General features: G+C 37.9%; 5 protein-coding genes across 7 annotated transcripts; 3 read left to right on the forward strand and 2 right to left on the reverse strand.

The window, feature by feature from the left end:
- Positions 1–9,696: 9,696 nt before the first annotated feature.
- Positions 9,697–14,027, forward strand: LOC122005354 (protein MHF2 homolog). 3 transcript variants are annotated; one of them, XM_042560373.1, is made up of 7 exons: positions 9,697–9,921; positions 12,316–12,375; positions 12,462–12,542; positions 12,859–12,898; positions 13,384–13,437; positions 13,508–13,612; positions 13,695–14,027. In XM_042560373.1, the coding sequence occupies exons 2-6, from the start codon at positions 12,355–12,357 to the stop codon at positions 13,609–13,611; spliced, it is 300 nt and encodes a 99-aa protein (XP_042416307.1). In that variant the 5' UTR covers positions 9,697–9,921; positions 12,316–12,354; the 3' UTR covers position 13,612; positions 13,695–14,027. The 3 variants fall into 3 exon arrangements, with proteins under 3 accessions (XP_042416307.1, XP_042416308.1, XP_042416309.1); XM_042560374.1 differs by having other exon boundaries at positions 13,702–14,027; XM_042560375.1 differs by lacking the exon at positions 9,697–9,921 and adding an exon at positions 9,928–12,234 and having other exon boundaries at positions 13,508–14,027.
- Positions 14,028–14,170: 143 nt separating this feature from the next.
- LOC122005353 (beta-1,4-mannosyl-glycoprotein 4-beta-N-acetylglucosaminyltransferase-like) lies at positions 14,171–16,723 on the reverse strand. Its single transcript, XM_042560372.1, has 2 exons — positions 15,988–16,723; positions 14,171–15,709 (listed from the first exon to the last, which is right to left on the reverse strand). The coding sequence occupies exons 1-2, from the start codon at positions 16,054–16,056 to the stop codon at positions 14,612–14,614; spliced, it is 1,167 nt and encodes a 388-aa protein (XP_042416306.1). The 5' UTR covers positions 16,057–16,723; the 3' UTR covers positions 14,171–14,611.
- Positions 16,724–47,089: 30,366 nt separating this feature from the next.
- Positions 47,090–47,982, forward strand: LOC122005356. The gene has a single exon (XM_042560377.1). The coding sequence runs from the start codon at positions 47,352–47,354 to the stop codon at positions 47,805–47,807; it is 456 nt and encodes a 151-aa protein (XP_042416311.1). The 5' UTR covers positions 47,090–47,351; the 3' UTR covers positions 47,808–47,982.
- Positions 47,983–49,749: 1,767 nt separating this feature from the next.
- On the reverse strand, positions 49,750–51,669 carry LOC122005355 (serine/threonine-protein kinase BLUS1-like). The gene is made up of 2 exons (XM_042560376.1): positions 50,597–51,669; positions 49,750–50,505 (listed from the first exon to the last, which is right to left on the reverse strand). Exons 1-2 carry the CDS (start codon positions 51,538–51,540, stop codon positions 49,902–49,904), a joined length of 1,548 nt encoding a protein of 515 aa, XP_042416310.1. The 5' UTR covers positions 51,541–51,669; the 3' UTR covers positions 49,750–49,901.
- Positions 51,670–52,768: 1,099 nt separating this feature from the next.
- LOC122005358 (receptor like protein kinase S.2-like) lies at positions 52,769–55,398 on the forward strand. Its single transcript, XM_042560378.1, has one exon. The coding sequence runs from the start codon at positions 52,779–52,781 to the stop codon at positions 55,224–55,226; it is 2,448 nt and encodes an 815-aa protein (XP_042416312.1). The 5' UTR covers positions 52,769–52,778; the 3' UTR covers positions 55,227–55,398.
- The last annotated feature ends 14,892 nt before the right edge of the window (positions 55,399–70,290 follow it).

Genomic DNA, 70,290 nt, shown 5'->3' on the forward strand with positions numbered 1-70,290 from the left:
GAGGTCTGCGCTCAACACAGTTTCCTTGAAACAGATTCGCCCCACCTCTGACTGTGCTTCGAGGTTCTCTCGGGTCGTCTGTTTCCTAAAATACAACGACAGAACCACTCACATAACCCAACACTGGTTATTCGTGGCGAACTGAGAATACACCTGAGTATTATCACGAATGCTTCAGCCGAGCAGATGCATGACTGAGAGAAAAGAATCAGGGAACGATGGTGGAGAAATTCTTTTGCTATTGCTCTCGCTTTCACTTCTCTTTCACTCCTCTCCACTTTGCTCAAGATCGAGTCTCCTTATATAGGAGTTCTCATCTTACTTACAATGAATGACCAAATTATGGTCATTTAAAGTTGGGTTTAATGTCTTCATTAATGTCAAGACGTTACAAAATTATTATTAATGGGTTTAATATCATCATTAATGTAGAGATATTATGAAATCACCATTAATGAGTTTAATGTCATCATTAATGTCGATTAATGCTTCCGTTACACTCTTGAGTAGGTTGAAAAAAGATATTCAGGTGGCAAAACGTTGGTTCATTCTTTTAAGTACATTGTGCCTCAACCGGTCTGGCATTCGACGCGCACAGGTTAAGGAAGATGTCGAAGCCTGCGCTCAACACAATTTCCAATTCGCCCTACCTTTGGCTGTGCTTCAAGGTTCTCTCGGGTCATCTATTTCCATAATACAACAGTAGAACCACGCACACAACCAAGTACTGGTTGTTCATAGTGAACTGAAAATGCATCTGAGTGCTATTACGAGTAGTTTAGCTTAACGGATGCACGACTGAGAGAAAAGAATCGAGAAACGATGCTAGAGGAATTTTTTTTGCTATCGCTTTCGCTTTTGTTCTCTTTCGCTCCTTTCCACTTTGCTCAAGATCTAGCCTCCTTATATATGAGCTCTCACTTTGCCTGTATGAATGACCAAATTATGGTCATTTAATGTTGGGTTTAATGTCTTCATTAATGTTGAGACGTTATGGAATAATTATTAATGGGTTTAATGTCACCATTAATGCCAAGACGTTACGAAATCACCATTAATGAGTTTAATATCGTCATTAATGGCGAGATGTTACGGAATTATCATTAATTTCATATTAATACTTCCGTTACACTCTTGAGCATGCAGGTAGAAAAAAAAAAGATTTAGGTGGCAAAATGTTGGTTCATTAATTCTTTTGGGCAAATTTTGTCTCGACCGATCTAACATTCGACGCGCGTAGGTCATGTTCACACACGAGTCAACTTGATTTAGTGAAAATCTTGACCCTGAATTTGCACCCCTCTGCGCACTCACGCATGAGAGAGAGTCTCTCCTCATATATATATCCACAACATCAATATATGTGTTATAATTTAAATCAACGATAAAACTAAGAAACTATTCTTCTCCAACTCTTTATTTCCTTCACATTTCCAACCTCATAATCATGTTTACATTAACTAAAATCAATAAAGCAACATTATATTGGAGGGCAAACACTAACTAACTGAACAATATTACTACACATTGAAGAAGGTTTGCTTTAGGAGGCGTAGTGGTCAACTGCACCCATCAACATCTGTGACGACTTCTGCGTAGGAAGCTAGTTACCCCGACATTATTTAGTTAGATTAACAAACCCATTTGCAATGACTCTCAAGAATCATTTGATCAAACAAACTGATGATTATTAAAACAGTAGGGAAAATAGCTACAGAAGTTAACTGCCTTTTTATGAAATCGTTCAAACAAGAGAACAAAAATAATCTCAAAGGTTATATTTGCAGATAAACTAATCAATCAAAGATATCAGAGATGTGTATAGCCTGGACAAAATCTTAGCAAATACCTTAAGTAAACATCTCAGTGAAGAACTCGGCAACCACACAACCTTAGTCCTTTGTGTTACATAAATTAAAAACAGATCAAACAACATAAGCTGAACAAAGAAATTAAAGAGAAATAATTTTATCAAAATTGTTCTCATAGAGAAATAATTTTTATAGATCCAATGCTAGCTATGTTCCGATAGTGTGTAGTAATTTCAAATCGTTTATTACTAATTTTAATAGAAGACTATTTTGAAGAAAAATAAAGTATATAGACAGTTATATAAAATGACTAATTGGACAAGTTTACTTGTCCTGAACAGATTGCCTAAAGGCAGCCATAAATTACGATTTCGTCTGCTCACTTCTCCGCTCTCTCCTCAATTAGGGAGCTCCTCATAGCAGACAGATCTCAAACAGGGCTGGGCTACAGCCCAAGGCTGTCCCGCATTTGGTCTGGTCAATTGAATTGTCTTAAGCTGAAATTTAATTTGGTTAAGTTTTTTTTTGGAAAAATTGATTTTCGTAAAAATTTTATCTGATTTTAAGTTTTAAATTTTTTTTCTGTGATAAACACTATTTTATCGGTTAGTGGGAAAAAAATTAATTTTTTAATTGCTAAATAATTTTTATCAAAAATCAAATTTTTAAAATTAAAAATCTTCCAATGATTATTTTTAAAAAATTTAATTTTTCTGTAGATAAATGTTAAAAAAATTGACAAGTTATTTTGACATGTCAATCTATTTTTAAGCATTTAATTTTAAAAATAACTATTTCTTTATTAAAAATACTTATTTTAGTTATAAGAAAAATAATTTTCATGTGAAAATTTTATTTATAATTAGATTGATTTTGTTTGATATCGACAAAAATTTTCACGATTTTTAAAAAATTAAAAGTAATTTTTAAATTATTTTTGACAATCCTGAGGTTTAATTTCTAAGAATTATTTTATTTACAAAATAATTTCGTTAAAAATACAAAACTCTGGATCATCTATACCCCTAAAAAAAATTTAAATATTTTCTCTATCATTTTTCATTATATATATATATATATATATAAATTAATGAGAGAACTATATTACAAATTTTTATGTTTTAAATTGTTTTAACATAAATTATTTATTGTTTATTTTTCCTAATTTTAACTCAAGTTGATGTAAATAAAAAAGGAAGATATTGTAAGTACCCCGGGTTGATTTTGATATTGATCAAATGAGTAAATTAGGTCCTATGTATTTGATATTTTGTATCTAAATGTGCGGGGACTTAGAAATATAAAAAATTGAGAGGAAGACACAGCGAGCAAGAAGGATGACACGTAATGGAAGTCGATGGGCTCGATACATCCGAAGGACAAGGAACTGTGGTAGAATATACCGGTGGAGCGAGAAGGATGCAAGCAACGCATTCGAGGGATGAGAATCTAGGAGAAAGTTTGCTCAAAGAGAATGTCGGAGTTGGATTTAAGTGAGCTCAACTTCGGACGACTGAACCATCACCCAAGTGAGCGAAAGAGGGAATGGTCAAATCTATACTTGACCATTCTCAGGCGGAGGCACCCTGCTGATGCGAAGACCTGAGGTGCCTCAGTTGATGAACAGGAGCCGATACGTCTCAGCTAAACTGAGGCGTCTCTAAAGGGCAGGAGTCATTTCAGCAGAGATAAGCGCAGAGTCCATCTCAGCACTGTAGGACCGTTGCAGCCGGCTAGAAGGGGGGATTGGATATCCTGCAATCACAAAAACAAAAACACTCTTCTCGAACTCTTAAACTAATACTTGCATAAAGAATAAGTAGAATGTAAATAGAACATTAAAAGAAGAGGCACAAGTATTTACTTGGTTACAACCGGGGAGGTTGTTAACCCAAGGCAAATGTAGTACTAAATACTCCTTCAGGAGGAGAAGCCTCGTACAGCAATGAAGCGCAAAAATAGAAGCTTAACTCTAAACTAAAGCACACAAGTGTTGGAATTACAATTCATGAGTTCGTTGAAAAGCTTCTGGACCAAGGCTATATTAGGGCGCCCTGGGGATAAACTTTATCCCCCAACATTCAAATCGAATCAAAACTCGATCAGGTCAAAAGTCAACTCTGGGCGCCCCGGTACGGTCCAGGCGCCCTGGTACGCTCCGGGCGCCCCGATACGCTCCGGGCGCCCTAGGCGGGAAAGTCAACCCTGTTGACTTTTTCAGTCGGGGTCTTCTGCTCCGGTTTCGTTCGCCTCAGACCGAGTCTTTCGCTTGCTTGGGTGATCTCTGCCATCCGGAATAAGGTTCACCCGAACCCAACTTCCAGTCTTCTTGAGCAAGCTTCCTCTTCGGCTTCTCGTCCCTCGGAATCGCCGTGTGGTTTCTTCTTGTCCGCCAGCGTACTCATCCGCAGTCTTCGTCCCTCAGTCGCATCATGTGACGACCTTCTCGCTAGCTGCGTCTCTTGCTCCTCGAGCAGTCTTCCGCTCCGGCTTCTCGTCCCTCAGAACCACCGCACGCTTCCTTCTCGTCCGCCGGTGTACTCTTCCGCAGCACCTCGTCCCTCGGATGCACCGCATGTCGTCCTTCTCGCTAGCCGCGTCTTTCGCTCGACTACCTGTGCTCCTAAGCTCCTGCACACTTAGACACAAGGTTAGAAACACACAGGACCTAACTTAACTTGTTGATCACACCAAAACAACCTTGGGGTTCCAACAATCTCTCCCTTTTTTATGTGATCAACCCAAGTTAAGCTAGGGTTCAAATAGACATAAAAATAAACAATTTATTTTGCAATAACGTGTAACAAGATAGAAAAATTAAATTTCAAAAAAAAATTAATTTCTACCTCCCCTAGACTTATACTTTTTTTTCTCCCCCTTTGATCACATAAAAAATTGGGGTTGCAAGAAAAATCTAAAGGTTGACACTTAGAAAATTATAAAAATCTATTTCAATGATTTTTTTGAAAAATATTTCTAAGTCAAGGAAAATTTCTAAGTCAAAAAATAACTTTTGAAAAAATTCTTAAGTTTTCGTCATCAAGAATTAAGAACTTTCTAATCCGAAAACTTTATGCAAGAAATTTTTTTAAAAAAAATTGAGAACATTTAGAAAAAAAAAAATCTACGCATTTATTTATTTATTTTTTAATTCTAATGCTATTATCAGAAAGTTTTAAATTTCCATTTTAATTTATTATAACTTCTCAAATCACACTTTTTCATATCTAAAGCAACCAACATTAAACATGCAAAAAATTGTATCTTGTTAATTTCTATTATTAGTTTATCGAGATTCTTTAATCAACAAGCTATTTCTTTTAACTTAATATTTTTTGTTATATTTTAAATTTCTAATTCACAAAAATATTTTGATAATATAAATTCTAACTTGATAAAAAATTTCGACAATATAAGTTGTAAAACATCTTTCGGCAATGTTTCTACTTTACAAAATTCGTTCGAAAAAATATTTTGTAATTCGTAGAAATATTTTGTAATTCGTAGAAATATTTTGTCATAAATTCTAATTTGCAAAAATCTGTTGATAGTAGATTTTCTAATTCGAAAAACTCTTTCGATGATATTTTGATTGAATCACTCAATTGATCAGAAGTTGAAGTCCATACCTGACTTACCTTCTTGGTCATTGATTCTCCCCTTGTTGAATTGCTTTCTTCCGAATATTCTCCCCCTTCATTGATGCTCATTGAAGAAGAGCTTTCTGTGTCCTTGGGATCAAATTCGGCTGTTGGGGTTGTCGCGGCACTTACCTCGGTTTCGGACTCTTCTGACGATGGATCGGTGTTGGATTCAACTTTGACTTGTTCTTTGTAGAGCTTTAAGAACTTTTCCCAAAGTTCTTTTGCGCTTTTATATTCGCCAATTCTATCGAGATCTTCATTTGGTATTACGCTTAGAATGTGAAATTCTACCCGGGCGTTTGCCATATACTCGTTACGTTACTTCTCGTTCCAGAGGCGTTTATCGAGTTCTTCTCCATTTGTTGTCTTTGGTGCTTCAAAACCAGATTTCATTATTAAACAAATACCAAAATCAGTGTTTAAATATACCTCCATTTGTTTCTTTCATAAAGAAAACTCCCCCTCGAATGTTGGTGGATAGATGCTATCTCCGGCCATCGTTTTGTTACTTCAGACGGCGGTTAGTCCTTCTGAGGCGTCTCGGCTCTAATACCACTTGTAGGACCATTGCGGCCAGCTAGAAGGGGGGATTAGATATCCTGCAATCACAAAAACAAAAACACCCTTCTCGAACTCTTAAATTAATACTTGCATAAAGAATAAGCAGAAAGTAAATAAAACATTAAAAAAAGAGGCACGAGTATTTACTTGGTTATAACCGGGGAGGTTGTTAATCCAAGGCAAATGTAGTACTAAATACTCCTTCAGGTGGAGAAGCCTCGTACAGCAATGAAGCGTAGAAACAGAAGCTTAACTTTAAACTAAAGCACACAAGTGTTGGAATTACAATTCGTGAGTTCGTTGAAAAGCTTCTGGACCAAGGCTATATTTATAGTCTTGGTCGGGGCGTCCTGAGGGTTCCGGGAGCCCTAGGGGGGATAAACTTTATCCCCCAACGTTCAGATCAAGTCAAAACTCGATCTGGTCAAAAGTCAACTCCGGGCACCCCGGTACGCTCTGGGCGCCTCGGACGGGAAAGTCAACCCCGTTGACTTTTCAGCCCAGGTCTTCTGGTCTGGTTCCGTTCTCCTCAGACCGAGTCTTTTGCTTGCTTGGGTGATCTCTGCCATCCAGAATAGGGCTCACCCAAACTCAACTTCCGATCTTCTCGAGCAGGCTTCCACTCCGGCTTCTCGTCCCTCGGAATTGCCGCGTGGTTCCTTATCGTCCGCCAGCGTACTCATCCACAGTCTTCGTCCCTCAGTCGCACCCCGTGCCGACCTTCTCGGTAGTTGCGTCTCTGGCTCCTCGAGCAGTCTTTCGCTCCGGCTTCTCATCCCTCGGAACCACCGCACGCTTCCTTCTCGTCCGCCAGTGTACTCTTCCGCAGCGCCTCGTCCCTCGAACGCACCACGTGTCGTCCTTCTCGCTAGCAGTATCTTTCGCTCGACTACCTGTGCTCCTAAACTCCTGCACACTTAGACACAAGATTAGAAACACACAGGACCTAACTTAACTTGTTGATCACACCAAAACAACCTTGGGGTTCCAACAAGCACAACCGAGATGCCTCCGATGAACAGAGGTGCCTCCAATGCCATTAGATCAGAAAAGCCCCATTGTGCATGGATCAGATTCAGCACAACTGAGGCACCTCAGTTGTCACGTCAACCAACGGTTTCAACTAGAGGTTATAAAAAAACCCTTGAGCTTGAAATAAAACAACACATGCACTTGCTTTTCAATTCTATATTCGTATAATTTCATTCTGAGCTTCCAACTGCTATAAAGGACTTTTTCGTCTCCAACTATTGTTGAAGAAGGAGTTTCTGCTAGTGCTTTGAATTGCCTCGGATTAACAATGATATAGGTTGTAACCAAGTAAAAAACTCTCTTCTTACTTTATGTTTTTGTTATTTATTTTTAATTAATTGAGTGTGTCATTACTAAATAGAAAGCAAGAGAAAGAGCTAATAAAATTGCAGGTTGTCTATTCCCCCCCCCCCCCCCCCCCCCCCCCCCAAGCTAGTCCACACAATCCAACACCCTTTGCATGGGGATGTTAGACATCCAATTAGACATTTTACACCCGCTAGAAATTGACTTTGAGAGCTATTAAGCATACATTCATACAAATACCAACTGCACCAACTCATGGGGTCTCACAACATTGTAGCAAAAGGTGATTATGCTCACTTCAGACCCGTCTCACAGTTTATTCTCAAGTTATTTGAATGGAGGTAACACAGGGCTAACATAGCCGACTGCAAGTTGGTTAAGGGTGATAGGAGTCTATTGTATTAAATCTGTCATCCTCTAACCAACTAGACATTCTGTGGGACCAAAATATATAGTAAAAGATGATTACACTCGCCCCATACATCCCTCACAGCCTGTCCTCAGGTTATGTGAACGGAAGTAAATCATGGGGTAAGCTTGTAACCAACCACTAAGTGATTAGAGAGTGAGGGGAATTTTTTTTTTCCCGAGAACATGTACCTATCTAAACTTAATCTTTTACCCCTAACAAAACTCAACTTCTAATTAACTGGGCATCCTAGGGGAGAACATTGTCTCATATGTGAATGCATCTAACATTTAAAATTATCTTAGGTGGCGTTTTGTTCTTTCCTAGGAATCGGAATGGGAATAGGAATCATAGTATTATAGAATGAGAATGGATATGGGAATGGATATCATTTTTAAAAATAATATTTGGTTATTTAAATATTTTCTATCGGAATAAACTAAAATTTCCTTTTTGACCCTTGGAAGAAAATAAGAGAAAAAAATTAGATGTGAGAGAAAGTTGAATGTAAGAGAAAAATACAATGAGAGAGAAAATATGATGAGAGAGAAAGTATGATGGAAAAGAATGAAGAGAGGAAAAGTTTGATGGAAAAGAGCATGATGAGAGAGAATGAGAGATAAATTATAATGAGAGAGAATTAAGAGAGAAAGTATTATGAGAGACAATGAGGAGAGAGAATGTGTGATGGGAGATATTAAAGAGAGAGAAAGTATGATGAGAGAGAAAATATTATGAGAGAGAAAGTATGATGGAAAAGATTAAAAAGATGGAAAGTTTGATGTAAGAGAGCATGAGAGAGAAAGTATGATGAGAGAGAATAAAGAGAGAGAAAGAATTATGAGACAATGAGGAGAGAGAGTGTGTGATGGGAGGGATTAAGAAGAGAGAAAGTATGATGAGAAAGAAAATATGATGAGAAAGAAAGTGTGATGAGAAATAAAGAGGAGAGTGATAGGAAAGAAAGCATGATAGAAAGTATGAGAAAAGAGAAAGTGTGATGAGAGAGAAAGTATGATGGGAGAATGAAAAGAAAGAAAGTGTGATAAAAAAAAATGAGGAAAGAAAGTGTGATGAGAGAAATTTAAGAGAGAGAAAGTATAATGAGAGAGGAAGTGTAATGAGATAGAATGATGAGAGAGAAAATGTAATGAGAAAAAAAAAAGAGTGTGATGGGAGAGAAAATATGGTGAGAGAGGATGAAGAGAGTGCAAGTGTGATGAGAGAAAAAATGTGATGGAAGAGAAAGCATGATGAGAAAGAAAGTATAATGAGAGAGAGAGAATGAAGTGAGAGAAAATGTGTTGAGAGAAAATGTGTTGAGAGAAAATGTGTGATGAGAGAGATTAAAAAGAGAGAAAATATAATGAGAGAAAGTGTGATGATAGAAGGAGAGAGAAAGTATGTTGAGAGAGAATAAAGAGAGAGAAAGTATGAAAGAAAAATTAAACAAATATATTAAGGTTATTTTTGTCCAAAACATAATTCTCATTCCCATTCTCATCGAAATCTAAGGGAGATGGTGGATTTCATTAATATCCAAATTTTGGGGTTTTATTTCTAAATTTCAATTTCATTCCCATCAATCAAATATAAGATTGGTCCCCTCGGGATGGTCTAGTGACTAGCACATGAGGTGTTGCCACCATGAGGTCTGAGGTTTGAATCTCGGCAAAGTCGAGATAAATGTCTCTCTTATGTGCTAGTCATTATTCCAAAAGCTTGTAGCCGTCCGTGATTTACCTATTCCGTATTAGCCCTGAAAGAGATTGACAAAGATACTAAGGACAAATATATTCATCTTTTACCACTATGAAAATAAATATATTTCCTCATTCCTAAATCCGTAAATCAGACATCATCTAAATCTTGGGCCGGCATTATTTAAGAATGGATTTTTTTTTTTTTAACTCATCAATTTTGATTAAAGTAAACGTTCAAGATCACTCCTCCGATCGGGCATTTGTGTCTCGGACCCTCTCTTCGTTCGAAGCGACGTCGGTACACCGAAGCGCTCCCCATCTTTCGATCTCACCGCGGCCCGCGTACGGTGCCATCGCCGCCGGAAGATTTCTTCCTCGGAAGCGGAAGACCTTTCCTTTTTCTTACTTGGAGTGACAGAATCTCCTGGGCAGTAGAATTTGTGTGCCTCCCGCGTGTAAGACCTTGGTTCTTGCAGTATTATGATTTTTCCCCCCATGTAGCATTGGGGTAACATGTTTCTCACTCTTCTTTGTTGCTATATAGGAACCATGCCCATCTATTGGTGTTTAGCAGATTGCAGTAAAATGTGCTTGCGCAGTTGATAGTTGTTTTTTTTTTCTGGAAATTGATAGCGTTTTGCTTGTTTTGTGATCGTCGTATAAGCATTTCAGTTTTCCTTGTCAATCCTTCACCCTCTTCTTTTGCCGCTTCACTGCCACAAGAGAAAGTTTTTTTAGATTTCTACGGGTCTGTGCTGATTACTACCAGGAGAAGGCTAACACTTAATGAACTTTATGAGAATTTCATGCTTTGTGTTTTATCATTTATTTTTCTATGTATTAGGGTTTTATACGCTGTGTGTGTTTATCTCTTTTATTATTTGTCGCTAATATAAAAACTTGTGGTTGATTATGAAAATTCGATTTTTATTTATGGTTTCCTTTACTGCTTGGTTTGTTTCTAATCGTGAAAGTTTTTTGAAAATATTCAGTTTGAAAACATTGGATGCGGTTTTGTTTCGTGTGGTTGATTTTTTTGGGCATCAAGCCATATGCGAAGATCTCATGCCATGGCTAGATATTTGCTACCCTACTTGTCCCTTCTCTCCCTTACCCTCCTTGATGAATTCCTATCATTGTCATCCTTCTATAACAGGTCATATGCCATAGCAATCGATAGGCTTCAATTGAGTTGATCTACATTGGGAATCAAGTTCATAAATCGAAGTAGACTCTTACCCCATTTTTTTTTTATATGAGCTAGTCTCCATATTGTTTGGGCATTGTAGTTTTATTGGTAATCCTAATCTTTATAGTGGAGCCTTTGGAGATGTAAAGGTAAAATTAAGAGGTTGCTTCAGCCTAGGGGTGCATGACTACTGTGTGCTGATTGCAGATGTTATCATGGGGTATGTACATGAGTTGGTGACAATCTGTAAGTTGGGAAGCAAGTTTTTAGATTGAGTGACACTCTTAGATGAGTTGGTTACAATATGCTTTATTGAGGATGAGGTTAATGTTGTGGTCATCTTAGTAACTAGCTCATCTAACGAGGTGAAATGATTGTTGTTTTGCAGAACATTAAAGTTCTTTGGAGTTAATATTACAATGACTTTCCATATCAAGATGACACTTGACTTGTTACAGCCAATGGTCATCTCCTCGCTCAGCTGCCGTATTGCCTCGATGATCGCTTCTCACTTGATCTCTTGTCAAATCAAACCCTTCAATATCAACTCTTGCCGCATCACAGAGGAGCTCTTGAAAGAGTTCACACAATTTATCTCATTATACCACTTCCTATATTACCTTTCCAATAGTATCTTAGTGATGAGGAGGATGAGGATGACCAACATTGTGGAGACAAAGATGGTGTCTATGACCATCGAGTTTGACATAGAATGGTGAGGCTGCATGGCAAGAGTAGCCCTTTGCAGAGCATGCTATTGGACATATATGACTATGACAACCCGCAGACTAGTTGTTGATCCAAATGACTCTCACGAGAGGTTGAGCATAATCAATTTACTTTATTTGGGGTTTATATCGGGTTTGATCTGTGATTAGTAAGTAAATAGGTTGAATGCTTTAAATAATTCTTTTGGATGTGGACTTTGCAACTTATCTGACCTGGCATGGTGCCAGGTAGATGTCACGTCATATGTTTAATCACAATAGGATAAATTTTTTATGGAAGCTATTTTTAAATGCTAAATAGTGTTTGCACTACATTTGATAACTTTTAGAACTTATGCTAAATTTAAGAAAACCCTAAACATTATGCTAGATTCATGTATTAACCCTAAAATTATTGATAAATAGAAGCTCATTATATAAAGTTTAGTTGATTGTAAGGCCATATAGGTTTAGAATTATTGAGTTTGTATTACATAAGTATCCTTTGTCACATCATGTGTTATAAATTCCTTTAGATTTTGGACAATAGTTTGGAAGGGTACACGCATAATGGTTTGGCTTGAGTTAAAGAAGAATTTAAAGTTTTGTGATCAGAGGTCACACTACCTCTTCTCCAATTAGTTGCTTCTATAATAGCCATTCCCCAACACCAAGTGTCACTTTACTTAAATGAAAGATATGAAGGGAGGATAAATGATGCAAAAAATGAATATAACAATAAGGATGTGTATGTCATTTATTAGTTTTATTCTTCTCCCTCAATTTTCATCTGAGTAAATGTAGCACATTGTTGCTCCCTTTCTACATGAAGACCTTTTTGTTGCCTTATCAATCGTCATGGCAACAACTTAGTAAGTCTAACCATAGTGCATGCTATTTTGTTAGTTTGAATTGGTCAGTACACGTCTAACCTGTATGCGCGACCCTTGCAGTCTTTAGCTCAAACTCGATTGCTCGAGACTAGATTCAAGATGGAAACCAGTTTTGATCCTGTGAGTCCAAAGTGTCTCCACATATTGCTTTGAGGTGGAATTGGTTTTCTCTTGTTTGACAAAATTTGATCTTTTTGTGTTTTCAGGATCTAATTCATGCAATTTTCAAGTTGGTTTGGAGCAGCTCAGCCGAGCGGGATGAAGAAACTGAAGCTGTTGATGTTGAGGTTTGTTGCTATTTTGTTCTTGTTTTCCATTTAGACTCTTTTCTCCCTCAATTAACTGTCACAATTGGCTGCTGTTAGTTCCTTTGCTAGCAATTTGCACTTATGTTTGTGTTATTGTTCTTGAAATTAATTCCTCAAAATGTAGGAGTACACTAGATACAGTTGCATTTTTAAAAGACTTGCCTTTAGCTGAAGTATAAACTCTCCCTTTCATTATAGCCAACGCTTGGACGCTAGTTTTTAGTCCTTGTGATGCTATCGCTTGTGAATAGCCAACAAATTTAAAGATCTTAATAGATATCATGTTGGTTGTCAGGTTGGTGCTGGGGCATCCAAGAAGAGTCGACCAACTACAGGTATTTCAAATCCATCTGTTAAGAAGAAAGGATTTACTTGTTTTTTAGTGGATCTTCATTTCAAGTATAAATGAACTTGTAGGTCTGATTCATTTATCACAAGCTCTTTAGTGACACCCAACATAATTGGATAGACACTCACAAAATAAGACCAAAAATGAAATGCTAATGCATGGAAATTTTGGTAAATATAACTTAAAAGTTTGGGCTACCGGCCATAGTATTAAAAGGCAGCTTAACTCACACTGTGAGGTAAATAAATTTCGATAACTTGTACAGCTTAAACCATTGCCTGCTACACAACTTGCTACTAGATTCACCAGCACAACTGGCACATAAACATCATCGAACATAATGCATTAGCAATGATCTACTCTTCTACTGGAACTCATTGTGCAATATGATCATTGCAAGACAAAAAGTCCCTGCTTACATATTTTTTCTACCTGTGTCATGTGAGCTAAGATGATTCTTTCCTTCTGCAGCTAATCATAGTGCTCTGAGCGTAAGCTGCGAACTTCTCCGGCTGTTCATCACAGGTATTTTGCATTTTGATTATTTTTTGTAGTGTCTTGATAAATGATTTAAGAGAAATTCTCTTCTTTGTAGAGGCAATTGAGCGCACTGCTATAATTGCTGAAGCAGAGGGTACAAATAAAATTGAACCTACTCATTTGGAGAGAATTCTCCCACAACTCCTGTTGGATTTTTAAGGTATTTTAAACTTGCACAGAATCCTAAATGAGCTAATGTTGTGCTGCATAAGGAACACAATACGTAAACTCTGTATGTTTAGGTTTCAGATATCAAATGAAGTTTGTGAGGGAGCTTGTCATGAGTTTGATTTGAAATTGAAGACTTGCAGTTGGCTGTTTTATCTTCCTTTTATTTAAGCTATTTATTGATATACTATGACTTTAAATATTTATATATTGTAATTTTAAATTTTAAAATTTCTTTATAAAATTATTATTTATATGACTATTTGCACCATGAAAGGAAGGAGAATAAGAAACTTGCCTATATGCTCATCTATGGTATATTATTTCTCTTTATTTTCCAAGAAAAATTCATATAAGTGAAGGAAAGAGACTGTATCATGATCACACTAGCCAAGTAAAAGAGCACTGTTGATGCACTAGGTCTGTATATTATGTCATAAAACTTGAAGGTCAGACCAAGAGAACGGTAATTAGGTTAGAGATTAAAGAGAATGCAAGTTTGTCAGTAGAGATTTGTATGCTACATGCATAATAACAATGAAGCCTCAATTAGTAACTGTAAAGGCATCGTCAGAAACTGAAACAAGTACAAATTCATGAGAAACAAAATTCCAACCACAGAGTATGCTACAATCGCAAAGTTTAAAGAGAGTTAGGTCAGTGGACAGAAGAATGCATGAATTAATGGATTCCTACTGAAAAGAATCTCAGAATGTATGGAAATGCCACTCCTTTAGATCCTACAAAAATGAGGCTTCATATCACATACTAAGGAAGAAATGGGCAATCTCTCATGCTAGTTACAGTCGACTGCGCTCGCTCAGCTGGGAGCGGACGCATGAAACATGATAATCAGAGTGCTCATCCATTTTCTGGCAAAAACCATCCACCACATGTTGGGATCTTGTCTCCAATATATGCCCTACGTTTAAGAAGTTTGTGGGTGGTATTTCTGTGACATCTCACCAAATGAAGATGCCCCAAAATTCACTCAGTCACGTTCTCTTTTGCAGTTTCCTGGAAGAAGGTATCTGAATCTTGCAGCATTTTGGATTAGATAACCTGGAAGATCGATGGCGGAGTATGAACTAGGAATTGGCCCCAACTTGGCAATGATTTTCTGGAAAGTGTACTCCTCAGGAAGCATGTCGAAAAGATCTGCTCCATGGCATATGACATCTTGAATTCTTGCAGGATTTAAGTAGTAGGCAAATCTAACACGGTCAACATGGCTGTATGCCTTCATTTTGAAGGAGAACTCGCTGATGCGCCGGAAGCAGAAGCTGCAGTGCCATCCGGAATCAGCTAACAGGTCATCCGACTGGCGGAAATGGGCATACCGGGTCGTCCCAGATTTGTAACGATGAATTGAAGCCCTCCAGCTATCATCATCGAGGTGGAACTCGAAAGAGTAAAGGTAGTTACGAAGCTGGAGATGAAGCTTCTCAGGGATCTCATCGCACCATCTTAATAAGTTAATCGTGTGACCGCTAGGGATCTCATCAACATCAGACATGATCAACAGATCATCATCACTGATGCCTGCAATCCTGATAAGCTGATCCAATGCAACCCTCTGGTAAGACTCTTCAACAAAAGGATTTTCTCCTTTCACAAATCTGCCTCCAACAGTCCCATAAGTCAGCCGCGACTCAGCGAACTTGAAACGGTGGCGATTCTTTGCGAAAACGAGTGGCTTCCTCAAGCCGGTGAATGTTGAATTGGACTCGAGGAGAATAAACTCTGATACATAGGGGCTGAGCTCGTTCCACCGGATTTCAAGGATGTCAAGTTCATTGCTGAACAGAACAGCATCAAAGACACGCCTTGGCATTTCCCGAACACCCCAGCCATGGAGCTTGCACAGCTTCTGCATCGAGGCATTCTCGTGGTGGTAATGGGGTATCATCTTGAATGGTTTTGGAGGGGCTTCCCAAAGTGGGCGGAGGAAGTAGGTTATCTTCTGGCCATGGACATAAATGATGAATATGAGAATGGGAACGCCCACCAGGAGAAGCGACAATGCCCTAAGATCAAAGCCCTGGAGGGCGCACCGAAGCCGTGACATGCTCAGCGCTGCTTTCGAAGCCTGCATCATCGCAAAAAACAGTAATTTAGAGTTGGTGAAAAGCATCGACGCAATTAGGAGCTCAATAGTTCCAATGCTACACAGATCCCTAATTTTGTGATATTGGTTGATAGCATCATGCATTCAAGAAGCTCGAACGTCACGCCGATAAGATTTTCAATTGTAAGATACATGCACAGGGGAACGAATGACCTAAATTTCGAAAAGATCCAATTTTGAAAAAGGGGGAAAAACTGAAGTTTAGATCTGGAAACTTAGAGATCAGAAAAGAATATTACCCCGCCGCAGACGTTCCCGCACATATCATCCGTCTTTTTGGAGCAATAAGGACAGCCGCCCTCCGGCATACTTGAGAAAGCAAAGTTTAGCAGAAGATAGCAACTTTCCACCCGGAAAGATCCTCCTTTTTGCCTCCTCCGAGCAAAAAATTATCCGCGCCGAATGTTTCCTGAATCGATTGGATCCCGCAGCCGCTGAAAGCGTACTAATCAATTCGATCGCCGGCAGTTCCTCCCTCTCCTCTCCGTGTAATATATTCCTTTTCTTCTCTCTTTGTCTGTCGTAATCTCTCTGCCCCCAATAATATTAACTACAGTAAATAACAACGCAAACCACCCTAATTATAGCCGTTCGGAAGGTGGCAACTGGGCATGTTCTCTTCTCTCTCCCCCACCACTTCGTCTTCTCCCAAAACCAACTCCCCCAAAAGAGTTTTAAAAAAAAACTCTTTTTTTTTCACCTCTTACCAAGCCAACAAAGATCCAAGAATGTTCGTTGAAAACCCACACAGGAGGAGCTTCTGCAAAATCTGGGCGAGCGTTGGGACTTCTTATACGAACGCGAAACGTCCGCGTCTGGCGAGTGGAGATGATACCAAGAAGGGCAGAGGAGGAAAGGTCCGCCGCTTGTTCCGTGTTCGATCGGGACGTCGATGAGCCGCACCGGAGCACGCGGCGGCTCTGGGCGAAGTCGCCGCTTGACTGCGTCGCCTGCTGTTTGGCTTCGAAGATATCGACGCGTTTTCTTGTGGAATTGGGGTTGTTTTATCCGTCGATACACAGAAGATGCTTTATCTGTCGGATTAAAAAAGCTGGCAGCATTTTCAGTTTAGGTTAATCATTGTCATTATGCATAACTTAGGAATAAATGTTTTTTATTTTACATACAAGATTCTCATTTCGCTTTGTAATATCAAGCATTTCTATTATACACCCTCCCGCTCCTCTCTAATTCAACATTTATCCTAATAATTGATAGAAAATTTTTATATGACTAAATTGATTATTCTTAAAAATAATCAATAATAAAATTAATTGAGATTATTATCTAATTCAATATTTACCTCTAAATTATGATGCAGAGGTATGAGCGTTCAGTTATCTTCCAAACACCACAGTTTAATTTCTAATTACGACTTATTTACAGAGATGTTTCTTTCAAATGAGACTTACAACTAAGGAGTGTTGAGCTTCTGAACCGTCTGTCATAAGTGCTTTCTGATTTATCCTAGTAGTCAATGAAAAATTTCTATGGGATCGAATCAATCATCCAGATTCAACATTATCCGCTTGATTACTTTTTTTCCTCTAATTCAAAAATTTACTACTCTTTGTATATTAATTTGGATTAAAAATGATCCATCAAACAAAATTAATATATTTATGGAAGTCTTTTAAATGTATTTATGTCTTCAAATTTAAATTCGACAACATCATATATCTATCTTACGTCAACTAATTCTGGGTAATCTATTCAGCTTCACAGACGTTTTCTACTAATCACTAGAATAAATCGGAAGCGCTCGCAACAAGCGGTCCATCAATCCAGTATTCTTAGGTCAATCATCCATTAAAAGAAATTTATCCGTTTAATTCATTAAAACTTAGGACTGTTTGGTTGATGGGTTTGGGAATGAGAGAATGAAATGATAATAAAAGATAGTGTTTGATTGTGGGTTTGGTATGATTTCTAGATTTATGAGAATTAACTAAACTCATATAACTAAGTGAGTTTCATTCTCATTGTCATTCTATCTTACTATCAAATCCATACTCATAATCATTCCTATCATTTAACCAAACACCACCTAAAACTTATCTTTAAATGTCTGAAACACTAAGAAGACATTGTATTGTTAGATTATTGCTCAAGGTAAATTTTTAAATTTCTAAAAAATTGATAAAATTTATCACAAACTCATTCTAAGACAGTATAATAGTAGTACTAACCAGCACCTTAAATGAATTTAACTTTCAATTTAAAAAAATATCAAATTTTAAAATTTTTAATTTCTTTAAGCTAATTTTATCCAAAATTAGTTGATACTCTGAATCACTTTAAATCAATATGTTGCTAGAAATCATCCTCATGTCAATATTTTCATATCTTTATTTAACCGTGTAAATTGAGCAGTAAATTTTGAATGAGAAAGAATAAGGAAAGATATAATGATAATGTGGTGCGTGATTTTAACATTACGAAAATTAGGTAGGCTAAATTTAATTTGGAACTTGCATGTGTTCAGTAAAATGCCGAATGCTTTTTAATGAAAAGATATTTAATTTGTGCCTAATTTAGGCAAAATTAAAATGGTAAAGAGATTTATCATCTTTATCCTTTCAATGATGGGGCATTCTAAAAATTTGTTGCATATATATATACTAAAATATTTTACCCTAGTAAAAATACAATTGAACTCACCCAACATTAATGGTAATTATAATTTATTAATTATATGTAAGATTAATTGTTATAATATAATTTTATTTAATTGATGTATATTTTGGTCTGTCCACTAGCATTTATCCTTTATCCTTATTTTTTTTAACAAAATATTGTGAATATATCTAGCATTTAGGAAAACTATATTTTATTAACTATATATGAAATAACTTCCCATTGATTTATATAGAAATCATTAATTTTAATCAATATAATTGATTTTAAACAATGTATATTGAATCAATTTTAATTAATTGATTGATTTCCTATGAATATATTTTAAATCATTACATATTAGTTAAAATTATAAATATAAAATATAAATTATCCTTTTGATATATTTTTCTCTTTTTTTTAATGATAATAAAAATAAAAATAAAGATAGCTTTTTTATTTTTCTTTTAACCTAATTTTAAATTAATATTTATAATAAGTATTAAATTGATTGTCAATTTTTTTTTTGGGGGGGTTCAAATAACATTTGAGATTTTTTTTATCATATTAATACTTTAGATTTTAAGTCTCTCATGACTTGATCAAAACTTAAGTGCGCGTGTGGACTTGCTCAAAGCTTAATTCTACACTCGAGTCTATTATACTTTGCATCCACTTGCCCTTTTATTATAATTTATTGACTCATTAAATGTCTTCCCTCAAATAATTTATTTTAAGAATAATTTTTGATAAATTCTTTGTTATTTCCATAGTTGACGGAGTAGAAGATTAGAACAATAAAAAAGACAGTGGAAAAAAAAAGAATAATAAAATCAAAAGGAATGAGAAATCATTCATTTTTGGGCCCCATGTTTAACTATTATATGCTTGACTTGACTTAACTTTTACCTCAAGTAAACGAGCATATTTTTTTCGTGGATTGGAAGAAAATATTCAGCAAAAATAGAACTATACGAATCTAAAAGTTCCTTTTCTTGTTTTTTTTTCTTCATATTTTGTGATTTCAAGTTCAAATATTTTAATTATTCAATAAAATTTAAACATCAAAATTAAAATATATTTGCGTATGTAAGAAAAATAAAATATCCAAAATTATCTCTGAGATAACTAATAATTTATATTATCACATCAATTAACTATGTTATTTATTTATTTATTTATGGATGGAGATAGCAAGAAGTCTGGTATGATGTGAGTTGTGAGCCAATTACGTTAATATTTTGTGGCTCACTATGCCTATTCGATGAACCAATAAAGACCACTTCTACATGTTTTAATCTCCACCATGGTTCTAGGCTCAGACAAAATCTTCTAATCCATTTTTTATAGATGAGTGAATGGTCCATAATAAAAGTGTAGTTGGATCTTAGTCACAATTTAATCATAATTAGTTAAGATCATTTTTTAGATTTATTTTATCATCTAGGTTATAGTTTGGGTTGGGATGGACGGTCAGAGACGCTCTTCACTTGGCGCTTGATAGCCCGACCACCCACCCACCGCCAATGGCCTTTGGTTGTCAATCCCGACCCAAACTACAATCTAGATAGGAAGTGAACACAGAAAAATATCACAACTAATTAAGATCAAATCACAATCATGATTCAATCAAAATTATATTATGGATCATCCTCTAATTCGTAAAAGTGGACTAGAGAATTTTTCTCTCTCTAATGCCATCTCGACGTTTGAGGTCTAAGTAAAAGGTCTTTTTTTAATATTTGTTTTAAAAAACTTTCCCTCATGCTTTAAAAAAAACTAACAATATGATTCAAGACTTCACGAAAATTGAAAAAAATAATTTAATATTTTAAAAATTAGCATTCTATTTTGCGCCGTAGGGATAAAAAAAATTCCTAATTAATATTATTAACAAGGTAGAAGAAAAAACCGAGCGAAGGAAAGAGAAGGGCATTCTCTAAAAGTATTATTATCGAGTGAGGAAGAAAATAAGCGTATAGTACTAATGAAAGATCGAAAAATTATCTAATCACTATAGGCTGAGAATTTTGAGAGAGGTCGAAAAGATAAATTAATTAGGTCTTATAGCATATAATTACAAATAATAATTTAAAAAATCTATAAAATAATTTAATATTATGAATTAATTGGTACGAATAATTGAGTAAAAGTAAACGACATCAACATCTTTTTATTAAAAATTGAGATCGCTGTTCTTTTAAAAAAAATAAACGAATTAAAATTAAAATTAAAATATTAAAAATAATGGATCTTAGTAAATTTGGGACAGTAATACAACCTTTTATTTGATCGATAATATTTGAGATCCGTGAAGAAAAATTTTGTATGATTTTTCATTTCTCATTCTTAAATTATCAAAATCTCTCTATAAATTAAGATGGGAGAATTAATGTAATTATCTTTTCTGTTCCTTGATATTCTTGCTTTAGTGTCAAGCCTCGTTAATCGTCATGACACCAAAAATACGAGGAAATATAATTTTCCCAACTCCTTGTTGAATGCAACGCATCATCATTGCATCTTGCTTTTTGTATCCTTTTAGCAACTTTCTATAATCTTTATCATCGTAGGCTACGACTTTGTATTCGTCGTCGTCAACAATATCCCAAAGGTCTAAAGAAATGAAGAATATCTGTATTTTACTGCTCCAAAACTCAGGGGGCGTTTGGTTTAGGGTAATAGGAGTGGGGAATGGGAATGGGAATCATTAATTCTCATTGTTAATATTTGGATTATAGGAATAGGAATACAAATAAGGGAATGAATCCTTGAAATTGGGTAATAACTCATTCTCATGTACCCCCTTCAATGAGTCATTACTCTACTTTCATCAATCAAAATATTCTCTTATTCCAAAAATACCCTTGACTTAAAACTAAAATTTTCTCCATTAATATCAAATATCAAAATATATTTATTTATTTTTTCTTTCATATCACTTATCTCTCCTTATTCTCTCTCATTACATTTTCTCTCTCATCATAGTTTCTCTCTCATCATTTTATCACACACTTTCTCTCTCCTTAATCTCTCCTATCACACTCTCTTTCCTCTTTTTTTCTCATTACACTTTCTCTCTCCTCAATCTCTCTTATCACACTTCCTCCTTTTTTCCTCAACACATTGTCTCTCTCATCATACTTTCTCTCTCCTCAATCTCTCTTATCACACTTACTCCTTTTTTCCTCAACACACTTTCTCTCTCATTATACTTTCTCTCTCATCATACTTTCTCTCTCCTTAATCTCTCTTATCACACTTACTCCTTTTTTCCTCAACACACTTTCTCTCTCATCATACTTTCTCTCTCCTCAATCTCTCCCATGACACACTCTCTCCTCATTTTTTTCTCACTATATTTTCTCTCTCTTCATCCTCTCCTATCATACTTTCTCTCACATCATATTTTCTCTCATCATGCTCTCTCCAATCACACTCTCTTTTTTCATTTTCTCTCATCACACTTTCTCTCTCTTCATTCTTTCTTATCACACTTTCTCTCTCATAATACCTTCTCTCTCATCATTCTCTTTCATCATATTTTTCTCTCACATTCATCCTTCTCTCACATCTAATTTTTTCTCTTATTTTCCTTTAAGGGTAAAAAAGGAAACTTTGATTTATTCCGATAGAAGATATACAACTAACCAAACATTGCTTTTAAGAGTGATATCCATGCTCATACCCATTCTCATTCCACAATACAATGATTCTCATTCTGATTCCTATTCCTAGGAAATAACCAAACGCCCCCTCATAATATTTACCTTCAAAGATAGATACTTGGCTAAGACAATATACGAATAAAGTAGATGTCATTTAATTAAGAAAAAGAGAAATATTCTGCATGAGCTCAATTAGAAATTTTCCTGGTGCAGATTCAACTTTTGAATTTCAAAAAAATCTGCTCTATCTTCAAAGAAACTAGATTTGGAGGACAATGGTGGCTCTAATACCGAATTTGTTGGGTACGGAAGTGTAGAAATTTGAGGAAAATGTTACTTCGGGTGGATCGGCTAAAGGGTGATGAATAGTCTGCAAATAAAATTTCAACTCTCTTGCTTTCTACTTTAGCAAGGACACACTAATTAATTAAATAAATATAAAATAGAAAGTAGGAACTCAATATTTACTTGGTTTAATCTAAGTGGTTGTTAATTCAAAGTAATTGAAAGCACTAACAGAAACTCCTTTTTCAACAATAGCCGGATGCGGGGAAACTCCTTACAGCAATTAAACGTACTAGTAGTTAAAATGAATTTAGACATGAATAAAGAGTGTTTCTTCACAATTAGTTTTAGAGCTCTATTTATAGCTCATTAGTCAAAAGTGATCATTACTGACGTGGCACTTCGGAGGCGTCTTGAACACTTGGAGGTGCCTCCAACTAGATAAACTATAACCTTATCGCTGCCAACATTCAACTATTCTGGTATGCTAGAGGTGCCTCAGTTCATCAGAGATGCCTCGATTCGGCTGAGTCGAACTCCACGCTTTTCTCTTCAGAAATGGCTCTAGCTCTTTAGAGGTGTCTCGGTTCATCAGAGACACCTCAAGTCCTGCACGTGGCAACAACTTCTCTGAGCATTCGAGGCACCTCAAGTTGCCCCAGGCATCTTGAGTCTTTAGGTCATTAGTGTTGGTTGCTACTCGGAAATCCTAGAGGTTCCACTGTACAAAAATTTTGTACAAAGGTCTGAACCTTTTCCTAGCTACCATGTGTTCTTTTAAATTAAATTTTGGATCGCCTGCGGAACTTAACACGTTTGATCCAAAACTTAATCTATTTGTTCTTTTAGGTTTTGACTTGGATCTCCTGTGGAACTTAACACGTTCGACCCAAATCACCTTAAGTTATTAATTCCATTAAATATTAATTTCCATAATTGGTTCCCAGTACTGACGTGGCGAGGCACATGGCCTTCTTGGATATGGGAGCAACCACCACCGACTAGACAAAATCTCTTATAGAAATCTAATATTTAATTTCCTAAAATAACTTTAGGTTAACCGAAAAAAACAATCAAATCACAAGGAAAAATAAAACAAAAGAACACAACTTCGAAAAACATATTCGAAATACTAGAATCGTAAGCCTCTTGTATTTGGTATTATTTCCAAAAATAACTAGTATGATGCGGAAAGAAAAAATACTAGTTATACCTTTTAGAAAGACCTCTTGATCTTCTACCGTATTCCTCTTCTAACCTCGGACGTTGTGTGGGCAACGATCTTCCGAGATGAGAATCCACCAAAGCACCTTCTTCTCCTTTCTTCAAGTTTCGGCCAAGCACAAAGCTTCCAAAAGATGAAGATCTTTTTCCACCAACCAAGCTCCAAGGGATACAAGCTTTCTCTCCTTCTTCTTCTTCTTCTCCAAGTAGTATCCGGCCACCACAAGAGCTCCAAGCAAATAGAGAAGGTTCGGCCACCACCAAGAGGAAGAGAGGAAGAGAGGTTGGCCGGCCACAACACCAAGGAAAAGAGGGAGAGAAATAATAGAGGTTGTTCACTATGAAGCCTTCTCTACCCCCTCTTTTATAATCCTTGGTCTTGGCAAATAAGAAAATTTAATTAAAAACTTCCTTAATTCTTTTGCCATGAAAAGGAAAAATTTATTTAATTAAAAACAATTTTCCTTTTCTCAATTTACATGGCCGGCCACACCAAAGCTACAAACAAGGAGAGTTTTAATTAATTAAAACTTCCTAATTTGTCTCCAGAAATTTATAAAATTTCTCCAATAATTTAATCCCTTCATGATTGGTTTATAAAAAGGAAATTTAATAAATTAAAATCTTTCTTAAAAATAAAGTTATCTCTAAAAATTAAAATCTCTTTTAATCTACAAATAAGGAAAGATATCAAATCTTTTCTCAATCTTTTGTAGAAACTAATAAAAGAGAATTATTAATTTTTAAACTTTCTTTTAAATCATAAACATGGTTAAAAGGAAAGTTTTCTTAAAATTTAAAATCCTCCTTTAATCAACAAATAAGGAAAGATTTCAAATTTTAAACTCTCTTTTAAACATGTAGATGATTTACAAATAAGGAAAGTTTTTACCAAAAATTAAAACAATCCTTTTAATCTACAAATAAGGAAAGAGATTAATCTCTTCTCTTAATCTTTTGTAGAAAGTTATAAAAGGAAATTTTTAATTTTAAACTCTCTTTAAAATCATGATATCCACATAAGAAATAATTTTAATAAAATCCTTTTAATATTCTAGTGGCGGCCACCTAAGCTTGGGACCCAAGCTTTGGCCGGCCACCTACATCCACTTGTCTTGGCCGGCCCTAGCTTGGGTTCCAAGCTAACTTGGCCGGCCCCATTGGATGGGTAAAGGTGGGTATCGGTGGGTATAAATCTCTATATACTAGAGGCTACGATAGGGACCGAGAGGAGGAATTGGTTTTGGTCTCCGATGAAATTAAGCATCCCGTGTTGCCCGAACACACAACTTAATTTCATCAATAATAATTCATTCCACTAAAGAACTATTATTGAACTACCGCACCAATCCCAAATTACATTTTGGGCTCCTTCTTATTATGAGCGTGTTAGTCTCCCTGTGTTTAAGATATCGAATGTCCACTAATTAAGTGAGTTACTGACAACTCATTTAATTAATATCTAAGTCCAAGAGTAGTACCACTCAACCTTATTATCATGTCGGACTAAGTCCACTGCGAGGGTTTAACATGACAATCCTTATGAGCTCCTCTTGAGGACATTATCAACCTAGTATCTCTAGGACACAGTTTCCTTCTATAATCAACAACACACACTATAAGTGATACCATTTCCCAACTTATCGGGTTTATTGATTTATCAAACTAAATCTCACCCATTGATAAACTAAAGAAATAAATATCAAATATATGTGCTTGTTATTATATTAGGATTAAGAGCACACACTTCCATAATAACTGAGGTCTTTATTCTTTTATAAAGTCAGTATAAAAGGAACGACCTCAAATGGTCCTACTCAATACACTCTAAGTGTACTAGTGTAATCATATAGTTAAGATAAACTAATACCTAATTACACTACGACCTTCCAATGGTTTGTTCCTTTCCATCTTGGTCGTGAGCTACTGTTTATAATTTATAAGGAACCGATAACATAATCTTCTGTATGTGACACCACACACCATGTTATCTACAATATAAATTAATTGAGCAACTACATTTATCATAAATGTAGACATTTGACCAATGCGATTCTTATTTCTAGATTAATGTTTATACCAAAAGCTAGGCTTTTAGTATACACTCTAACAATTAGGGCGCCTTTGTTCAATCAGAGGCACCTCGAATGATCAACTTTTGATTTGACCATTTTCTGACTCCGCTCGCTTGGGTGATGGTCCAGCCGTCCAGAGTTTAGCTCACCCAAATCCAACTTCAACGTTCTCCTCTAGCAGTTTTCATCCCGACTTTTCGTCTCTCAGATGCACCTCATGAGTCCTTCTGGTTCCATCGATGTACTGTTTCGCAATTCTTCATCCTTCGAATGCAATGAGCTTGTCAGCTCACTTCCCATGCCATTTTTCTCGTTCGCTTCATATTCTGCTTGACTTTTTATGTACCTAAGTCCATGTACACTTAGACACAAGGTATCAAATCCGTAGGTCTAACTTAATTTAGTTAATTAGTATCAAAACTAATCCGGATACTTATATATACAAAAAAAAATTGATTAAAGTTCGAGTTTCTACATCACACTCTTTTACAATTTCTCTTGGGTAGCGCTAAATGGTCAGAATCTGACCAGCTAGAATACATACATGCATGCATATATATGGGTATTTTAGTAATATCATATGTATATATTAATTACATGCATGTACATGCATGCATTATGATTGAAAGATAAAAATCTTTAGCTGACTAAATTCTAGCCAACAAAATTTACTGATTTCTCTCTTGCTCTCTTACCTCTCAAGTGCCAACATGTTCGAGTTTATATCGCAAAATGGAACATGATACATTAACATTAAAGTTAGTCAATCATATTAACTATTGGTAACTTTCCAATGCAATTCTTCTTGTCCCATATTTTGACCATGCAATTGTAGTTCTTTTAATTCCCAAAGCATGACCATGCAATTCCAAATTTCCAAAGATTACCAATTAATAATATTCAATAGTTCGAAGGGAACCAAGGCATTTATTAGTGTGAGACTTTTCGATACTCAAGTTAGATTGAGGGAAAACGTTGAAGAGAAAGTAATAAAGAAAAGCAAAGCCAGTGGTACTCAATGACTCATATATTAATCATTATACTTGTCGTTCTCACCATTATCTTATACAGGGAGTGAGAAGATGAGATACCAAAGGCATAGCGATTCAAAATTACTGGAAGTTGGCCGCCGATTATAATTAATATAATTAATTAATTAATTTAAAAATATAATGTACGTGAATATTAATTTTCTAAAAATATGAAACGAAAGTATTTAATATCCAATAAACTCAAAAGTATAGAAAAAATATTATTAAAATTATGATGTTCGATTTTTTTTAGAATCAAACTCATTAATTATTATATCATTATCAATTTTTTTAACCAACTCCCATTCAATTCAATGTAGTTGATCATAAAATATGTTAAAAATTATTTTTCCATCTTATTCTTCCATAAAATATAGTCGCCCTATGTACTTCCAACTCTATTGTAGTGAGTTTCATCACCTTATATTAGCAATGCCTTCATCATCGTATCAACTTTAAAAAATAATATGTTTTCAGTTAGATATCAAAACTCATGATAATAAGAATTCTTACCAAAAGAAGTATTGAGGGGAGTCAGTCTAGGGCTCAACTCAAACATATGCAGCATTCCTTCCTTGATTAGGACGTTGCTACTAAATTACAAGCCCAACAACTTCTAGGGCACACTGAAGTAGTCTTGATCTAAGTGATAATCCTTCAAAATTGGAGGTGGGGGCAATTCTCGCTGCCACCAAGTCAGCCAAGATATGAGACTCGGGGGGTTTGACAAAAAAAAATTAGAGTTTCCACCCTTGTGTGATGAGGGGAGCTCCTTAATCAGGCTAATCTCAACTCGGGATGAAAAAAAAGACCTCATCTTCCATCTTCTCCGGGTAAAAGAAGAAATAGAAGATAAGAGGGGAAGGCGAAATATGATACAAACAGAAGAGGATCACTACCTCAATTAAGATGTAGAAGGAATTGAGATTAAGCTACGATAATGGAATACAAAAATATTGCAATACAATAACAACAACAACCAAAACTTATCCCACTAGGTGGGGTCAGCTATATGAATCCTTTTATGCCATTGAACTCTATCACTTACTGTTGGATCGTGAAAGTCGATAGAGGGGGGTGAATATCGATTTTAAACTTTATCGAGAGATTACGCAGCGGAAAATGTATAAGCGAAAAGTAAAGAGCAATGCTAATACAATTCAATTTACTTGGTTCGGAATCTATGTCAACTCTTACTCCAAGGCCCTCGCATAAAGGTGCTTTCGATGGGCAATTCACTAGCAATTCGAAACTTATTATAAATCTAAGTACAGGAAATGCTAAAATAAACTCCGACGATAATAATAAAGAAAAGAAGAAAACGGAAAGGCACTTTGTCGAAGTAGCGTTACAATGTCGCAGGAGTGCAAGAATGCAGATTGTGAGTTGATTCCTCTGACTCCAACCTTGACCCCCCTTATATAGGAGGTTTGGGGCGCCCGCAGCCCTTCGAGACGCCCTAAAGTGACGTAGCCGAGCCAACCAACGAACTCCACGTGGCACAGCGACGTTGGGGATAAAACTTTACCTCCGGGTGCCCGGGTACCTTCCGGGCGCCTGGACCTTGATTTCCAGTAGCTTCCTTCCTACAAGAAAATGTTAGTCCGAGACACTTATATCTCTTGCAAAACATATTATTAGCACAGTTCATAGTTTAACAGAAAGAATATTAATTAGATTCCGTCTCTCCAAGGCCGAAATCTAGTCAAGATCTCGACTTAGAGTTCCGAAATAGTTCTAAATCGGATCGACGCCTAAGTTCCCTTCCCGGGAACGCGCCCTCACAGTTACTCCACTCCAGTGACTTACCTTTACTTACCTGTCAAACATCAGGTCAACCCTTCGACCTGTCTAGACTTCGTGCCAGCTATCCGGTCAGCCCGTCGACCTAGCTGGATTTCGTGCCAAACGTCTGGTCAGCCCATCGACTCGTTTGGACTTCGTGCCAGCTATCCGATCGGTCCGTCGACCCAACTGGGCTTCGTGCCAGACATCAGGTCAGCCCGTCGACCTGTCTGGACTTCTCCTGCACACTCGGTCAGAGTGTTAGATAATAACGAAACTAACTTAACATATTTTATCATTTATCAAAACATGGGTTAGACCGTTAGTGCTAACCGCACCAACACCTACTATATCGTCATCTATACTTAAATAAATTTTATCTTATTTTATTGTTACTAACTAAGTCTTTTTTTAGTCTTTCTCTTTCTCGTTTGATATGCATGTTTGTCATACTTTCACATTGCCTAACTGAAGCATTTATTGTTCGTCTAAGTACATGCTCGTACCATTTTAAACATGTCTCTTAGAGTTTTTTCTCAATAGATGCAACTCTAACTTTCTCTCTAATGTTCTCATTTCTTATTTTGTCCACCCTCGTATATCCACACATCCACCTTAATATCCTTACCTCTGTAACTCTCATCTTCTGCTCATGTGCTCGAGTCATAGCCCAACATTCAGCTTCATATAACATAGCAGGTCTAACTATAATTTTATAGAACTTTCCTTTAAGTTTTGGAGGTATTTTACGGTCACATAAAGCACCCGATGCTTCCCTCCATTTCAATCATCATGCTTGTATTCTATGTAAAACATCTCTCTCGATCCCTCCATCATTTTGTAAAACTGATCCTAAATATTTAAAGTTCTTGATTCTGAGCAACTCGTCCTCTCCTATCTTAAAAATTATCTCATTGTTTCTAATATTGCTAAACTTAAATTTCATACTCTGTCTTTAATCTACTAAGCTTAAAATCTTTCCTTTAAGTGTTTCCCGCCAAGATTCTAGTATACATTTACTCTTTCACATGTTTCATCTACCAAAATAATATCATCTGCAAACAACATGCACCACGATACTGTGTCTTGAATGTGCGTAGTGAGTTCATTCATAATTAGTGTAAAAAGATAAAGACCTAGAGCTGATCCTTGATGAAACCCTACCTTTATTGGAAATACTTCAATTACTCTGCCTAAAGTCATTACTCTGGTTGTTACATCCTTGTATATATCCTTAATTAGTTCAATATATATTATGCTAACACCTCTCTTTTCTAAAATTATCCATATAATTTCTCTTTGGACTCTATCATAAACTTTTTCTAAGTCAATGAATACTAAGTGCAGATCTTATTTTTGCTCTCAATATTTTTTAATTAATTATCTAAGAAGATGTATAGCTTCTATTGTCAATCTTCCAAGCATAAACTTAAATTAATTTTCGGTCACTATGGTCTCCTTCCTTAATCTTTTTTCTATTATTTTTTCTCAAAGTTTCAAGGTATGACTCATTAGTTTAATACCCCTATAGTTTGCATAATTTTGTATGTCTCCCTTGTTCTTATATAAGGGAACAAGAGTACTTATCCTCCATTGATTAGACATTTTTTTATTCTCAATATCATGTTAAATAATTTTGTAAGTCATTCAATACCTTGTTTCCCTAGGCACTTATATACCTCTATCGGAATATCATCTGGTCCAACAACTTTTCCATTGTGCATCCCATTTAAATTTTATTTTACTTTTAAAGTTTAAAATCTAGGATAAAAAATTAAATTTCTATGCTCATTTGACCTACTTAAATTACCTAAGTTAAGTTTATCACCAAACCTTCATTAAAAAGTTGATGAAAATGTCTCTTCACTGCTCTTTTATACTAATACCCTATTACATTCATCTTTAATACATTTTATTTGGATAAAATCTCTTGTCTTCCTTTCTCTCACTTTAACTATTTTATAAATATCTCTTTCCCCTTCTTTTATATCTAATTTTTGATATAATCATTCAAAAGTTTCATTTTTTACTTCACTCACTACTTTCTTAGCTTCTTTCTTAGCTATTGTATATTTTTTTAAGTTTTCCTCATTCTTACAAATATATAATTTCTTATAAGCTATTCATTTTTTCTTCACTTTCTCTTATATTTTCTCATTCCACCACTAAGATTTCTTTTTTAGTGGTGCATGTCTCTTTGACTCACCGAGTACACTCTTAGCTACTATTTTTAACTTTGATACCAACTTATTCCATGTTATATTAGAGTGATCATATATTTCACCTAATGTTTATACTTCTACCTTCTCCTTAAATATATTTTACTTCCCATCTTTTAACTTCCACCACTTAATTTTAGGAGTCGTATATATTTTCTTTCTATTAATATTATGTTTGAGATGTATATCTAACACTACTAACCTATGTTGGGTAGTTAAGTTTTCTCCATGGATGACTTTACAATCTTTATAAATCTTTCTATCCTTCTTTCTAACCATAAGAAAGTCAATTTATGATTTATTATTCCCACTTTTGAACGTGACTAAGTGTTTTATCTTTTCTTAAAAAATGTATTAGCTAATATAAGGTCATATACTATCATAAAATCTAATATAATTTTTCCTTCCTTATTTCTCGTTCCAAACCCATAACTCCCATGTACCCTCTTATATTCCTCATTTTTCACTCCGACATGCTCATTTAGATCACCTTTTATTAAAATCATTTTATTTGGTGAAATATTTTATAATATTTCATCTAAGTCATCCCAAAACCTTGATTTGGTAGCTTTATCTAATCCTACTTGCGATGCATATACGCTAATTGTGTTCATAGTTTCTTTCGCCACTATTATCTTAAAGGCTATAATTCTATCCCCTATTTTAACTACTCCTACAACTTCATCCTTTAACGAACTATCTACAATAATATTCACTCCATTTCTTGCTTTACTTTTTTCAATGTACCATAACTTAAAACCTGAGTTCTCTATCATCTTTACCTTCTTGCTTATCCATTTTATCTCTTGTACACACAAAATACTAATTCTTCTCTTAATCATCATATCTACTATCTCCATTGATTTACCAGTGAGAGTCCTATGTACCATATTTCAAATCTTAGATTATTAGTTTTCCTATTATATTTGTTCTTATCTAATGTATGGTGTGAGAACTCTTGCTTATTTAACACTGCACCCAAGTTCTCATGGAGATGTAGAGGTCCTTCCTGATATGTTACAGTCAAACCCTGTAATGCGAACTCTTGCATATTTAGCACTACACTCGAGTTCCAGAGATATAGTGGTCCTTGCTGAGACGTTATAGTTGGACTCTGCAACACGTTCCTTCCGAGGAACAACCTAACATTAGCACAATAGTTTAATGGATTCATTTATTGGATATTTGTCATAGTTTTAACGTTGGCTGGCAACCTAACGCAACCCTCCTCCTTTATCCGGGCTTGGGACCGACCAAGACTGGTCGTCATGGGCGGAGTTTATAAAAAAAATATTATGATACTTCAATAAAAAAATCGAGATAGAGAAATGCAGTCCACTCAACATATAACTTTGAAAGAAGATCACAAAACCTAGAGGAGGGTGGTTGTTGGTGCGGTTTTGCACTAACAATCTAACTCAGGTTTTGATGAATGACAAGTAAGTTAAGTTAGATTTTTTTGTGATCTAACCACTTGATTAAGTGTGCAGGAAATCTAGCTAGGCCAACGGGCTGACCGGATAGCTGGTACGAAATCCAACTAGGTCGATAGACCGACTGGATAGCTGGTACGAAGTCCAGATAGGTTGACGGGTTGACCGGATATCTGGCAAGAAGTCCAACTAGGTCAACAGGCCGACCGGATAGCTTGCATGAAATCCAGACAGGTCGACTGGCTGACCGGATGTCTGGCAAACTGGTAAGTTAAGGTAAGTCACTGGACCGGCTATAGAAGGCGCCTTCCACAACCTATATAAGGCAGGCTCGACCAAGCAACCTATTGTAGGACCGTTGGACCGGCTAGAAGGGGGGGTTGAATAGCCCTGTAAAAAAAAACAAAAGCAACCCTTCTCGAACTCTTAAACTAACACTTGTATAAAATTAGCTAAGCAGAAATACAAGAAAGAAACGAGGCACAGTGTTTGACTTGGTTACAACCGGGGAGGTTGTTAATCCAAGGAAAGTGATCGCACTAAAAACTCCTTCGGGCGGAGAAGCCTCTTACACCGGTGAAAGCACAAAAACAGAAGCTAAACTAGAACAGTGAGCGCATAAATGTTTGGAATGCTAATTATTGAGTTGATTAAAAAGCTTCTGGACCAAGGCTATATTTATAGCCTTGGTCGGGGCTCCTGGAAGGGTTCTGGGCGCCCCCCAACGTTCAGATCGTGTAAATCATGATCCTGGTCAAAATCAGGGTCCGGGCGCCCGGAAGAGTTCCGGGCGCCCCGAAGCCCAAAGTCAACAGCGTTGACTTTTTCGTCCGGGACCTCTTCTCTGGTTCAGTCCCTCCTCGCTTGGGTGATCTCTGCCATCCGGAAAAGGGCTCACCCAAACCTAACTTCCGGTCTTCTCGAGCGAGCTTCCCTCCAGCTTCTCGTCCCTCGGAATCGCTGCGTGTTTCCTTCTCGTCCGCCGGCGTACTCATCAGCAGTCTTCGTCCCTCGGACGCACCGCGTGTCGTCCTTCTCGCTAGCTGCGTCTCTTGCTCCCCGAGCAATCTTCCGCTCCAGCTTTCGTCCCTCGGAACCACCGCACGCTTCCTTCTCGTCAGCCGGTGTACTCTTCCGCAGCACCTCGTCCCTCGGACTGCCATCCTTCTCGCTAGCTGCGTCTTCCGCTCGACTACCTGTGTTCCTAAGCTCCTGCACACTTAGACACAAGGTTAAAACAAATAGGACCTACCTTAACTTATTGATCACACCAAAACAACATTGGGGTTCCAACAATCTTCCCCTTTTTGGTGTGATCAACCCAAGTTAAGCTAGGGTTAAAATAGACATAAAATAGAATTAAGTAAATTAACTTAAATTGCAATTTAAGTGTAAAAAGATAGAAAAAATTAAATTCATCTGTCTACCTCCCCCTAGACTTATACTTTCCCTTCTCCCCCTTTGATCACAAAAAACATGGGGTTCCAAGAGAAACAATCTAAGGGTTAAAGACTTAGAAAAAGTATTTCTAAAAAAATTCTAAGTTTTTTTTTAAGAAATTTAGAAAAATTTTCTAAGTAATTTAAGCTGGGATTTCTAGTTTCAAGAAAAAATTTCTTAACTTAGGAAAAAATAATTTTTGAGAATATTTCAAAAAAAAAATCAAAAAAAAATTCTAAGTAAGTCAATTTCTAATTTGAAATAAAATGTTTTGAATAACCTTTTTCAAGCACTAATTAATTCTTGTATTAATGCTTCATTAGTAAATTAATTAAACATTTATTTCAATATTTTGGCTTCCAGGTCGTGGAGGCACTAGGCCTTCTTGGTTATTGGAGCAATAACCACTTCCTTAGACAAAGCCTCATAAAGAAATTCTTTGTTTAATTTTATCACTTAAAGCGCTAATTTTAATTTTAAAATTAATTTAAGCATGATTTAGGAACCCAATATAGGTTCCAACCTACTGCATTAACTAAAAAATTTTTAGGGACATATTTTCTTGAAATGTTCCTAATTTGTCCCGGGTGATATCTAAAGTACCAATTTAAATTATTAAATCTTCTAAAATTAGTTTTAGATGAACATGCATAGTTTTTTAAGTTGTCTATTTGAATTTTCAAATTTTGATTTTCTAATTCTAATTTTTCATTTTTTAATTTTAATTTATCTAATTCTTCTAAAAGACAAGACTTAGCTAGAATTACTTTTAAATTTTTATTTTCACTTTCTAATTTGCAGCAATCTTTTGTTAAAAATTTAATGAACTTAAACATTTTATCGGGAGGAAGAGATCGTACCTGACTTATCTTGTTGATCTCGTTGTTCGTTTCTCCCCCTGAGCTGCTGCTTTCTTTCAACGTGTCTCCCCCTTCATCTATGCTCTCGATGCTCATTTCGAAAGAGCTTGAATCGCAGTCGTCGTCTTGATGGCTCGTCATCAGTGCGAGTCCGGAGAATGCTTCGACTTCCGATTCGGACGGCGTATCGTCCCACGTCGCCTTCAGGGCCTTTCGTTTCTGGATAGGCTTCTTACCCTTCTCCTTGTCTTTGTTCTTCAGCTTGGGGCAGTTGTCCTTGACGTGCCCTTCTTCGTCGCAGTGGTAGCAGCAGATCGTCCTTTTCTTCTTCCCCTGCGGATGGTTAGTAGATCTAGATTTACAGAGTTTTTTAAATCTTCTTACCATCATTATCATTTCCTCGTCATCGAGAGAGGATTCCGACTCAGGTTCTTCTCTCGAAGCTTTGAGGGCAACGTTGTTCTTGGGCTCCTTCATTCCTGCACATCTTGACTCATGGACTTCAAATGTTGAAAAAAATTCTTCTAATGAAATTTTTTCTAAGTCCTTAGAAATGTAAAAAGCATCTACTAGTGATGCCCATTTTGAATTTCTCGGAAATGAATTTAACGCGTACCTGAGCGAATCTCGGTTACTTACCTTTTCTCCGAGATTCGTGAGTCCGGTGATGATTTCTTTTATTCTGGAGTGTAGATGTGCGACTGTCTCGTCTTCCCCAAGTCGCAGGCTGGTGAGTTGATTGCGAAGCAGATCTCGTCTAGCGAGCTTGGCTTCGGACGTACCTTCATGCAGCTCGAGGAACTTCTCCCAAAGTTCCTTTGCGAAGTTGTATTTACCGATCCTGTTGACTTCTTGAGGCGGAAGAACGCTTAGCAGATGGTACTCTGCTTTGCCGTTCGCCACGAAGTCGGCCTGCTCCTTTTTTTATCCATTTATCTATTTCCTTGTCCTCTGGAGCTTCAAAGCCAAATTTCATTGTTAAAAATAATTCAATATCTGTTGTAAGAAATACCTGCATCAGTTTTTTCCAGGTAGCGAAGTCCCCTTCATATTTCGGTGGGTGGATGCTTGGTCCGGCCATTGCGTTGCTTCGTTCGGCGGTTAGTCCTCCTGAAGCGCCTCAGCTCTGATACCACTTGTAGGACCGTTGGGCCGGCTAGAAGGGGGGTTGAATAGCCCTGTAAAAAAAAACAAAAGCAACCCTTCTCGAAGAACTCTTAAACTAACACTTGTATAAAATTAGCTAAGCAGAAATACAAGAAAGAAACGAGGCACCGTGTTTGACTTGGTTACAACCGGGGAGGTTGTTAATCCAAGGAAAGTGATCGCACTAAAAACTCCTTCGGGCGGAGAAGTCTCTTACACCGGTGAAAGCACAAAAACAGAAGCTAAACTAGAACAGTGAGCGCACAAGTGTTTGGAATGCTAATTACTGAGTTGATTAAAAGCTTCTGGACCAAGGCTATATTTATAGCCTTGGTCGGGGCACCTGGAAGGGTTCCGGGCGCCCTAGGGGGATAAAACTTTATCCCCCAACGTTCAGATCGCGTAAATCACGATCCTGGTCAAAATCAGGGTCCGGGCGCCCAGAAGGGTTCCGGGCGCCCCGGATGGCTCCGGGCGCCCCGGACTGTTCCGGGCACCCGGAGCCCAAAGTCAATAGCGTTGAATTTTTCATCCGGGATCTCTTCTCTGGTTCAGTCCCTCCTCGCTTGGGTGATCTCTGCCATCCGGAAAAGGGCTCACCCGAACCCAACTTCCGGTCTTCTCGAGCGAGCTTCCCTTCGGCTTCTCGTCCCTCGGAATCGCTGCGTGTTTCCTTCTCGTCCGTCGGCGTACTCATATGCAGTCTTCGTCCCTCGGACGCAACACGTACCGTCCTTCTCGCTAGCTGCGTCTCTTGCTCCCCGAGCAATCTTTCGCTCCAGCTTTCGTCCCTCGGAACCACCGCACGCTTCCTTCTCGTCTGCCGGTGTACTCTTCCGCAGCACCTCGTCTCTCGGACTGCCGTCCTTCTCGCTAGCTGCGTCTTCCGCTCGACTACCTGTGTTCCTAAGCTCCTGCACACTTAGACACAAAGTTAAAACAAGCAGGACCTACCTTAACTTGTTGATCACACCAAAATAACCTTGGGGTTTCAACACCTATAACAATTTCCATACAAGCTACTACGTGTCCATTTGAGGCTTCGACTGCTCCGGGCTCCTGCTACAACTCTGCTACAAAGTTGCTGCATCCGACAACCGCTCTGAGGACTTCTGATCATGACAAGCAGACCGACTCCGACACAAGCGCTTTCACATCAATTCCTAAAGTGTCGATAACAAGATTTCTAGTTGTAATTAAATTCTGCAAACGAAAAGTGTAGTCTGTTACACTTCTCCGAACTTTCTCTGTACTCGATTCGCTCTTCCAGAGGTACCAGAAGAGGTTTTTAGTGGATTACCCATTGATAGGTCCGCAAGATCTGGATCTTGGAGTAAGAGTCGCCGAAGGCTCCGAACCAAGTAAAACCACTCGAGTTTCCTGTGTTGTTCGCCCTTTTAATTTTCACTGCACATACTCGTGATTTCAAAACCAAAAAAAATATGACTTTTTAAAAATCACGTGATTCCCCCCCCCCCCCCCCCCCCTCACGTGTGTAATCGATCCAACAAGTGGTATCAGAGCGGGTTCTGCTCTGAATTGGTACAATTACCAATCAAGTTGGAGGAATCATTTTTAGATTTCTTTGTTTTTCACATTCTATTTGAATTGGTAAAACTTTACCTGTTCAAATAATTTTTTCGTTCAGTTTTAATTTGAGATTAGTGCAACACCTCTCAAATTTTTCTACATTTTTATATCTCAAACACTTCTAACCAAGATCAAGTCTTGGTACCCTATTTTATTTTTTTTTTCTATAGTTGTGAAATGGCACAACTTAAAGGGTACAACATCATTCGTCCTCCCCTATTCAACGGTGATGACTTCCCGCACTAAAAGGAGAGGATAGAGGTATACCTAAAAACATACTATTGACTTCAAACGGAATTCCAATGGTTCAGCATTTATTTAAAAGAGATATAATTCTTTCTAAATTTAAATTTAATATATTATCTATACACATAATTTACAGGTACATGATAAATATAGGTATAGAAAATCCATAATGAATAAATTTAACATCATTCTTGAGTATATATTTTTTAAATACGTGTCAAAATATAAGTAAAAGAAATACAAAGTTAAGTATAATTACTCTTAAAATTAACCTCATTTAAATTAATATATAATATATTTTCTATCTAATTAAGAACTATCTATAATATATCGATCAACATCATCTATATATAAATGTGTAGTATATATATAGGTAAGTACATAATCCACTTTATTAGTATAAAATATTTAAAATTAAGTATATATATAATTTAATTGGATATAATTAGATAAGATTATACATAAATGGTGAATTGGTATAAATTAGAAAGTTAAATAAATATTCTCTCACACAGGAATTATTGATAAAGTTAAAATTTTGTATTGAAATTTGAAGATAATTTAACGGAAGTTCTTTTGTAAATTTAAGTTTCTATTTATTCAAAATAAAATAAAATAAAATTTAATCATGTGCATTCAAAGGAAAAAAAATATTTTCTCACGCAATTCAGAAAATTTCCAATTAATTTGATATGTGTACCTAATTTCACTTAAAATTCTTTAAATAAAAAGTTCATCGGTTTTACCAAAAGAGCGGTCATATTTTTTTTATTTATTAAAAAAGCTATTTTTAATTTTAAAACTATTAAAAAATATTAAAAATAATATTATTTCCTTTGCCAACCTCCTAAATTTCTTCTCGTCGTTTTCCAATACATTTCTTTTCTTAGGATTAAAAAGAATATTATATTTTCTCATATCAAGTTCATCTATATGATCTCATATTAAGTTCACAGTTGACTTGTTATTTTTCCATACAGATTTACTCTGAGTTTGATATGGTCCAATATTAAATCTATTTTGGGTATGATATTGAAAATATCAGACTCAATATAAACTTAATATTTTCTCACATCAAATTTAATGTGAGCCTGATATAAAAAATATCAAATTTACCCTGAATTTGATATTAGACCCACTAAGGGATGTATTAGAAAATAATATCTAGAGAGAGAAAATTTAAGCCGACGGAAAGGATAGGAGTGAATAATATTATTTTTAATATTCTTTTTGATAATTTAAAAATTAGATGTCCCTTTTAGTTTCTTTATTAAAGAAACGTGGCCGTAGATCTCCTTGCTCACTGCCGTTTTTAATTCTAAAATTTCGCCAATGGGCTAGCGCGAGCTTGCCCAGCCCAATGGCCCAAGATCTCATCACTTTATTTATTTGGTCGATATTTAGTTTCTTAGACTTTAGGCGAGTGAGGTGGCGGGAATGACAAGTGTGATGTGACACGAACTCTGATCGGTCCAATTCAAGACGGAGCTCAGATCAAAGTTGGACCAACTCTTCCGATTTCAACTCAAGTCAATTTGGCGCATGGGAACAATCGACGCCTCTCCTAAGTCTAGAAGCGACATGCTCCCCCTCTCAACTTAAGAACGCATCTTTCGCCCCATATGAAATTCTTAGCTTTATCAGTGTGGACGGTTATAATAGAGGCAATTAGGGAAAGACGTACATCGATTACAAAGGTGCACCCAGGGTAGAACCACCCTTGAGTTAGGATGGGCTCCCTCCCACCTCTTTGCTTTTTTTTTTTTTAATTGATCCAGAAATTAAGCAACGCATGAGATTCAACTATAAAAGAAATAAAGAATCAATCAATTAATTAAATTCATTGATTAGTTACTTGAATGATCCTGTTTGTAAATGTTGACGAGTGAATCATCAGTGAATTAACTTTGACGTCAACTTGATCGAAAATCACTAAAGAATAATGAGGATGGTAATGTGATTTTGTAAGCACGGGGAAGGTAATCCTGAAAAGTACATGTGTTTATACCTTAGACTCTGAAAAGTAATACTTTTTATATTGAGAAGACAAACTTTTTTCCTTATAATCCGATTTTCAAGTTATTATTATTTAATTGCTTAAATAATCCAAATTTTATTTATGTCGTTGTCTTTTTTTTTTTTTAATAATCTAAGATTTACATGATGATTATCATTTTTCTGAAATAATCTGAGATGTCATGTAAGCATCCAGAAGGCAAACACCTAAAAAGATAGAGTGCTGAGGACCTCGAGGACGCCCAAGAAGTCGAGATGCTGAAGAAATCAGGGACGCCCAAGTAGTCAGGGTGCCAGGGAAGTAGGGATGCCTAAGAATTTGGGGGTGCCAAGAAAGCCAAAAGTCGACTCGATTTTCCTTTTGCGTGAATCACCATCTAAGCAGGATTACCAACCTCCCTTATTCATGTGACACCCTCTGATTACCCTCTAGATCAAAGTCTCCATTTCAAATTTAGTCGAAGGAGAAGAGAGTCCGATTGACTGGATTATTACGTGATCAGAATAATTCCAGATGCTTGACTGCCTAAGCCACATGGCGGATCTCTTGCGTATTAAATCTCAACACGCCTCAATCATTATGTTTTTAAATGCAACCACTATTTTTTAACACATCGTCTACTAGATTCCTGAGCCCCAAATGCACAAGTGTATTTTTGAGGTTGTATCACATTAATATGATATAATCCACAGTAGAGAAGACTAAGTGCCCTTTACCAGGTAATTTATTACTTGGATTTGATTTGTTTCATGTGCTTAATCCTATAGTTAGAAATTTATCCCATTCATGTAATAATAGAGATCCAACTGTGTTTATTAAGCGAGTCAGCTTATATTAGCTCAGATAAGAATGTCTTTGCACATAATCATTGATTCTGGATTAATCGTCTTTCGTCGTCTTCGTCTATGAGCTCTCCTTCCTACCAGTAAGTTTTTTAGTTTGTCCATGCAATTCTTCTTTTCACCAGTCTTTGGTAGTCTAGAAGTGCACTTCATGGTCGAGGAATTTTCTTCTGTTCTCTAGTATAGATCAACTACATCAAGCTTTACTAATGCATCCTTGGATCGATTAAAGACTAATTATGGGATTCCTGTTGACCATCTAATAGGGCTTCTGAATGGTAACGACCTGCTAGACTGTTGTTGGATTGATTACGCACGTGAGGAGGTGAATCACGTGATTTTCAAAAACTCATTTTTTTTTGTTTCGAAATCACGAGTATGCGCAGCGAAAATTAAAAGTGCGAACAACACAGGAAAACATGAGTGATTTTACTTGGTTCAGAGCCTTCGGCGACTCCTACTCTAAGACCCAGGTCCTGTGGACCTATCGATGGGTAATTCACTAAAAACCTCTTCTGGTACCTCTGGAAGAGGGAATTGAGTATAGAGAAAGTTCGAAGAAGTGTAACAGACTACACTTTCCGTTTACAAAATTTAATTACAACTAGAAATCTTGTTACCGACACTTTAGTAATTGATGTGAAAGCACTTGTGTCGGAGTTGGTCTGCCTGTCATGATCGGAATTCTTTAGAACAGTCGTCGGACGCAGCAACTTTGTAGCAGAGTCGTAGCAAGAGCCTGGAGCAGTCGGAGCCTCAAATGGTCGCGTAGTAGCTCGTATGGAAGTTGTTATAGGTTGCTTGGTCGAGCTTGCCTTATATAGGTTGTGGAAGACACCTTCAATTGGTCAAACTCTATCTCGAATGACTCGGCTCTTATCTGCGACGACGTCCAAGTTTATCCTGCGGAAGGCGCCTTCCATGACCATGGAAGGCTCCTTCTATGAATAGTGTGAAGGCGCCTTCCATAACCATGGAAGGTGCTTTCAAGCATTGTTCACCCGAAGGCAATTTCTCTCTTTTGTCCTGCAAAACAATGTTAGTCCAATAAACCTGCAAGACAAGTGTTAGCATAATTATAATTAAAGAGTAGTAATTAGTTCCTAGCATCCCTGGACTAAGAACTAGTCAAGGTCTCAGTTTAAGAATCCTAAATGGACCTAAACTGGACTGATGCCTACTATCCCACCAACCGGGGCGCGTTCTCACTTAGTCACTCTCCTCCAGTGACTTACCTTAATTTGCTAGTTTGCCAGACATCTGGTCAGCCCGTCGACCTGTCTGGACTTCATGCCAACTATTAGGTCAGCCCGTTGACCTAGTTGGACTTCTTGTCAAATATCCAGTCAGCCTGCAACCTATTTAGACTTCGTACCAACTATTCGGTCGGCCCGTTGACCTAGCTGGATTTCGTACCAGCTATCCGATCGACCCGTTGACCTAGCTGGATTTTGTACCATTTATCCGATCGGCCCGTTGACCTAGCTGGATTTCCTGCACACTTAATCAAGTGGTTAGATCACAACAAAATTTAACTTAACTTACTTGTTATTCATCAACATCTGAGTTAGACCGTTAGTGCAAAACTACACCAACAATCTCCTCCTTTTTGATGCAATAACAACTTGGGTTAAGTTAGGAAAAATTACACAAAAAAAAATAGACAAAGAATATGGTTTAAGTTATTTGGATTTAATTCGTTTAGAGTTTGCTAACTTAATCAACTTAACAACCCTCCCCTTTAGCATTCATCTAAAAACATGAATAGATATTTAAGCAAAATATGTGCTAAGAAAAGTAAAAAAAAGGAATTTGTACAATAAATAGTTTTCAGGATTATTTGAAGGAGGAAAAAAATGTATAATCATAAAAACTTCTCAAAAAATATATTTTATAAAATATGTTCAAAATTAGTTTTGAAATTACTTAACATTTCAAAATGATAAAGAAAACAACTTATTGAAAATTTTAAAGTTAAAAAAAAATGGTTTTGAAAAGAACCTCTTTAAATTTTTTTTTAAAGTGTTTTTAAGACATTTTGTAAAGAATGAAAAAATTAAAGATATTTTTTAAAAACAAATTTTAAAACACTGTATATTAGTATTTTCACAAGGCTAATAAAGTTGAAAATATTTCTAAAATCTACTAACAGTAGAAACTTTAAGGGTTACCAACAAGAAATTTGAAAATGCCAAGTTCTCCAAAAAAAAAAAAATTAAAAGCTTTTAAAAACAAAAAGTTAAAATGCTAAGTGTTGCAATATTTAAAATTATTTTTAAAGTAGTTTGGAAAAATTGAAATAGTTTTCAAAACATGTAATAATTTTAAAAATAATTTTTGAAAGAGTAAAACAAAATTTTGTTAACTTATTTGTCCTCTCCCTGAACTTGAGATTACTTCAAAATAATCTAATCAACTATGAATTGTTCTTAATTATCTAATCATTAGTTACTAACTAACTATCAGAAGATAGCAGTGTTCACTTGGTTAGTCAAGTTAAGTCATTTTATCCAGTTAGTGTTTGACTAACCTGGATTAGGTAACTTGATTGCTATAAATTTGGTATTTAACACCCAGACTTATGTTGATGCACTGATATAAGCATCTTAAGTTTAGGTAATATGCCTATGCATTGTTAGAGTGTATACGAAAAGTCTAGCTTTTTGTAAACATTTATTTTTGAAATAAAGAATCACATTGGTCAAATGTCTACATTTATATGCTAAGTGAAGTTGTTCAATTAATTTATATTGTATATAACATGGTGTGTGATGTCACACACAGAAGATCATGTTATCAATTTTTTATAAATTATAAATAGTAGCTCATGACTAAAATGAAAAGGAACAAACCATTGGAATAGTTGTAGTGTAATTTGGTATTAGTTTATCTTAACTATAAAATTACACTAGTACACTCAGAGTGTATTGAGTTGGACCATTTAAGGTAAGTTCTTTTTATACTGACTGCATAAAAGAACAAGACCTTTATTATTATGGAAGTGTGTGCTCTTAATCTTGATATAATAATAAGCACATATATCTAATATTTATTTCTTTGACTTATCAAAGGGTGTGATTTAGTTCGATAAATCAATAGGCCCGATAAGTTGGAAAATTATATTATTTATAGTGTGTGTTGTTGATTATAGAAGGAAATTGTGTCCTAGTAATCTAGGTTGATGATGTCCCCAAGAGGAGCTCATAAGGATTGTCATGTAAACCCTGCAGGTGGACTTAGTTTGACATGACGATAAAGTTGAGTGGTACTACTCTTGGAGCTAGATATTAATTAAGTGAGTTGTCAATAACTCATTTAATTAGTGGGCATTCTATATCTTAAACATAGGGAAACCAACACACTCATGATAAGAAGGAGCCCAAAATGTAATTTGTAAGGGGTAGCTTCAGTTAGTTTCACTAAGCCAAATGCACTTGGTCGAAGCTATATCTTCCTAGACATGCATAGACAGAGCTTCTCTAACCTACTATCATCCAAAACTTTACTAGTACCATAGGTCAAGTTAAACTTTTGACCCTATTTAGCCTATTCCTAATTACCCTGCTGAGTAAGTTATTGATTTTGGAGGTGCCAACTAATTTGGAGTCTCCCCTGAATTATTGAATCTTTTGAGTTAAGTTTTGGGTTTACGTCGATTAGTTTTATAGTTGTAGTATACTTGGTTATAGTTTTTGTTTATATTGTATTTATTTAAGTTAGGTTTAAATAACTTAAGGTTTTTCTTTTGTTTTGTAATTATTTTTGAAGATTTAACTTTAGAGTTTAAGGGAGAGTCTTTTGATTTATATAATAAATTTTATTTTTAGGTATGTGATACTGATTGAATCCTACTTGCGTGGTTAGACACGCTTTCGGAACTTAAGCTTTACTTTGATTTTTATTTTGGTTAACTAAAGATATAAAGGATTTGTTGGTTGAGCTGGGCTTATATTTGAGTCCGGACTTGTTGTACACAACTCTTTGTGATCCAAGTATTATATCGAGTTACTTGGATCTAGTTGTGAATTTTTGTAGTAACTCTTTTAGTTTAATTGATTCATTTTTTAATCTGAAATTATTCTCCTCAAGTTTTGCAACTTCAGTTGGGATTTCATCTTGAATTGGTTCAGTCGTTGGTTCAGTCGTTGCACTTAATTTTAATTGTTAATTAAGTTTGTTATCTTCTTTTGTTAGTTCATTTATTTTATCTCAGATATAGTTAATTTTTTATTCAAGCATGCAATAACTTTAAAAACTTTCAGCTTAATCCAAAGTATATCTCATTGGAACATTCGGAAACGAGTACGGACTTGTGGCTTGATTCGGGTTCAGACCCGTCATCCAATTCGTTCTTCGATTCTGTTTCGTAAACCATCAGCGCGAGGTAGTTGGAGTGCTTCAGTTCTCCACCATCTGATTCATCTTTGGACAATTCATCCCACATTACTTTGAGGGCCTTCTTCTTCTTTAGATTTGGGCAGTCGGTCTTGTAGTGCCCCTTCTTGTTGCATCCAAAGCAAGTCACATTTTTGTTGTTAGAGTTGGAGGTGGAGTTGATCTTCTACAAGTCCTTGCTGGTGAAGTTCTTCTTTCTCCTGGTGAATATTTTTCTTACCAAGTTCACCAGGTGTTCTTCATCATCTGAGTTTGGGTTAGACTCGACTTCAGGTTTCGACTTGGATTTGGACTTGTCTTTTGATGACCCTGCAATATGAGCAAGACCTTTCTCGGATTTGGTATTAATCTGTTCGTGCAGTTCTAGTTCACAGAATAATTCATCTTGTTTTAACTTTAACAAGTTCCTCGAAATCTTATAGCCATCCACGATGGATGCCCATCAATGCATTTTGAGGAAATGCGTTTAAGGCATATCTTATCAGATTCCGGTTCTCTAATTGGTGGTCGATTGTGCGGAGTCCATTGAGATGTCCTTTTTCCTCGCGTGTAGATGACTGGTAGTCTCACATTCCTACATTTTGATATTAAATAATTTATTTAAAAATAAATATCTCTTTATTACCTTTGCGTCGTTGGTTCCCTCGTGCAGTTCTATGAGCTTATCCCAAAGTTCCTTGTGCGTTTTCACGTGGGCCGATGTGGTTCAGCTCTTCTTTTGTTAGCCCACACTAGATTGTGTTGAGGGCTTTGAAGTCAATTTGTGTTTTTTTTCTTCATTTCCGAATTCTAATTTTCCGGGTCCATTGGAATTTCGACATTGTAGTCGACTGGAGCCTTGTACCTTTTTTAATTTTTTTACCTATATTTTGTGACTGTCCTTCAAAATATATACACAAGTAGTGAATTAAGTAAATTTCTATGAATTAAAAAATTGAAATAAATATTGTCTAATAGAGCGATCGACGGCAAAGGTAAAAATTTGCATGGGAAAGTTTAGGGTAATTTGCCCCCAAGAACTTGATCATTTTATTCATGAATCAAATTGGCCACTAAGGGACAAAAGGAGGAAACATAAAGTATCTTATCCACTCGATGGGCTTTGGCAGTTGAGCCCATCATTGTCCCCACTCACCTTCTCTTCAACAAAAAGCCAATTTCAATCGCTTTAAAATGGATAATGACTCGTGTGAAATTGTTATGATATTAATATTGCAGTTAAATAAAATTAAAAGGACAAAACTGAAAAGTTTATTAAATCGCCAAATGAGCGTTTTTTTAAAAAAAATATTTTAAAAAAATCAAAAGTGTGTACCCTTTTTAATTTCAATATTATTATAACAATTACTATTAACTATTATAATGGTTAACAACTATTTAATAATTACTGTAATGTATAACAGTTAATACAATACTATCATATTGTAATAACTACTGAGTAATTTTTATAATTATATAGTAACTATTTAATAGTTTTTATAATTATTTTTTTAAAAAAATTGATAAAATTTAAATAATTGTAAGTTGATAAAGAGTATTTTGATATGATAATATTCAAGATTTAAAATTTATGGCTCAAGATTTTAATATTTAGGATTTAAAATTTTCTTAACTATGTATTTACTTAGTAACCTCTAGAACTTTTTAAAAATAATTTTGATTAATTTAAAATAATTTCATTAAAATTTAAATAATTTTAACTGAATTAATAAAAATATTTTCATATAATAGCATTCGAATCTTTAAGATTTTAAAATTTAGAATTTAGAATGTATATAATACTTAATAAATTCTAGATCTTTTTAAAAATAATTTTAATTAATTTAAAATAATTTTGATATATATAAATAATTTTGACCAAATTAATATATTTTAACATATAATATTCAGAATTTATTTATGACTCAAGAATTTAAATTTTAAAGTTCGAGATTTGGTTGAAGTGGCTACTCAATAACTTTAACTTCTATTACTATTTCGATAAAATAAGTATGTAATAATTTTTATAATTATTTTAAAATAATTTAATTAATTTTAAAATAATTTTAATTAAATTAATAAAATAATATTTTAATGTAATAATTTTTTATATACAGTAATTTCACACAGCGACTACGACTAACTGTATTATAACAGCGACGGAGTAACTACTCTAATATATGATAGCTAGTCTATTATAACCACGCTGAAAATAAATGTATTTTCGAACAACGGAACGTTTTTATTTATTTATTTATTTATTTATTTATTTTTTAAAGGAATGTGATGATTTGATAAATCCAAGCTCTTTCGATTTTTTGCACAAATAAAAATACATAAAAAATAATATTTTGAAAGTGTAAAGGAGAATTTTGGAATCCAAAAAAACAAATAAAAAATATCCGTATATTTTATATTTGCAATTGTCCGTATAATGATCTGGTTAGGGCGTCGAGGAGATCCGGTCGACACGAAAATGTTTATAAATTATAGTCCATCAAACCAAAAGCACGGAGATTCTCACACCCCAAAACCATGCCTATTTCGCCAGTCCTATCCAATCCCCATCGATATCAATCTCCGCTCTCGGCAATCGCTTCTTCTTCTTCCTCAATCTTGATCCTCCTTTCCGCAGTCTCCGCTTCTTTGTTGGTGCTTTTGCGGTGCTCGCCACAGTAGTTGTAGGAAAGTGTCGATCTTTGAGGGGGAGCTCGTAGGTTGAAGGAAGGGAGAAAGGGGGGAAAAGCAAAGAATGGCTGCCGGAGCGGCTTCATCGACGTCTGGGATCTTCGCTTCGATCTGCTTGCTGCAGTCAGCGATGGCGGCGACCTGCGGCGCGCTGATGATGTTCTACTTGAACGAGATCGCGGTGGTCGGGCACGGGCAGGAGACGGCGCGGAAGCTGCAGGGGTCGACGCCGCACGACCAGCTGCTAATCCAGACCTCCGACTCCTTCGCTGGCTTCCTCCTCTTTGCCATCGGGCTACTCCTCTTCATGGTCTCCTTCGTCAAAGACCGTGACTTCCAGGCCTTCTTCGCCAAGGGTTGCATCCTCCTGCACGGTGCCATGGCCCTTTGGCGTCTCTTCTTCGAGCGCCGCCTCGAGGACCTCGCACGTGTCTGGCCCCGCCAGATCGTTGGCGACCTCGTCCTCGGTCTCTCCTGGGTTCTCTTCCTTGTGTACTCTTGGAGAGAGAAATACGACTGATTGCATATCGCTGCAACTAAAGGTACATCCTTTCTGTATGCCTGTATCCCTATGCGAGAATGAGTTTCTTGTGAATCTATTGTTTTTTTGCGTTGTGTAATATGCTTGCTCTTGTGTAATGGTTGCTCTCTTTTCATTCATAGCATAATGAACATTTTCACGAGTTGTTTTGCAATGGTTCTTCTGTCTTGCCCATCTCCTGAAGCTTTCTTGCTATTGTTATTTTGTCGTGTACAAAAATAGATTGGATTAAGTGTGAACTTGTTGGTGATCAAATGAAATAGTTCTCTTCCTTGGAAAAAGATAATGAAGTGTGCTCCAAGTCTACTGTTTCAGCCTTTGCAAAAACCTGGAATGTCGTTGTATCCAGTAGTTTAGTCTATATGATTCTTCCATCCTCTAATTTGGAATGACCTTACTGTTAAAATATCAGCTTCCCGACTTCTGAGTGTGAATTACCAAGTCGTTTGTTAAGGATGATTAATGTGTGCTAACCACATTGCTTGATTTGGGAAAGAGCCAAGTATATTTTGGTCCTCCAGTGATTGAATTTGATGTTTATGTTGGCCACGTTTTCAGTAAGATACATTCACTGTTAGTTTCGCAAGGGCTCTAGCATACAGACGTGCACCCATAAAGGTGAATTCTTTTCCCCTGCCAGGAGTGACTAAGTTTTCCTTGCAACAAAAATTGTTTTCATGTACAATTAATACAACTTCCTTTTTTAAAAAAAATAAGATAGTGGTCTTTCATTTCATTATGAATTGAAGTTGTTCATGTATGTTGATCTAGAAGAAAACAAAAACAAAAACTCGTTTTTAAGCTACAATCTTGGTTGTACTTAGAATGCTGAGGATCGCTTGGACAACAAGGTTTCTTTGCAGAAAGGAAAGCACTTTGCTTCTATGTCTTGTAGAAATTAGAAAACACAGAGAACAAGGAAGAAGAAAGACAGAGTAGATGCAAAATCACAGGAAACTGAAACAGATTTATGTGGTTGGCCCAGACTGCCTATGTAAAAAGATCTCTAATAGTCAAACTCATAGCCAGCACATATAAGATGGTTGAACCCCTTATTCTATAAATTCAGGAAAATAGGCATACATTCAACTGGATACATAATTTTTGAATCACAAAATAATAGCACAGATTACATCCACTGGATGATGACTAAACTGCCTATGATGATTTAGGATGAGTGAGTTAGATGATGACTATAATTGCCTCCGATGATTTAGGATGAGTGAGTAGACGGAGGCCATTGCATCCCATAACACTTGTTTAGAAGCATATCTGTTCATGTTGACAGATTGGATGATTAACACATCATGAGCTGATCAGTTCAGCACATTAGGTTGGTAGGTTTGATTGTTCTCCATTTTCTTAGTTGCTGGATTTTGGTTTGAAATATAATGTATGAAACTAATTGTGATACAATTTGTTGTGCATCAACCCAATGTTTCAAGACACATGGCTTATCAGAGACTATCTCCTTCTCAATTACCTCTAAGATTTCCCTCAATCTTTTTGTGAGTTGATCACATGCATTCCTTTTGATTCTACTGAATGCCAATAAATACATCAAATTTGCTGGTCAAAGAGAAGACTTGAAGGTTTTCAAACCCGTGGCTCAAATGAACCTGCTTCAAGAGCAGACATTAACCACAGATCATACCCAAGAAAACAATGAAATCACCATCACATACATGGAAGATGTTATTGTGAATTGTCATTACTTCATTCACTATCCACCTATTGTCACATACTGTTGTAGCTTTGGATGGATGCTTGCTACTTCATCTAGTATAGATGTGTGGCTATTAAACTTGTAGTTAAACTTCCTTTCCTAAACATTGGCCTTTAAAGACATTCATGAGAAATTTGCCGGCGGTCAAGGAGAGGTTGTCTTTAACAGATCGAAGTCTCTGGATGAAAAGGGCCATGAGGACTAAATACTTTGACGTCTATTACGCTACACAGCACTAGTTTACATTATGATTATAGAAGAGAACACAATAATATTTCATAATTTAACTCAAGTAAAATAGTTGTGCTGAAAGCAGAGTAGCGTATAAGTAACAAGGTTAAATATCATTAGTAGGAGTTTAATTTAATTGTGAGAGCGGCCTCCAAGTCTGCGTTGCGCTTCATCTCCCTGAGCAGCTGCAGCTTGAGGTCGTCGACGGTGCGCTGCAGGCTGTTGATGTACTCCCACAGCTTCTGGTCCCGGAGGTTCACCATCATCACCATCTCCGACTCCGGCCGCTTTCCCCCGCCTCCGCCGTCGACCACCGTGCAGCAGCGCCCGCACCGCGACAGCACCTCCATCACCATCCCCCGCTGCAACTCCAGGCTGCTCAGCAGCGACGCCAGGTTCGGCACCAGAGTCTGCTTCACCACCACCATCGCCTGCTGCTTCTTAGCATCTGCGGCCTCTGTTTTCTCCTGATCTTGATGGCAATCTGCTGCCTCTGTTTGGTCCGCCTTCGCCGCCGTCGCCTCCTTGTGGTGGTCTTCTTCTTTGCAGCTCTTGTCGTCGATATCTGGTGGGTACACCGGGTCCAGCGCCAGCACGTTCTCGTTGAAGTTCCACCCGCTGATACGGCGGTTCTTGACCAGAGGAGACGCCGAGCCCTCGGTGGTAGCGTGGTCGTAGTCTATGTTGACTTCCTCGATGTTGTTCATCTTCTCCATACATCTAAAATAATTTATATAAATCAGCACTTTAGAGAAATTTCATTTTCCTATCCAAATTTTATAACTCAAAAAATTGAGTAATTAATTGATACCTTTCGTGGATGGCGGGGACGGCATGCAAAACGTTCTTGACGAAGTACTCGTTGGACTTGCAGTTCTTGAAAAAAGGGTGGCGGAGGAGCTTGTCGGCGGACGGCCTCTTGGAGGGGTCTCGGCAGAGGCAGGCCGCCACCATGTCCTTGAAAGCCTTCGAGAACTTCTTCTTCTTGATCTTGTCGAGATCCCCGCCGCCGCCGCAGCCGTGATGGTCCTCGAAGCGGAGGCGGTTGGTGATCTTCATCATGAGCGACTTGGAGAGCGGGAGGTGGGAGAGCGGCGGGCGGCCGTGGGCGAGCTCCAGCGCGGTGATGCCGAAGGACCAGATGTCGGCCTTGATGCCGTAGCCGAGGTGGGAGTGCAACACCTCCGGCGCCATCCAGTACGGCGTCCCGGCGACGTCGTTAAAGAAGGAGGCGGAAGCAGAGGCGGTGGCAGAGTGGGACTCGTAGATGGACGCGGAGACGCCGAAGTCGGCGAGCTTGACGGAGCCGTCTGAATCGACGAGGATGTTGCCGGCCTTAATGTCGCGGTGGATGTGTCCCTGGCCGTGGAGGTAGGAGAGAGCGAGTAGGGTATCGCGGAGGACGAAGGCGATGGATGCCTCGGGGAGGCCGGCCGGGAAGGCGGAGGCGAGGATGGAGTGGAGAGACCCGGCGGCCATGAAAGGCATGACGACCCACAGGTGGCGGTCGACAGTGAAGGAGCAGTGGGCACGGAGGACGTTGGGGTGGGAGAGCAGGGCCATGGCCTTGGCCTCGCGACGCACGTCGTCCAGGTTGGCGCGCGACCTCTCCAAGTCTATCGACTTGATCGCCACCACCGGCGATGATGACGGGTGGTGGAGGCACGCCGCCTTGTACACCACCGCACTCACACCGCTACCCACCTCGTAAAGAAGCCGGTACGACTTCGGATCCAGTGGGTACGCCGTCGTCATCGCTCGTCACTTCCTGCTCTGCTCCTCAATTGATCTTCTTCCCCTGCCGCCACACTTCCAGCGATTTATATATGTGTAATCATGATCGATCATGAGGCTAATAATTTTTTGCTTTTAATTCCCAATTAATCGTCAGTAATACTATCTCAACATTTTCAGACAACGAATCTCATAACCATTAATCCTCTACGTCCATTTTTGTGGAGCCAAGAAGGCGGATGGAAAGTTCACAGGCCTTGTTTCCTTTGCGTTAGAAAGAAGAACAGGTGGTTTCATGACCACCACATGGAACTGAAGAGCTTAACAGACATAACTGATATTCCTGATCATGGTTAGCAAAAGAGTGGGTAGCTGTAGTTGCAGCAAGTATTCATGTGAGGGTGATAATGTACGCGATCAAGAGTCCCGTGAGATCAGACTCCACATAGATGGAAGTTGGTATATATCTTCATCTGAAGAGAGACGTACGATAGAGACACAACACTGGCAACTCCCAGCTCCTGCTGATTAGGATGTTTTGCCGAATCAGATCGAAGGGGATCAGGTTGGATCTTGTGACTAATTTCTAGTAGTGTTGGGGTTCTATAGGTGTCGTCGTTCTTCTCTCCTAAACCGTATCTGAAACTCCTCATTTTGTCCATTTCTTACTAAATTGTGTGTGCTGTACGGATTAGTCAGTATGAACATCTTGACGCGTGATTTAGTCGATGTGTGTTTTTAAACTATGAACACGCGTCACAAATTCCGTATATGTTGACTTATATTACATGAAATATTCAGTAAGATTCTGTTTTTTTTTTCTTTACCTCCGCGTTGTATTGCAACAAAAAATCGTGGAGGAAAACAAGAGAAAACTTCACATGCTCTTCTTCTTCTTCTTCTTCTGTTTTTTCCTCCACGGAAGACAAAAGAACAGCTGAAAAGTTTTCAAGAAATGACAATAAATGTAGAGCTGGACACAAGATTGGATCTTTCACATGATTCCACCTGTCTCCATTCTCTGAGTTTTGTTCTGCTCCTCGCTTCAACAATTCCCTGATTTTCCAACAATCTACTGGCCCACGCGTGTAACATGAAGTCAATAGCCTCATTCAAGTTTCTGTTAGACAATATAAAATTGTACACAAATTCTTTTTGAGGCTTAGAAGTCAATTTAGTCTTATTGAAAAAACTATTTTAAATGTTTTCTCTTTATTTATTTATCGACTTTGTCTTTCAATACGTCGACGAACGCGCCAATGCCGACCATCCCGCGCCTCTGCTACGTTGTCCCCGCCGCCGGAGACGCAGATGACGGCGACCGCTCCCTGTTCTACTCCGCTAAATCTTCGATCGGGAAGCGTCCTCGTCGCGGAAATCATCGGCTCTGTATCTCTGCCTGCGCCCGCGCCGTCCTCCGCTGGTTCTGTCCCCGTGGCCGACGGTGCCTCTGCTTCCGTGATAATCACCGCGCCGTCGACCCCGACTCCCTCTGCTTCGAGGATATCGCCGGCGTGCACTCGCTACCACACATCCACAAGGCCATCATCGGTAGCAGCCCCCGGATTTTTTGCTACTCCGAGCTTTATATCGGGACCAACGGGTTTAGCGACAGGGAAATCCTCGGCAGCGGCGGCTTCGGGCGAGTGTACCGCGCGGTGCTTCCCAGCGAGAGCACTGTCGTGGCAGTCAAGTGCGTCGCTCGATGTGGCGATCGGTTCGAGAAGGCCTTCGCGGCGGAGCTAGTGGCCGTCGCTCAGCTTCGCCACCGCAACCTCGTCCGCCTCCGGGGATGGTGCGTCCATGACGACCAGCTTCTGTTGGTCTACGATTACATGCCTAACCAAAGCCTTGATCGCTTCCTCTTCCTTCCGCTCGCTGCCGGAGCGAAACCGCTCGACTGGGCGTGCCGTCGACGGATCGTGAAGGGCCTGGCGGCGGCCCTGTTCTACCTCCACGAGCAGCTCGACACGCAGATCATCCACCGCGACGTGAAGTCCAGCAACGTCATGCTCGACTCGGAGTTCAACGCCCGGCTCGGCGACTTTGGCCTCGCTCGGTGGCTAGATCACGGTGACGAAGTCTCTGAGACCTTGATACGGTCTTTCTCCACGACGAACTACCAGTTTCGGCTGACGGAAACGAGCCGGATCGGCGGCACGATTGGGTACATCCCGCCGGAGAGCTTCCAGAAGCTCCGCAGCAATGCGGCAACGGCAAAGTCGGACGTTTTCAGCTTCGGGATCGTGGTTCTGGAAGTGGCCACCGGGCGGCGGGCGGTGGACCTCTCGTCGCCGGACGATCAAATCTTCCTGCTAGATTGGATCCGGAGACTCGCGGACGAAGGTCGCTGCCTCGACGCCGTGGATCAAAGACTGCCGGATGGTACCTTTTCTTCGTCGGAGATGCGGCGGCTCATCCACCTCGGCCTCCTCTGCTCCCTCCACGACCCGCACGCACGGCCGACCATGAAATGGGTAATGGAGACTCTCTCGTCGGAGAGCAACTCAGCTGATGACCTCCCCTCTCTCCCAAGTTTCCAATCCCAACCGGGATACATCACCTTCTTTCCTTCCACCACCACGACATCCAAACCGCCCACCACTATATCCAACTTCGTCACCGCCGCGAACTCCACCCTGTTTTTAACCGCCGACGACGATGGCAGCGATAATCGCTGCCAAGCCGGAAAGAAAATGCCCATTGTAGACACGCCGCAGGAGATCCCATACGAGGAGATCGCGGCGATCACAAACAATTTCTCGGAGTCGCAGATGGTGGCCGAGATGGACTTCGGCACCGGCTACCGCGGCTACATTGACAACCGCTTCCCGGTGCTGGTGAAACGACTCAGGATGCGCACGTGCCCGGCGCTTCGAGCTCGGTTCGCCGGCGAGCTCCACAACCTGGCGAGGTTGCGTCACCGCCACCTCGTCCAGCTGCGCGGATGGTGCACGGAGCAGGGCGAGATGTTGGTCGTCTACGACTACTCCACCCCCAGTCTCCTCAGTCACCACCTCTTCCACCTCCGCACGGCGGCCTTGCCTTGGCGCCACCGCTACCACATCGTCAAGTGCCTCGCCTCCGCCGTGCTCTACCTCCACGAGGAGTGGGAGGAGCAGGTGATCCACCGTAGCATCACTTCCTCCGCCGTCTTCCTCGACCCGGAAATGAACCCCCGGCTCGGTGCCTTCGCGCTAGCTGAGTTCCTCTCCCGCAACTCGCACGGCCACTTCTCGGGGGCCCCCGCCGCGGCGGCGCGCGGCATTTTCGGGTACATGTCGCCTGAGTACGTGGAAACAGGGGAGGCAACAACGATGGCGGACGCGTACAGCTTCGGAATGGTGGTGCTCGAGGTGGTGAGCGGGCAGATGGCTGTGGACTTCCGTCGGCCGGAGGTGCTTCTGGTGAAGAAGGTGTGGGGGTTGGAGGCGAGGAAGCGGCCGCTGGAGGAGCTCGCCGACGGGAAGCTGGAGGGGGAGTTCGATCGCGAGGAGTTGACCAGGCTGGTGAAGCTTGGGATTGCCTGCACGCGATCGAACCCGGAGAGGAGACCGAGGATGAGGCAGATCGTTAGCATATTGGACGGCAACGACGGGCTGCTGAAGGAATTAAGGCATAAGAAGGAGGGCAGAGGCGACTGGGAAGGGAAGAATGCTGCAACGCTGTCAATGGTTAGGAGAATTCAGGCACTTGGGATTCAGTGACAGATATCATCGATCACAGATCTCGCCAACTCTTTCTCTGCTCGAACACTGTTCTTCCCTCTTCTCTTCTTTTCTATTCCGATTCACGTGTTCTTCCCTGTTTGATTCTGCCAGCTCTCAAACTGAGGCTCCCGGGGCAGTGGCTCAACGGTCGACATTTCACTTCAGAAAATTTTCATTTCGCTGTCCTCGCTCGGTAGCCAAAAATTTCATTTCAGATTCCAAATTTTTTATTCCACTCAAAAAATTGCATCTTAAGTGAGAATCAAGCATGGATACTTAGACATTGCTGGAGCGCCTACGCTAGCCCCAGGGCTGAACTGAATTCCTGATTGTTGTATTGAATTAACGTTAAATTACTGAACCATACAGTAATAGTGGTCGAATACTTGAGTTTTAAAATTATCAATGACGTATCTATAACCATTTTACTACACTATATCAAACGATTAAAAAATATAATTTATATTTAAAAAATTATTACTCTCAAGGTGATACATAGAAATAATATTTGAGAGTATAAATATAATCAAGAAGATTAGACGAATACATAAAATATAACCGGTTTAAATAAAAATCGGTTGATGGACATAGATAGCTAAGAATAACATAAAATCATGTTACATGTATTCGTTTAGTTCTCCTGATCATATCTATATTCTCAAATATCATCTTTATACGTCATATTGAAAGTAATAATTTTTTAACACAAATAAGATTTTTTAATATATTCGTATATTTGTTTAAATATATTCGTGTTTAAAAAATTATTATTCACGATATGACGTTTAGAAATAATATTTGAGGATTTGAATATAATTAAAAGAAATAAATGAACATATATGACATTATTTCTTGACATTCGGAGCTCTCTGGATCCATCAGCCAATTTTGACTTAAATTGATCGATAAATTTAGAAAGCTCGAAATGACATGAAATCATAAAACTAATTCGTTTGTTTAGATTCATGCCCTTAAACGTCATTTTCATACGTTATATTGAGAACAATAATTTTTTAAACATAAATCATATTTTTTTTAATTGATTGTTATAGTATAACAATTGATTCAGAACCTTAATGTACACTATAGCAAACTATTGAGGTAAATATGGAGGGGTAAAATGGGTATGAGATATATGATAATTTTAAAATTTATCAATGTGATATGGGTATTAAGTAACTTTAGCTAGCATCAACATAAATTTCTCTAAACACATTGATCCTGTCCGAATCGCTGAATCAGCGGACGCTGGGCACGTGGTGCTCTCCTAGTTGATAACGTGGCTCCCCGCTGACCGTGTGGAGCTCCGGCGAACCTGCAAAGAAGTCGGGCTGGGAAGGGGTTCCCGGCGACGACCCTCCGACGCTCAAGTCAGGCAAACGAGCAGCAAACAAGTGGTTTCGAATATGAGAGTCACTCTACCTCCTGCGAAGTCTGTGAGCTCTTATATAGAGCTGGAGGAAGCTCATGCACACCAATCGAGGTGTGCATGTGTACTGTGGACATACCCGGGTATGGTTTGTCATGTGACCTTGCTTGACGCCATACTGCTACAGTTCGACCACCTTTCTGATGGGACATGAGGACATTCTGTCCTAGGCCTTCGTACATAACATGTCCTTCGACCATACTTCCTGTCAGAGGATGTTCCCTTGCTTCACGTTTATGGTGAACGTCCCGCCGATCGACAATCCCATTTTGCCCAGCCAAACTTAAATGCTAGTCTGCTCGGGAGAATCTGGGTCGTGCGCTCGGCTACGCCTATTCAGTCTGATTGATTTATGCATTGGCCGAGCGGACCTCCATGTCGGCTCGGCGTCCTTGTTTATCATAAGCGTCGGAAACCCGACCCCTCGTCGGGTCTATGCTTCTGTTTATGCCCTTGGGCCGTTCCGCCCCTACTGCCCGGTCGGTCGCCATTCCCCAATCGGCCTCTGGCCTTGGTCTTCACATGGTGTTGACTTCTCTATGAAAAGAAAAAAGGGGGGCCACCTTATCACCGGATCACTTGCCTCCCCGTCAAGTCTAGTCGAAGGAGGTGCCTAAGTCCGACTGACTGGACTGCCGGTCTAACCGAATAATGATCGCTGAGCCGGCCCGTGGAATGCTCTTCTGCTCGGCCATTCCTTTTTGTGTCGCCCGTTCGGCAATACCTTATGGGCAGGCGGTTAATGCTGCCTCTTTCGATATCCTGCAAAAAAAATTTTTTTTAAACTGAGCACGCTTTCCTTAAATGCGCCCTGTGTCCGCTTGACACGTGGCGGATTAGTAGTCGTCAGCGTACGACGGTGGCGTTACCGTCGATGGGACAGCTACCGCTTGAAATGGACGGCCTGATGGCCACTTTGTTCTTTGCGACCTAGATCCAACGGTGGAGGCCGTTCGGCCCCAACCCTATAAAGCCGGACCTTCTCTTCTTTGCCGCATTCTTCTTCCTTCGTTCTCCGGCTTTCCACTGTTCTCTTTGCTCCGGCGATCCTCATTCTCCGCCTGTTTGGTGCGCTCGCCATCTTCTTCCTTTCCTCAATCTTTCTCGTACCCGTAAGCCTTCCTTTTCAGCTCCTCGCCTCCTGTATCGCTTTCTTTTTCATTCTGTCGGCATTTTCTTTTAGTTTTTCTGTCAATATCTCTTCTATTTCGACCATGGCGAGTACTTCTACGCCTACAGTCGGCGCTCCTAGTCTCTGGTATACGACTATGGAGAGCCGATTCGATGAAGAAGATGCACTGCGTCTCATTCGGGCGTATGAAATTCCGGCCGACCATGAGATAGTTGTGTAGGACCGTTAGATTCGATAGAGGGGGGGGTGAATATCGATTCGAAAAGTCGAGTAACAATACGCAGCGGAAAAGTAAATGAACACAGTTGTTTTTACTTCGTTCGGAGCCTGTGACGACTCCTACTCGAAGGCCCGTGGTCCTTGACCACTTTCGTTGGGCAATCACTAACAATTCGAATATAATTACAAAATGAATACAGGGAATGCTAGTGAAACAAAGTAATACCGACAAGAAAATTAACTAAAAACCGAAGGAGCACTTTGTCGGAGCTTTGTTGGCGTCGCAGTAGAGCAGCAGGACCAGCAGTAGAAGAGTTCTCAGATTGATTATTGATTGTTTGAAGCTCCTGCCTGGGGCTTCTTTTATATGTTGCACCGGGCGCCTGGATTCCTTCCGGGCGCCTGGAATGTGACGTAGCTGCTCAAACCGAGATGCTCCACGTGGCGACGACTTGGCTGGATATAATTTGCTTTCCGGACGCCCGGATCCCCTCCGGGCGCCCGGACCACCTTGTTCCAGAAAACTCCCTTTTTCTGCAAAACAAAGTTAGTCCAAGGCAATATATATCCTGCAAGATAGATTGTTAGCACATTTTATAATAGTATGAATTAGCACAAATAGTATGACTTAGATTCCGTCTTTCCGAGACCGGAATCTAGTCACGATCTCGACTTAGATATCCGAAATTGATCTAAGCCGGATCGACGCCTAATGTTCCCTTCCCGGGAACGCGTCCTCGTAGTCACTCCCCTCCAGTGACTTACCTCACTTACCTGCCAGACGTCCGGTCAGCCCGTCGACCCGTCTGGACTTCTCGCCAAGCGTCCGGTCAGCCCGTCGACCTGTCTGGACTTCTCGCCAAGCGTCCGGTCAGCCCGTCGACCCGCTTGGACTTCTCGCCAAGCGTCCGGTCAGCCCGTCGACCCGCTTGGACTTCTCGCCAGCTATCCGGTCAGCCCGTCGACCTAGCTGGACTTCGTGCCAGACATCCGGTCAGCCCGTCGACCTGTCTGGACTTCTCCTGCACACTCGATCAAAGTGTCAGACAACAACAAAACTAACTTAACCTATTTGTCATTCATCAAAACCTGGGTTAAATCGTTAGTGCTAACCGCACCAACAATCTCCCCCTTTTTGATGGAATGACAACCTGGTTAAGTTAGTGAAAACATATGCAAGAAACAACATGTATTTATGTGGTTTTAAAGTTAGTTTGTATTTTCAAATTGGTTTAGCTAACTTAACCACCTAACCCTCCCCCTTTGGCATTCATCAAAAAATAAGCAGGGGTAAACAAGCATAGTGTAGAGTAATAAAAAGTTTAGTTCAAAAATTCAAAGATACTGATAAAAGTACAATTTTTAACAGCAAGTTAAAAAAATAGTCAAGTTGACTTGGGGGAGTTTAAAGTTTTGAAAACTTGTTTAAAGCATTAACTTTTAGCTTTTAGAAAAATTGCTAAGTTTAGATAGTCTAATTTTCAAACATAAGTGTATAAGGTCTAAATTTCAAGATCAAGTTTAAATTTTCAAAACAAGTTTCAACTTTGAAACGCTTTTCAAACATAAGTTTTCAAAACCAAAATTTCAAAACTAAGTTTGAAAAATCTATTTTTCAAAACTGATTGAAATTTTTTTTTCAACACTAAGTTTGTAAAAGATTCAATTTTCAAAATTAAGAAAAATGATTTTGAGAAGCTTAGTTTGTAAACTTAAGTTTTGAAAAGTCTAATTTCCACAATTTTCAATAACAAAGCAATTTTTTTTAAAACTAATTTTTGTAAAATTTAACTTTCAAATCAAATTGTCAAAATTAAGTAAAATCAAATTTTAAGAACTAGATTTTTAAATTTCAAGTGTAGATAGTCTAATTTTCAAAATCAATTTTCAATAAAAAGTAAAGCCCAATTCTTAAAAACAACTTAGTTTTATAATAGTTTTAAACATTTTTCAAACACAAATTTTAAAATATTTTAAATAAAGGGAAAATTTTAATTAATTCCTCCCCCTGAACCTAACATAAAATTTTGAAAATATTTGCTAAAAATATTCAAAGTAAATTTTTTAAATGAGGTAAAATTTTCTAGAGAGATTTTAAAGAGAAGATTAAAAAATAACGCTTAAGGAGATAATTAAAAAATAAACCTCCCCCTGAATTTGATATTCCTTTAATTTATTAATCCTTTAATTTATTAATTTTTCTAGGGGATTTAGAAAGAAAAAATTGAACCTCCCCCTGAATTGGTTACTCCCCTTAATTTAATATCTCCCCTTAAGTTAATACTAAGATTTGGTTGTGTTAAATTTCAAAACCCTAACACATTTATCTAATTTACTAACACTTATATCTGTATCCTTGGTATAACTGTTTATTTGAATTTAATTAATCAATTATTAATTAATTTTAGATTCAGGCGCTTAACTTTAGTTTAAGGTTTAGTAAGATAAGATTTTATTAATTCAATAACAGTTAACCATTATCAATAATTTATTGATTAATTTTTACTTGATTTAATAAGTTAATGCTTAATAAAATAATTTAAATTTCATATTAATTGATTGAGTTGTCAATGAAAGTGTTAGTTATAATTATATTTTTTTTATTTACTTCCTTTTAAGTGGGATTTGAAGTTAGCATGAAGTTAAAATTATTAGACACAGTTAAGTAAGGTTTAATTTAAGTCAATTTTAGTTCTCAAATGAAGTTAAACTTAAACAGTTAAGTTCTACTTATTAATTACATAATTAAGTTTAAAGTTAACGGTATTTAATTTTTAAGTCGGGTGTCTAAGTTTTAAATGGATTTAAAAGAATTATTATTATTATTATTTTTAAGGAATTTCTAACAAGATTTATAAATTAGTGTTTAAAAGGATTTTAAAATGATTTCTATAATTATTTAATGCCAATTAACATACGTTCAATTCAGTTTTGATTTTGGATTTAAATTAATATTAGTGGTTAATTTAATTTTAAGTTTAATTTTAAGTTTAAGTTAAAAAATTTTAATTTTAATTGTAATTTAAGTTTTAATTTAAGATTTAATTTCCAGTTAAGTTAAATTAACAAATAATTTTAAGGTTAAAATGATGTTTAAGATTAAAAGTGAGTCTAAAGTCAAAATAATAATTTTTAAAGTGAAAATAATCTATAGAAATTATTATTACTAATTTTTTTAAGTTAACAAAATTTTATTATAGTGAAAAAATAAGAAGAATTTTTCAAAATGATACATAATTTTTAAAAGAGTTTTTTAAAAGAATTTTTAAAATAGTTTTTAAAGAATTTTTTTTAAAATAGTTTTTAAAGAATTTTTAAAGAAGTTTTTAAAGAATTTTTAAAATAGTTTTCAAAGTAGTTTTTAAAGAATTTTTAAAGTAGTTTTTTAAAGAATTTTTAAAATAGTTTTTTAAAGAATTTTTAAAATAGTTTTTAAAGAATTTTTAAAATAGTTTTCAAAGAATTTTTAAAATAGTTTTTAAAGAAATTTTAAAATTGTTATCAAAGAATTTTTAAAGTAGTTTTCAAAGAATTTTTAAAGTAGTTTTTAAAGAATTTTTAAAATAGTTTTCAAAGAATTTTTAAAATAGTTTTTAAAGAATTTTTAAAAGAGTTTTCAAAGAATTTTTTAAAATAGTTTTAAAAAAAAATTAAAATAGTTTTTAAAGAATTTTTAACTGATTTTTTAAAGAATTTTTAAAATTGTATTTAAAGAATATTTAAAGTAGTTTTTAAAGAATTTTTAAAAGAGTTTTTAAAGAATTTTTAAAGTAGTTTTTAAAAGAGTTTTTAAATAATTTTTTAAAATAGTTTTCAAAAAATAGTTTTTAAAAAAAAATTAAAATAGTTTTTAAAGAATTTTTAAAATAGTTTTTAAAGAATTTTTAAAATAGTTTTTAAAGAATTTTTAAAATAGTTTTTTAAAAAGAATTTTTAAAGTAGTTTTTAAAGAATTTTTAAAATAGTTTTTAAAGAATTTTTAAAATAGTTTTTTAAAAAGAATTTTTAAAGTAGTTTTTAAAGAATTTTTTAAAATAGTTTTTAAAGAATTTTTAAAATAGTTTTTAAAGAATTTTTAAAATAGTTTTTTAAAGAATTTTTAAAAGAGTTTTCAAAGAATTTTTTAAAATAGTTTTAAAAAAAAATTAAAATAGTTTTTAAAGAATTTTTAAAATAGTTTTTAAAGAAATTTTAAAATAGTTTTTAAAGAATTTTTAAAATAGTTTTTAAAGAATTTTTAAAAGAGTTTTCAAAGAATTTTTTAAAATAGTTTTTTAAAAAAAAATTAAAATAGTTTTTAAAGAATTTTTAAATGAGTTTTTAAAGAAATTTTTTAAAATAGTTTTTAAAGAATTTTTAAAATAGTTTTTAAAGAATTTTTAAAATAGTTTTAAAAGAAATTTTAAAAGAGTTTTTAAAGAATTTTTTAAAATAGTTTTTAAAGAATTGTTAAAATAGTTTTTTTTTTAAAAAAAATATTTTTTAAAAGAATTTTTAAAATAAGTTTTAAAGATTTTAAAAAATTTTTTAAAAGAATTGTTTTAAAATGATTTTGTAAAAGGTTTTTTTTTTTAATAATTTTTTTTTAAAAGAATTTTTAGGTTAAAATAATTTTTAGGTTAAAATAAATTTTTAAGTTAAAATTATAAATTTTTAAGTTAAAATAATTTTTAGGTTAAAATAAATTTTTAAGTTAAAAAAAAACTTTAATTTTTAAAATAAATTTTTAAGTTAAAAAAAAATAAAGTTTAATTTTAAAAATAAATTTTTAAGTTAAAAAAAAAATAATTTTAATTTTATTTTAATTTAATTTAATTTAATTTAATTTAATTTAATTTTAAATTCAAAATTTAATTTTAATTTGAAATTCAAATTTTAATTTTAATTTGAAATTCAAATTTTAATTTTAATTAATTTTAATTTAATTTGGAATTTGGAATTTAATTTTAATTAATTTTAATTATTTTGAAAATTAATTTAATCCTTATTCATCTTACCCGATATAGATTATCAATCAGGGAATCCTATAATTTTGTGAGATGAATTAGATTTTATTACAGAGTTTGGTTTAACTTGTGTTAGATTCAGGTTTAGCTTTGGTCTCAACAAATAGGCATTCTTCGGATAAACTTCTAAGCTTGGTGAGTCACTTGGACGTCATTAAAAGTAACCAACCTTTCGAGGTTTTCCGAATAGTCCTATCCACGGAGCTTAGTACTAAACCTTGGTCTAACTAGTTAGGATCCATTTAAAGGTAGCTTCGGTCGGTTCCACTTGGCTAAATACACCAGATTGAAGTCATATCTTTCTAGACATGCGATGCCCAAGCTTCCCCAACGTACTATCATCAAAAAACTTCACCAGTACCATGATTCAAGTTAAACTTGAACCCTCTTTAACTAGTCCTAATTACCCTGTCGGGTAGGTTGGTTGGGGTTTCCCTTTTCGGGTAGGTTGGTTAGGGTTACCCTGTCGGGTAGGTTAGTTTTGGAGGTGCCGGCTATTCTGGAGCCTCCCCCTGAATTATTGGCCATTAATTTAGTTTTTAGTTCTGGGTTTATTATAGTTAAGTTTTGGTTAAAATTTAATGTTTAATTTATAATTTAGATTCAAGTTTTTAATTTTGAATTAATTAAATTAGTCAAATTATCTTTCTTTAAGAGAATGTATTTAATATTTAAATTTTCTTTCAATTTCACTTTTATTAAGTTAATTGAATTATCTTTCTTTAATAGCTTATTTTTAAAGTTTAAGTTTTTATTCATTTTTAAACTTGAATTAATTAAATTGTTTGAATTATATTTCCTTAAAGGTTTATCTTTTAACCTTTTATTAATTGTTAATTTTGAATTTTTCAGATTATCTTTATTTAATATGTTATTTTTAACATTTAATTTTAATTTTGTTAAATTTAGTTTTGATTTTATTAAAGTGTTTGATTTTATTCTTATATTTTCTTTATTTTTTAAGTTGATATAATTAGTGGAATTTATTAGATTATTCTTATCATTAAAATTTAATTTTTTATTAATTAAATTATCTTGGGTTTGGATAGAATTTTCCAGATTAATATTGTCTAGATTATTAAATAATTTATTAATTTTATCTAGATCAATATTGACCTTGTCATCTCTATCATTTGAGTTTTCAGATTTGTTTAGGTTCAAGTTTGAATTTTTTTAATTAATTGGATTTGTTTTATCAGATAATATTCTAGGGGTATTTTTGTAATTATTGTCAACTACATTATTTTCACATATATTTTCTGAAATAATCAGATCAATGCTCATATTTTTTAAACTACTATTAGCAAGGGTATTTTGGTAAATATCACTAACCTTGAGCGCAACCCCTAATTCAATAGGCTTTTTAATTGGATCTAACCCGAGTTCGGATTCGATTTTTACTTGATCCTCGAGCTCCATCGGCTCCTCATGAAGTTTGATCAATTGGGTCCAAAGCTCATGTGCATCTTTGTACTTTTTTACTCTGCATAAAACATTGTTAGGTAAAACATTACAAATGATTTTACTTACATTTGTGTTTAGTTCTGAGTTCTGAGAAGGTTTTCTCAATATCAGCCAATAATCAAAGTTTACGCTTCCTAAGAAGCATTCCATTAATCGCTTCCAATAGTTGAAATCTTGATTGTATGGTGGTGGTTCGTGGGGGTTCCGTCCTTCTTGAAGAGTCATTTTTCTTGCACACAGAGAAACAGAAAAAAATCCCAAGACTTGGTCTTGGATTAGTAGTGCTGAAAAAAAATTAATATTTCACTATTTTCGGAAAAAAATAATAAAATATTAATAAAATAATAATAAAATATTTGAAAAAATATTATTTCAAAATTTTGAAAATGTAATATTTTTTAAATACTAAACAATGGTGAAAAGATGACGATGTATTTTTCAAAAACCGTTTTGGAGGGAAAAAACGAAAGACGTAAGGTTTTATTTAAAAGACAGACAATATCTAATTTTTTCTGTAAAACGACCCCCCTTTGCTTGATTGGTGGTTGCACCAAATCAGAGTGGTACCTGCTCTGATACCACTTGTAGGACCGTTAGATTCGATAGAGGGGGGGTGAATATCGATTCGAAAAGTCGAGTAACAATACGCAGCGGAAAAGTAAATGAACACAGTTGTTTTTACTTCGTTCAGAGCCTGTGACGACTCCTACTCGAAGGCCCGTGGTCCTTGACCACTTTCGTTGGGCAATCACTAACAATTCGAATATAATTACAAAATGAATATAGGGAATGTTAGTGAAACAAAGTAATACCGACAAGAAAATTAACTAAAAACCGAAGGAGCACTTTGTCGGAGCTTTGTTGGCGTTGCAGTAGAGCAGCAGGACCAGCAGTAGAAGAGTTCTCAGATTGATTATTGATTGTTTGAAGCTCCTGCCTGGGGCTTCTTTTATATGTTGCTCCGGGCGCCTGGATTCCTTCCGGGCGCCTGGAATGTGACGTAGCTGCTCAAACCGAGATGCTCCACGTGGCGACGACTTGGTTGGATATAATTTGCTTTCCGGGCGCCCGGATCCCTTCCGGGCGCCCGGACCACCTTGTTCCAGAAAACTCCCTTTTTCTGCAAAACAAAGTTAGTCCGAGGCAATATATATCCTGCAAGATAGATTGTTAGCACATTTTATAATAGTATGAATTAGCACAAATAGTATGATTTAGATTCCGTCTTTCCGAGACCGGAATCTAGTCACGATCTCGACTTAGATATCTGAAATGGATCTAAGCCGGATCGACGCCTAATGTTCCCTTCCCGGGAACGCGTCCTCGCAGTCACTCCCCTCCAGTGACTTACCTCACTTACCTGCCAGACGTCCGGTCAGCCCGTCGACCCGTCTGGACTTCTCGCCAAGCGTCCGGTCAGCCCGTCGACCCGCTTGGACTTCTCGCCAAGCGTCCGGTCAGCCCGTCGACCCGCTTGGACTTCTCACCAAGCGTCCGATCAACCCGTTGACCCGCTTAGACTTCTCGCCAGCTATCCGGTCAGCCCGTCGACCTAGCTGGACTTCGTGCCAGACATCCGGTCAGCCCATCGACCTGTCTGGACTTCTCCTGCACACTCGATCAAAGTGTCAGACAACAACAAAACTAACTTAACCTATTTGTCATTCATCAAAACCTGGGTTAAATCGTTAGTGCTAACCGCACCAACAAGTTGTAGCTACTCCTTTCGATCGGCCTAATGATCCGCTGCCCGGCACCATTTGCTTTTTCGGTGATCAATTTTTGGCCGGGCTGCGCTTTCCTCCACATTCGTTCATCCTCAAAATATGCAACCACTTTCGCCTCCCGCTCGGCCAATTAGTCCCGAACTCCATTAGGTTGCTGAGCGGGGTGATAGTCATTTTCAAATTAAACGATATCCCCTTGGACCCCCAAATCTTTCACTATTTCTTCTACCCAAAACAATCCGAGTGAGGGACCTTCATATTTCAATCTAGGTCGGGTTTCATCCTATTTACCAACATGTCGAGCTCCAATAAGCATTGGAAGGAGCATTTCTTTTTTATGTGTCTCCCCGAGCGGTCGGCCTTTCGAACGAAGTTGCAGACGGCGGTGCCGAATCAACCGGGTCTTGGCAAATTCAAGATCCATCCGGCGTATCTTCATGCGGCCAACCAGCTGGTCGGCCAACTCTACGATATCGACAAGTTGCTCCTTCCTGGAGTAATGTATATATTTGGCTTGTCTCCCATCCAAGCCGATCTACCTTGTAGCATGAGTAAGCGATTCTTATCCCCATTTTTCTTTTGTTCTAACTGATTTATTCTTTGTTTCTGCAGCTGAAGTTATGTGGCGTGCTAAGGCAACCGAAAAGCTCAAGCTGAAAGCCGCCAATATTGAGGCGGTGAAGGACAAGGAAGCGGCCGAACGAGGGCTGGTCCTGACCGGCCCTACAACTGAAGGGAGCGAGGGAACTCAAGTTGCTCCCGAGGCTTCAGCCGCCCGCGTCTCCACTGACGAGGCCGCGACCAATATCACAACATCTGCCCAGGCCGAGGAGGAAGGCCGATTGGCTGACGAGGCACCTTTGGCGACTCGAAAGCGCCGGCGTCTGGAGCAAGCTCCTCAATCTATCTCATCAGATGGGCAACCTTCCGAGTGGAGTGATGCAGCTCACGCGGTCTCTGAGGCAGTCTCTTCAGAGCACACTCCGACGCAGGTTGGATTACCCCCGACCGTTTCCGAGACGCAGCCTTCCACCTCCCGGTCTCTGCGTCGCCTCAAGCGACTAGGCGAGCGTCCTGCCCTGACCGGCGAGCCTTCTGGCCAGGCAGCCGCGTCTCAGGAGGATCCGAGCGGCCCGAGGGTGGTCAAAACAGTTCTCCGATTTCCTTCGGAGGAGTATCTATCGGCCGCTGATCGGCCCGCGGTCCCTGAACAACAAATAACCCTCACCGGTCCGCTCGCCAAAGTTTGGGAGGACACGCGCATACGCGTCGCGCTCATGTCCCCCAGTCAGCTAGGGGACAGTAACCTGCAGCAGGCGACCGAGGTATGCCTTTTTGCTTTACTGATACTTTTTATTTTAGCTTTTAACTTAACTGCCTTTGTTCGCAGAGTTGGGTAGAGCAGATCACAATCAGCAATCGACTGGCTGAGCTGGAGGACGAAATGAAAAAACTCAAACTTTCGGAGGCAAACCAAGGGCAATCCACGGCTGCTCTGGAGAAAAGCAAAAAGCTTTTGGAAGCCGAACGGAAACAAGCTTCCGATCTGGCGAGCGAGGTCGCTCGGCTTGAAGCTGTGGTCAAACAACGAGATAAAGAGATCAAGACAGCGACCTCTCAGAAACGCAAGGCCATCGACGACATGGACATAATGAAGGTGGAGATTAGAGGGCTAGAGCAACGCGTCAAGGATCTGGATGCCCTTCTGGCCACCTAGAGGGAGAGCCGCTCGGCCGATCTGCTCAAATTTGAAGGAGACTTGAAGGATCTCCATGCCGCCAACGATGCTTCCCGAGCCGCGCTCAAAGGGTATCAGGATGGGGAGTCGGCCCGCTCTGACGAAGTGAGGAAGGCGTTTGTCCGCTCGGACGACTTCGGAGAGAAATTCACCGACAAGATTTCCCTCACTTTCGAAGAGGCGATCAAGGCGGCGGTGGATTACTTGAAGACTAAAGGCCACCTTCTCGCCGAGCTAACCATCCCCCAAGAGGATCTGGCTACCGTGATGGGCGCCATTCCTGATGCTCTTTTTGATTTCGACGCGTGAGGAGTGTTTTTTATCAACTTTTTCATATCCTCGCCATTCGGCAAAAATATTTTTTGTCATCAACTTTTGTCTGTTCGTCGCTGGGTATAAATGAAATTTGTTTTTGCCAAGTATTCCCTGCGAGTTATCCGTTCGGTTCGATATGCTAACTCGGATTAAAGCCGATTTTTTGCAAGTATTTTTCGCCAAGAGCATGTGCGATTACCGTTCGGCGTGAGAACCTTGTTCATTCCCTCGCTCTCTATTCATTAATCATATTTTACTTTACCTCCTTACTTGGAAGGCCTTGCTGCCGAGCGTGCCGCTCAGCCGTATATTGACCTCACAGAGTAAGCTGTTGCTGATCTGCTCTTACCATTGGCCAGTGCCACGCTGCATGCTATCCAACCGGGGAGTTTATAGACGCCGGTTCGTCTCTTGATATTTAACGACGGAGCTCGTCGGTCTTCCGCTCGGAGGGTTTATAGACGTCGGCTCGTCTCTCGATATTTAACGTCGGAGCTCGACGGTCTTCCGCTCGGAGGGTTTATAGACGCCGGCTCGTCTCTCGATATTTAACGTCGGAACTCGACGGTCTTCCGCTCGGAGGGTTTATAGACGCCGGCTCGTCTCTCAATATTTAACGTCCGAGCTCGACGGTCTTCCGCTCGGAGGGTTTATAGACGCCGGCTCGTCTCTCGATATTTAACGTCGGAGCTCGACGATCTACCGCTCGGAGGGTTTATAAACGCCGGCTCGTCTCTCCATATTTAACGTCGGAGCTCGACGATCTTCCGCTCGGAGGGTTTATAGACGCCGGCTCGTCTCTCGATATTTAACGTCGAAGCTCGACGGTCTTCCGCTCGAAGGGTTTATAGACGCCGGCTCGTCTCTCGATATTTAACGTCGGAGCTCGACGGTCTTCCGCTCGGATGATTTATAGACGCCGGCTCGTCTCTCGATATTTAACGTCGGAGCTCGACGGCCTTCCGCTCGGAGGGTTTATAGACGCCGGCTCGTCTCTCGATATTTAACGTCGGAGCTCGACGGTCTTCCGCTCGGAGGGTTTATAGACGCCTGCTCGTCTCTCGATATTTAACGTCGGAGCTCGACGGTCTTCCGCTCGGAGGGTTTATAGACGCCGGCTCGTCTCTCGATATTTAACGTCGGAGCTCGACGGTCTTCCGCTCGGAGGGTTTATAGACGCCGGCTCGTCTCTCGATATTTAACGTCTGAGCTCGACGGTCTTCCGCTCGGAGGGTTTATAGACGCCGGCTCGTCTCTCGATATTTAACGTCGGAGCTCGACGGTCTTCCGCTCGGAGGGTTTATAGACGCCGGCTCGTCTCTCGATATTTAACGTCGGAGCTCGACGGTCTTTTAAGCCTAATTTGGACGATGTCTACATGGCCGAACGGCGCAGGGGTTTCGGGATCGAGCCTTTGGCTTGTATAATATACCTTCGGTCCGAGCGGTCCGGGGCCTTCGTTTTTGAGCGCTTGGCTCGGATAATTTACCTCCGGCCGAACGGCACGGGGCCTTCGTTTTTGCTGACGATGCCTTGTACTTGCTTTAGTCTTCCGATTTTTCATTTCTGCATTTCAAGTATACAGCTGAAAAAAGTATACAGGATGATTTATATTGGCGCACCTTTCACCCCGCCCGGTAAGACTGGAGGTGGTTCGCGCTCCACGACCTCTCTAGTTGCCGCCCGTCTTCATCTTCCAGATAGTAGGCACCCGAGCGGAGCTTTTCGATAACTTTGAAGGGGCCCGCCAAGGGAGCCTCCAATTTGCCGACGTTGCCGACCGGCTTTACTTTCTTCCAGACAAGGTCGCCAACCTGGAAGGCTCTAGGGATCACGCGACGGTTGTAGTTCTGCTTCATTTTTTGTCGGTACGTCATCAGCAGGACGGACGCCTTGGCTCGCTCTTCGTCGACCAAATCTAGCTCCATGCTCCTCCGCTCGGCGTTATCAGAATCATAATTCTGGATTCGGACGGACTCAACGCCGACTTCAACTGGGATGACTGCCTCGCCATCGTACACCAAATGGAAT

This window comes from Zingiber officinale, chromosome 7B (genome assembly GCF_018446385.1).
Source record: "Zingiber officinale cultivar Zhangliang chromosome 7B, Zo_v1.1, whole genome shotgun sequence".
Lineage (NCBI taxonomy): Eukaryota > Viridiplantae > Streptophyta > Magnoliopsida > Zingiberales > Zingiberaceae > Zingiber > Zingiber officinale.

Coding starts and splice junctions, on each gene's coding strand:
- LOC122005354 (XM_042560373.1), top strand. CDS start 12,355: ATGGAAACCAGTTTTGATCCT. Junction 12,543..12,858: donor CTGAAGCTGTTGATGTTGAG/GTTTGTTGCTAT, acceptor GTTGGTTGTCAG/GTTGGTGCTGGGGCATCCAA. Junction 12,899..13,383: donor GAAGAGTCGACCAACTACAG/GTATTTCAAATC, acceptor TTCCTTCTGCAG/CTAATCATAGTGCTCTGAGC.
- LOC122005353 (XM_042560372.1), bottom strand. CDS start 16,056: ATGCCGGAGGGCGGCTGTCCTTATTGCTCCAAAAAGACGGATGATATG. Junction 15,710..15,987: donor GCGGGAACGTCTGCGGCGGG/GTAATATTCTTT, acceptor GCGATGATGCAG/GCTTCGAAAGCAGCGCTGAG.
- LOC122005356 (XM_042560377.1), top strand. CDS start 47,352: ATGGCTGCCGGAGCGGCTTCATCGACGTCTGGGATCTTCGCTTCGATC.
- LOC122005355 (XM_042560376.1), bottom strand. CDS start 51,540: ATGACGACGGCGTACCCACTGGATCCGAAGTCGTACCGGCTTCTTTAC. Junction 50,506..50,596: donor GTCCCCGCCATCCACGAAAG/GTATCAATTAAT, acceptor AAATTATTTTAG/ATGTATGGAGAAGATGAACA.
- LOC122005358 (XM_042560378.1), top strand. CDS start 52,779: ATGCCGACCATCCCGCGCCTCTGCTACGTTGTCCCCGCCGCCGGAGAC.